The sequence below is a fragment of the Ambystoma mexicanum genome, chromosome 12 (genome assembly GCF_040938575.1).
Source record: "Ambystoma mexicanum isolate Mex_15411 chromosome 12, UKY_AmexF1_1, whole genome shotgun sequence".
Lineage (NCBI taxonomy): Eukaryota > Metazoa > Chordata > Amphibia > Caudata > Ambystomatidae > Ambystoma > Ambystoma mexicanum.
The window spans coordinates 335,449,517-335,521,605 of record NC_090936.1 but is presented as its reverse complement, the minus strand read 5'-3'; positions in this window follow the sequence as shown (position 1 = coordinate 335,521,605).

The window sequence follows — 72,089 nt, the reverse complement described above, 5'->3', positions numbered from 1 at the left end:
TTCTAATACCAAACCACAGACCCGTCCTATAAATTGAGATGTGATATCCAAATCCTTCCCCGTCCAATCCTGAGACCCGTCCTATACCATGAGATATGATATCTCAATGCTTCTAATACCAAACCTGAGACTGTCCTATAACATGAGATGTGATATCTCAATGCTTCTAATAACAAACCTGAGAGCCTTCCTATAACATGAGATGTGATATCCAACTCCTTCCCAATCCAATCCTGAGACCATTCCGATAGCATGAGATGTGATATCTCAATCCTTCTAATATCAAACCTGAGACCCTCCCTATAGCATGAGATGTGATATCCAACTCCTTCCCATTCCAATCCTGAGACCCGTCCTATACTATGAGATGTTATATCCAATGCTTCTAATACCAAACCTGAGACTGTCCTATAACATGAGATGTGATATCTCAATGCTTCTAATAACAAACCTGAGACCCTTCCTATAACATGAGATGTGATATCCAAGTCCTTCCCATTCCAATCTTGAGACCCTTCCTATAACATGAGATGTGATATCCAACTCCTTCGCAATCCAATCCTGAGACCCTTCCGATAGCATGAGATATGATATCTCAATGCTTCTAATGCCAAACCACAGACCCGTCCTATAACTTGAGATGTGATATCTAAATCCTTCCCCTTCCAAACCTGAGACCCTTCCTTTAGCATGAGATGTGATATCCAACTCCTTCCCATTCCAATCCTGAGACCCTTCCTATAGCATGAGATGTGATATCCCAATGCTTCTACCAAACCTGAGACCCTTCCTATAGCAAGAGATATGATATCCAACTCTTCCCATCCAATCCTGAGACCCGTCCTATACCATGAGATGTTATATCTCAATGCTTCTAATACCAAACCTGAGACTGTCCTATAACATGAGATGTGATATCTCAATGCTTCTAATAACAAACCTGAGACCCTTCCTATAACATGAGATTTGATATCCAACTCCTTCCCAATCCAATCCTGAGACCCTTCCGATAGCATGAGATGTGTTATCTTAATGCTTCTAGCAAACCTGACACCTTCCCATGGCACGAGATGTGATATCAAACTCCTTCCCATTCCAATCCTGAGACCCGTCCTATACTATGAGATGTTATATCTCAATGCTTCTAATCCCAAACATGAGACTGTCCTATAACATGAGATGTGATATTTCAATGCTTCTAATAACAAACCTGAGACCCTTCCTATAACATGAGATGTGATATCCAAGTCCTTCCCATTCCAATCTTGAGACCCTTCCTATAACATGAGATGTGATATCCAACTCCTTCCCAATCCAATCCTGAGACCCTTCCGATAGCATGAGATATGATATCTCAATGCTTCTAATACCAAACCACAGACCCGTCCTATAACTTGAGATGTGATATCCAAATCCTTCCCCTTCCAAACCTGAGACCCTTCCTTTATCATGAGATGTGATATCCAACTCCTTCCCATTCCAATCCTGAGACCCTTCCTATAGCATGAGATGTGATATCCCAATGCTTCTACCAAACCTGAAACCCTTCCAATAGCATGAGATGTGATATCCAACTCTTCCCATCCAATCCTGAGACCCTTCCTATAACATGAGATGTGATATCCAACTCCTTCCCAATCCAATCCTGAGACCCTTCGGATAGCATGAGATGTGATATCCAACTCCTTCCAATTCCAACCTGTGACCCTTCCTATAGCATGAGATGGGAGATCCAACTCCTTCCCAATTCAATCCTGAGACCCGTCCTATACCATGAGATGTGATATCTCAATGCTTCTAATACCAAACCTGAGACTGCCCTATAACATGAGATGTGATATCTCAATGCTTCTAATAAACCTGAGACCCTTCCTATAACATGAGATGTGATATCCAAATCCTTCCCATTCCAATCCTGCGACCCTTCCTATAGCATGAGATGTGATATCCAACTCCTTCCCATTCCAATCCTGAGATCCGTCCTATACCATAAGATATGATATCTCAATGCTTCTAATACCAAACCTGAGACTGTCCTATAACATGAGATGTGATATCTCAATGCTTCAAATAACAAACCTGAGACCCTTCCTATAACATGAGATGTGATATCCAAGTCCTTCCCATTCCAATCTTGAGGCCATTCCTATAACACGAGATGTGATATCCAACTCCTTCACAATCCAATCCTGAGACCCTTCCGATAGCATGAGATATGATATCTCAATGCTTCTAATACCAAACCACAGACCCGTCCTATAACTTGAGATGTGATATCCAAATCCTTCCCCTTCCAAACCTGAGACCCTTCCTTTATCATGAGATGTGATATCCAACCCCTTCCCATTGTAATCCTGAGACCCTTCCTATAGCATTAGATGTGATATCCCAATGCTTCTACCAAACCTGAGACCCTTCCTATAGCATGAGATGTGATATCCAACTCTTCCCATCCAATCCTGAGACCCTTCCTATAACTTGAGATGTGGTATCCAACTCCTTCCCAATCCAATCCTGAGACCCTTCCGATAGCATGAGATATGATATCTCAATGCTTCTAATATCAAACCTGAGACCCTCCCTATAGCATGAGATGTGATATCCAACTCCTTCCCATTCCAATCCTGAGACCCTTCCGATAGCATGAGATGTGATATCCAACTCCTTCCAATTCCAACCTGTGACCCTTCCTATAGCATGAGATGGGATATCCAACTCCTTCCCAATCCAATCCTGAGACCCTTCCGATAGCATGAGATATGATATCTTAATGCTTCTACCATACCTGAGACCTTCCTATGGCATGAGATGTGATATCAAACTCCTTCCCATTCCAATCCTGAGACCCGTCCTATACCATGAGATGTGATATCTCAATGTTTCTAATACCAAACCTGAGACTGTCCTATAACATGAGATGTGATATCTCAATGCTTCTAATAACAAACCTGAGACCCTTCCTATAACATGAGATGTGATATCCAAATCCTTCCCATTCCAATCCTGAGACCCTTCCTATAGCATGAGATGTGATATCCAACTCCTTCCCATTCCAATCCTGAGACCATTCCTATACCATGAGATATGATATCTCAATGCTTCTAATACCAAACCTGAGACTCTCCTATAACATGAGATGCGATATCTCAATGCTTCTAATAACAAACCTCAGGCCCTTCCTATAACATGAGATGTGATATCCAAATCCTTCCCATTCCAATCCTGAGACCCTTCCTATAACATGAGATGTGATATCCAAATCCTTCCCATTCCAATCCTGAGACCCTTCCGATAGCATGAGATATGAGATCTCAATGCTTCTAATACCAAACCTGAGACTGTCCTATAACATGAGATGCGATATCTCAATGCTTCTAAAAACAAACCTGAGACCCTTCCTATAACATGAGATGTGATATCCAAATCCTTCCCATTCCAATCCTGAGACCCTTCCTATAACATGAGATGTGATATCCAACTCCTTCCCAATCCAATCCTGAGACCCTTCCGATAGCATGAGATATGATATCTCAATGCTTCTAATACCAAACCACAGACCCGTCCTATAAATTGAGATGTGATATCCAAATCCTTCCCCTTCCAAACCTGCAACCCTTCCTTTAGCATGAGATGTGATATCCAACTCCTTCCCATTTCAATCCTGAGACCCGTCCTATACCATGAGATATGATATCTCAATGCTTCTAATACCAAACCTGAGACTGTCCTATAACATGAGATGTGATTTCTCAATGCTTCTAATAACAAACCTGAGACCCTTCCTATAATATATGTGATATCCAACTCCTTCCCAATACAATCCTGAGACCCTTCCGATAGCATGAGATATGATATCTCAATGCTTCCAATACCAAACCACAGACCCGTCCTATAACTTGAGATGTGATATCCAACTCCTTCCCAATCCAATCCTGAGACCCTTCCGATAGCATGAGATGTGATATCTCAATGCTTCTAATATCAATCATGAGACCCTCCCTTTAGCATGAAATGTGATATCCAACTCCTTCCCATTCCAATCCTGAGACCCGTCCTATACTATGAGATGTTATATCTCAATGCTTCTAATACCAAACCTGAGACTGTCCTATAACATGAGATGTGATATCTCAATGCTTCTTATAACAAACCTGAGACTCTTCCTATACCATGAGATGTGATATCCAAGTCCTTCCCATTCCAAACCTGAGACCCTTCCTTTAGCATGAGATGTGATATCCAACTCCTTCCCATTCCAATCCTGAGACTCCTTCAAATTCCAACCTGTGAATCTTCCGATAGCATGAGATGTGATATCTCAATGCTTCTAATACCAAACCTGAGACCCTTCCTATAACATGAGATGTGATATCCAACTCCTTCCCAATCCAATCCTGAGACCCTTCCGATAGCATGAGATATGATATCTCAATGCTTCTAATAACAAACCTGAGACCCTTCCTATAACATGAGATGTGATATCCAAATCCTTCCCATTCCAATCCTGAGACCCTTCCTATAACATGAGATGTGATATCCAACTCCTTCCCAATCTAATCCTGAGACCCTTCCGATAGCATGAGATATGATATCTCAATGCTTCTAATACCAAACCACAGACCCGTCCTATAAATTGAGATGTGATATCCAAATCCTTCCCCTTCCAAACCTGAGACCCTTCCTTTAGCATGAGATGTGATATCTGTAAGGATATTTGGCGTGTTACAGTACAGAGTACAGTAATACTGCACAAGTAGCACATTTTTTTTTTTGCAGCACCACCACAAGGGTGCGGTGCATTGCTATATGGGTTACCAGATTAACAAGGAAAGACAGGCTATTCAGTCAAAAACGATTTTAACATATAAGATGCAAATCTATTTTTACAGTTAAAAGCACACGTGCTCATTTAAAAATGCACACTATTTTTCACCTGAAATGCCTATATTGCTAGAGACACATTTGAAAATTAACAGCTAACCTATTAACAATTAACCTGACTAATAAAACCTTATTTAACATAACCCACTAATAAAATGTGTTCTCCACTGCAGAATTAGGCATACTCTGAAAACCATTTAAATGCGTGTGCAGATTTTTTTCTTCTCTTCTCTGCCTGATTCTCCGTGTTTTTGTGCACAGTAACTGCAGGAAGAAGGAAGTCAGATTTGCAACAATTGCAAATGTATAAGCGAAGCTATTGTTGAAGAGTAGGAGGATGAGAGATGATGGATTTCATTGGGACACGTCATACAGAGGGCTGAGAGGAAAGTTTTAGTGGGCAGTATCAGGGAAAAAGACAGGCAGACATCTTTCTGCACTATTGGGGAGAAGACCTGGCTGTGGGGCTCCTGACTGAATGCAGATTCCTGTGTCCTGCTGCAGTCGAGATTGGGGAGAGCTGAAAGAAGGACCTTTCCACTGGCTGAGGCATTCCTATCTGCAAAAGCTGAGAATTCCAGGCAATGACCCCGGTTTGAGAAGGCAAGCGTTCCTTTTTGCTGGAGTTAATCCAAGAGAGCCACATTCACAAAGAGAACAACTAAAAAGATAAGGTAATGAGAAGTGTGGGAGCTGAGTGTGTACGGTAATATGCAGTCAGTGTAGGATTCCTGTGCGTGTCTTAATCAAGTGCTAATGTTGCAATTTGAGTTCTGTTCTCCGCCACTATCTTTGCAGAGTGTCACAGACAATGCTTTGACTGTACCATTTTATTTCTGTAACGAATGAGATCGTTTTTAAATACAACTTTTATAATACAGAAAAATATTTGAAAACAGACGGGTGATGTTTATTGTTTACCATTACAATGCTGATGATGTGGGGAGATTTTTAAACAGTGCAATGGTCATTTTAAGACAGATGTGTGCATGTCAAAATCAGTATGAATAATTGTGAGTGACTGTAGCATAGCTTGTTGGAGGTACATGAGCCAACGGGAAGAGAGACTCTCTGAACATAGCTCCCTACCGTACATAAGGTAGTGGAAATTACCACAAGACTACCACATATAGCTCTCTGTCGTAAATAAGTCAGTGAGTTCGCCCATGGTGGCACACCAACACTATCACTGGAAAATGTGGTATTCCTAGAATGCAGGTCTGAGGTCTCTCTAGTGATCACACGAAAAATCTAAGCAAAGATAAGGGATTCTGGACATTGGGGCCACAAATAAAACAAGGGAATTATGCTCACCAAAATACCACCAACCACGTATACCAAATATGCAGGTCTGGGAGCTGAAATAATGCATGTCCATTGTATTATTGTTGCACATGGCCAAATCTGAATACAAAGAGTGATTATTGCTAAGTTATTTTTCGGCGGTAATAAAATACCGTCAGGCCCCAAATCTCCACAAAATACCCTACATATTTATGGTGCGCTGCAGGCCGGGAAAGTGATCATAGAGTACCTACTGGGCGTGGCAAGTTGTCTCACACTGCCATTTGCACATTAAAGGGAACCCATTTTATAATAGCAGTGTGCCACTAAAAACGAATTTCAGAATGTCACAAAGGGAAACCACATTCTCAGATCTAGTGCAATATTTAGAGGCAAAGTTATTTGCACATGGGAATTGGTCTTCGAATAGCACGTTAGAATGGAGTAACCGCATTCAGGGTGAGGTGCAGAAAGAAAAACTAGACAATATTTTTGCAGAAGGCAGCATAATCCAGGTCTGCCTTACAAGATTATTGAATGCAGCCGATAAAAGTGCAGAGAAAGACTGTTTAATACGGCTATGCGGCAAAATATGGTTTATTTTAAACAAATCCCTGCGAATGCAAGAGAATGATACTCAGCTAATTAACAGGTTAAAGACTGAATTAGAGGGGGCAAGTAAAAATCAGGAAATGTTGAGAGCAGAATTGGATGTATGCCAAAAAGACATGCAATTAAAATGCAGAGACTTTGATACTCAGTTATCCAAAAGCAAGAAACAATTTGAAGATAGTGAGCAAGAATTGACACACTTAAAAGCCTTAGTGGATCACATTAGGCAGGATAAAGATGAGGTTGTTTCAGAAATGCAGATTTTACAAAAAGAACATTGTGAAAAAGAAGGTGATCTCCAGAGTGCAGAACAAGAAATGATTAAAATGATTCAAGAAAGAGACAAAAGAAATAAAGAGTTCAATGAATGCCAAATGCAAATGTGCGACATGCAGGAGGCGATTAATAAAATGAGCGATGAAAATAATTATTTGCAGAATGAAGCAACCAGACTCCTTAAAAAGTGTAAGGACTTAGAACAGCAAATGTGCATTCCCAGGTCCCAAGAGAGGCGGCAGGGTACCACATTCAATGGAGTGGAGGTGAATTCTAGCTCTGCCCAAAGAGCTAGTGCCCCAGTGACTGGGCCGGTGACTGAACTTGGTTGCAGCGCCCTTGGGGGATTTGATACTCCCATTGGGGGCAGTCACCAATCTCATACACCTGAAAACAGGATTGACTCACAAAATAGTGCAATTCCATGCATTGCAACAAGTAGCCCCATAAAAATAATGAAATCCATTAAAGCCCTGATCAAACCATTTAAAAAGGGAGGTGAATGCTGCATTGAGGATCACTTAGAAGCGGTGCATGACATTTTTAAAGCACTCCAGATACCTAGGGAACAGTACAGACAATATTTTCATTTAACTTTAGATGCCCCGACGGCCAGCATCATAAGGGGATTAAATGAACAGCAGAATATGACATGGCTGGAGTTTGAAAAAGAAATTAGGCGTCATTTTTCTCCTTTTCAGTCATTGCAGGAGGCAAAGAAAGTCGCGTACACAATTACTGCTGGACCTAATACATCCCCTCGCCAATTTTTACAAGACTTAAAAAGAGCATTCTCTCGCTTTGATGTATCTTTTGACTCAAATTCCAATGAGTTTAAAACCGCATACTTCTATGGGCTACAGAAAGACATCATATCCCAATTGGTCCGTGAATTTGACCGTGACAAGTCCCTTGAATGGATTGTACATCAAAGCACAAAGCTATATGAGGTACTCTATTGTCAGGGTAGAGAAAGTGATAAAATGAAAGATACCAGGCCTAAATCTAAAGAACCCTCAGCCACAGTAATGGAAATCAGGTCAGCCAAAATGTCCCTTGAGTCTGCTCAAAGCCAAGGTAAAAATAATGTGACACCTGAACAAAGGGGTAATCAACAAAGATCGCCATTTCCTGTACCAATGTTCCAAACACATGATCCTAGTAATAGAGAGAGCTACATCAGCCCTAGGTACTTAGGGGATAGACCCCGGGTAAGATACCGGTCTGATATGGCAGGTATGAACAATAACCAGAGACAAAATCAAGATCAAAGAAATGATGGTCCCTACCAGTCATTGGGGACACAGAGCAGATTTGATCCCAGCACCATGATATATGGTAATCAGGATAGGCCCCGATATGTGGATCGATTTACTGATAATGGAAATCAACATAGGGGCCAGTACCCACAATCTGAGAGACAGGACATGAGGCAAAACGTGAACTACAGTCCACGCCAGTACAATGATTCCCCACCAGGGGACTATAATCAAAGGATGGGTGCAACCCGCTCCCCTCCACAAATGAATCAAGAGTTCAGAAACCATCCCAACCGGTATCAATCACCTGAGAGGTATCAGAATAGATCCAATCAGGGGGAAAACAACCAATATCGACCTAGGCCACAGAAAGAGGATCCTAGAGAGATGGAAAGGTTCCAGTGCCTTGAGGCCCAAGTGAAAATGTTAGCTGAGCAAATAGGAAAGCTCTATACAGCGCAAAAACAACCTTCCAAAGAGGGGGCTGATGACCATAGCAATGACCGGGGGGCTTCCGAAAAGTGACTAAGTACTCATGGTAACTGCAGTGCCAAAATGACAGATTGCTCTGATATAATTTTGCATAACGACTCTGAGATGCCTAATGGATTAAAAATGAAAGTACCAGTAAATGAAATTGTGATAGAAAGTGCAAATACTTCTAAAAAAGAGGTACGGTTTAACTTAGAGCTAAATAAAACAGTAAAGATTTGCACAAATGAAAAAGAAACATTAGGAATTCCAAAAGAACAAAGGAACAGATTTAAGAAAAATGACTCATGCATGGGGAATACCAGTGAACAGGGAGTAAGTGGGGATGCCATAGCTCCTTCCCTGGGCAAGCAAAACAATGACCAAACACAGACAGAAAAAGGAAATACTCACAAGGAGGGTACAAGTCAATCACCTGAAGAATTCTTTGAGCCACATATTTTTGAAGAGGCTGAAAGGGCTGGTATTACACTAAATGATCACAAATGCACAGAATTAAAAAAATGACAAATTGCTGAATGATGTTGTTACACATGTTCAGTTGGAGGATTGTAATGTGGTCTCTGATGCTATCCAGATGAATGGGCGAACAGTGGCCACACTCCAAAAAACCTCTGATCATGGAGAAATGCATAAAGTCTCTCGCGCAGAAATCGGTGACAAGGAGGGAAAAATGTCTTTTCATTTACCAATGTGCTTAGCCAAAAGTGAAAAAGACCTGAGAAAGGTGAGCCCTGAAATCAGTAAGAATTCACATTTCTTATGTGTATTAGAGGAAGTTGAGGACAGATATTATGCACCCATCACTGTAGAAGAAAAATGCCACACCTTCGCTATGATTGACACTGGCGCACAGGCCACAATTATGTCCAAGGAGCTGGTAAAGAGTATCAATGAAGGGAGGCCTCCACAGAGTCAGATCACAGTGAAGGCAAATCAAGGCCCAGTGCATAACTTTAATGGGGAGGAGGTGCCCATCATAGGTGTAACTGAGGTTGACATAAAAATAGGAAAGCACAGAATGAAACAAGAGGTATTGATCACATCTATTTGTGAAATTCCATTTCTGATGGGGACAGATTGCCTGAAAAGATTGTCTCCTCTCATAGATGGGGTGAATGGAGTGCTGTGGTCCTTAACCAAAAAACCATTGAGGCCTAAGAAACTAAAATCACAAAACAGCAATATAAAAGAATGTCACACCGTTGCCAAAACAAATGATGCTGTGGAGGTATATCTCCAGAATAGCTGCATACCTAGTGTCACTGTTATATTAATGTGTCAAGACAAAGATCAGAGCGACAATGAAAAAATACCTGTACAAATATACTTGGACCCAAGGAAAGATTGGCAGACTGCTATAGATGAGCACACATTACGTTTCTATTTAAAAGAGAATACATGCAAACAGAATACTGTTCCTAAAACAGATTCAGAAAAACACATTACCACTCTGGCAGAAATACACATGGAAGATGAGCAACCATGGGTTCACGTTGGTATAAATGATTATCTTAAAACAATAAAAGCCACTTTAGCGCTTGAACATGAAAGGAGTTTCATTAATGAGAAATTGTTGCAAAAAATTATGGAGAGGGAAGAAATCCCGAAATTTAGGATTAAAAACCAATATGTTTCTGGGTTGGACAGTCCAGACTTTGAAAACCGAATTGCAGGCAGATGCATGCTTAAAATTAGCATTGGGCAGAAAACAATTTACCATAATGTATGGATAGTGAATGGAGCACAAAATGAATTTTACATGGGCAATGACATCATGCACAGAATGTGTATGGTGTTAGATTTCCTTAATCAAAAAATATGGTCACGCCTAGGTGGGCCGGCACCTGAATTTGAAGACAAAAGAAGGGCTTATCATTGTGCACAACTGGTTCCTTATGCCATCGAATTACAAATAAGGAAAGATACTATTGTTCCTGCATTTACAAAACAGTTTGCAATAACACTGAAATGCAAAAATGGGCAGCAGATGAAAGGCTCTGATGCATTTGTATGCCTGAATGAATCCATAAAACAGCAAGGCCTGGATTATGAATACATTCCATTGGTAGACATTGGTGAGGGATCTGTAAAAATCATGGTAAATAATAAAGGTTGTCAGGATATTCATTTAGAGGAAAACTCCCCATTAGGAATGGCCATACAAAAATCACATTATACGGCAGATTTAAATAACATGGTGATTGGGAATATTCCTGAAAAATATGTAGATGCCAAGGGCGAGTTGCCAGAACACCTGGACTCTCAGCCCAAAGGAATATTTAAAATTCATTCTGTGTATCCTTATGATTCAAATGAGACAGTGTGCTGCCATCAAGAGGATTGCATAATATTTAATTTAAATGAAAATGAGACAGGAAATCAGCCCATCGAAGTGGAAGCTGATATGCCAAAATATTTAAAAGTGGCAGCTCTACAAAAAGACACAGCCACACAGTTAGAGGAAAGCGCTGAGATTCCTTTACCAGAAGAGTTTCCAGAATTTTCCAGAATGGTAGAAGAGCAGATCTCCTTAGCGGATGCATGTGACAGCGATGAGGATCGACACAATCTGAGGGAAATATTTATGGAGTTTAAGGATGTATTTGCAAAAGATGCTTATGATTGTGGTTTAACTGATTTACATGTGGCCACACTACCAGAAGGTTGTAGCAGAAATCCAGTGTTTGTACGCCAGTATAGACTACCGCTGGCATGTTTAGAATCATTGGCAGAGATTATTAAAAGTTTGGAATCACGGGGAATAATTAGGCCCATTCATAGCACATCCAATACGCCTATTTTAGGTGTGTTAAAGCCAAATGGTCAATGGCGGCTGTGTGCAGACTTAAGAGAGTTAAATAAAAGAGTACCAGTATCTAGATGGCCACTACCATTCATTGATCAGGGCCTAGCTCAGATACATGGTTCAAATGTATTTACCACGTTAGATCTCACCTCTGGATATTGGTGTGTGCCATTGGCAGAGGAGATACAACACTTATTTTCCTTTACATTTGACAGGACTCAATATGCCTGGCTTAGAGCTCCGTTCGGGTACATCAATAGTGGGAGTGAATTTGGCATATTTTTGAGAAAGGCCATGCCGGATGCAGCGGAAAGAGGAACAATAGTTTATGTGGATGATGTCCTGATAAAAAATGAAAACCTTAAAAGCCATTTTGATGAAATAAGACATGTGCTTGGCCAATTGCAGAAAGCAGGCGCCAAAGTATCTTTGCAAAAAGCACAATGGTGCAAGAAAAAAGTGAACTTTCTAGGGCATGAAGTGACTGAACATGGGCTAAAACCACAAAGGAAGAAAATAGAGGCCATACAAAGATTAAAAGATCCTAAAAATGTGAAAGGAGTAAAAAGTTTATTAGGGATGACAGGCTATAACAGAAAGTTCATTGAGAATTATGCAGAAATCACTCAACCATTGACTAAACTGCTTAAACTAAATACTCCCTGGAGATGGGAAAGAGAGCAGTCTGATGCAGTGGCTAGATTGAAGGAATGTCTTGTAAAGGCACCATGTTTAGCATACCCCATAAAGGACAGGGATTTCTTTATAGAAATAGGCTTTTCTGAACATTGTATGTCAGCAGTGTTATCACAAAAACACGATTTGAATCACAAAACAATTGCATATGCAAGTAAGGCATTTTCCCAAGTTGAAATGAAATTTATTGAATGTGAGAAGGCCCTATTAACCACTGTGTGGGCGCTACAACATTTTCGCCCCATTGTTCAGGGAGAAAAGGTGATTATTGAAACAAATCATCAACCTTTGCAATTTTTAGAGAGTAAAAGAATTAGATCAGGCAATCTAGCGCAATCCAGAATCACTTCATGGACGCTGGCATTACAAGGTTTTCCCGTAGAAGTAAGATATGGACAAAATAAAAAGAGCCCAATTGCTCAAGGGTTAGCTGACTTACATGACTGTGCAGCTGAACAAATACCAAATGAAATGGAAGTGGAAGCTAGTTTACAGGAATTTGAACAATCACCACACAAAGCTTTTGATGAAAAAACATGCAAGGATTTGCCAACTGTATATGTGGATGGTTGTGCTTTTCACATTGAAAATGACAGTAATAAACAATTAGTGGCAGGAATAGGAAATGTCTGGTTGAAATGTGAAGGCATTCCTAGTATAGGGATGAGGATTGGAGATAGGAGCAGTCAGGTGGCGGAATTGGCAGCCATCTATAAAGCAATTGCTACTGCAGTTGATAAAAAGTTCAGTGAAATTGTCCTGGTGACTGATTCTGACTATGCACGGAATAGCTTTGTGGAGTATTTGCCTGGTTGGAAAGCAAGAGGCATGGTTACATACAACAAAAAACCACTTAAACATGGAAAAATGATACAAGCCATAGACAAATTGGTGTCAGAAAATAATTTAACAATATACTGGAGAAAAATTCGTGGGCATTTAAAAACACCAGGAGAGGATAAGGAGGGAAATGATAAGGCAGACCATCTGGCTAAGATTGGGGCTGTGATGGGAGAATTGCTACCTATTGATTATTTAATGGGTGAAATACAAATTGATGCAGTCACACGTTCTAAAGCACCAAAGGAGGTAGATCAACCGGTGGTGCAGTGGAGTCATGACACGCCAGACCAAGATTTGATTGAGGCACAAAAGAATGATCAAATTTTGGGAATCTATTATAATCATTTGATAGATCCTGAACAAAATCCTTTAACAGAAAATGATTGTATGGGAAAAGAAGAGTTGAGGGTGTTATTAAAGAACAAAACACGAATTAGATTACAGGATGGACTCATGATTAGAGAGTCCATAACAGGGCAAATACAGTGGGTAGTCCCCTTTCATTCAGAGGACTAATGCTACACCATGCACACGATGCCATAACTGCAGGCCATAGAGGTTCACAAAAAACATTAGAAATACTAAAAGATTATGCTTACTGGCCTCATATGTCCCAAGATGTGGAATTATATACTAGAGGATGTCTAGTATGCGCCCAATTTAAACCTGCTTCACCAATGCATAGAGCACCATTGATGAAAAGAGGCCTAACTCTCCCATGGTCAGATTTGCAAATAGACTATGTAGGTCCTTTAAAAAGGTCGAGCAGGGGACACCGTTATATTTTGAGTGTGGTATGTTTGATGTCGAAGTGGATTGAGTGCATTCCTGCACCAGATTGTAGTGCGCAAACAGCAGCCACATTACTGGTGAACCATGTGTTCTCAAGGTTTGGGTTGCCACAAAGAATTGAGTCAGACAGAGGAAGTCATTTCACAAGTACTCTAATGAGTAAGGTATGGCAAATACTAGGTGTGAAAAGGAAGCTACATATCGCATATCGGGCGGCGTCTTCAGGTACAGTTGAAAGAAGCAATAGGTCTGTTGTGGATATTTTAAAGAAATTTGTGGCAGAAGCAGGTTCCAGCTGGGATTTACGTTTACCGTTGGTTCTGATGGCAATCAGGTCGACTCCTGCCAAAGCAACAGGTGTTAGCCCCCATGAGGTCTTGACAGGTAGGAAAATGGTGTTACCACAACACCTACTATACAGAACACATGAGCAAACTCTAGTGAGTGCATCCACGGTTCATGAATATATTGATGAACTGAGGAGGCATTTGCAACATGCATTTGCTTTTGTGCAGAGAAATCTGGAAAGGGCTGCTGACAGTGCTAAGTCATATTATGACAAAAAGACATCAGTAAAGGAATACAATGTAGGGGATCAGGTGTACAAGTTTCATTTTGGAAAAAGTAAACAGAAAAATTTTAAATTTCTAGCAGCCTGGCAGGGGCCATTTCGAATTATAGATAAGGTTTCTCCTGTAGTGTATAAAATTTTGAAAAATGAAGGTGAAACAGCAATAGAGCAGTTTGTCCATGTAAATCAAATCAAACCATGCCATCCCAGACATGAGATCAGGCGGCTTGAGCATGTAGAAACAGATTAAATCACTTGAACACAAAAAGAGAAAATAAATGGGTACAATCAGGAGGCAGTGACAAAGAAGTTAAAAAGTTGATTGTTATGATGGCACATAAACACTGTAGTATATGTAAAATATAATATAAAATAAATATAAATAAATAAATAAATAAATAAATGCACATATAATGGAAGCTCATGGTTGGTGTGCAGAGAGAAAGTGTATTAAATATTGAATGCTGTTTTATATGTGTTTGTTTTCTTTTAACTTGTGTTTAATTTCAGAAGAAAGAAAAAAAAAACAAAATATTTTTACCAAGCATGTTTTATTTTTGGCAAAAGGATGAAGTTAGTATTGTGCTATGTACTTAATCTGTTTATTTTCTATTTTGATTTAGACAATTAACATTATTTGGTCGGAGGTTCCGGGATCAGAGGCCACGGGAGACGATGGAGTCCTGGAGTCCCCTGGATGAAGACCAAAAGATGCCTGCCTCCAGGTGGAGGTGAAGACAAAATAACCGCAATGCCAAAAGAGATGACTACTGTGGATTCAAGATTGCCAAGATGAAAGAGTACTCGAATGGACCGAATAACATCGCTGGTCGGGACATACCAAAAGAGACAAAACAAAAGTTCCGGCATATGAAGTTCCACGTATTTATTATTTTAATTATTTATTTTAACTTGTTATATTACTTATTTGTTTTAGTTAGTTGTTTTATTTCATTGTTTTTAATTGACTTGGAAAATTTAAACTTAAAGTAATGCCACTTCCACTGAGAAGGCAAATGTGGAACATTTTATGAACTGATAGACTCAGATGAAATGTTGATTGCAAATTTTCATTGATGCACATGAATATTCATTTTGTTGGATTGCTATATTGTAAAAAAAATAGAACAAGTTGTTTTTAGGAATTGGCTTGGATTATAGCCAAGTTCTAAAAACAAAAGGAGGGTATATGTAAGGATATTTGGCGTGTTACAGTACAGAGTACAGTAATACTGCACAAGTAGCACATTTTTTTTTTTGCAGCACCACCACAAGGGTGCGGTGCATTGCTATATGGGTTACCAGATTAACAAGGAAAGACAGGCTATTCAGTCAAAAACGATTTTAACATATAAGATGCAAATCTATTTTTACAGTTAAAAGCACACGTGCTCATTTAAAAATGCACACTATTTTTCACCTGAAATGCCTATATTGCTAGAGACACATTTGAAAATTAACAGCTAACCTATTAACAATTAACCTGACTAATAAAACCTTATTTAACATAACCCACTAATAAAATGTGTTCTCCACTGCAGAATTAGGCATACTCTGAAAACCATTTAAATGCGTGTGCAGATTTTTTTCTTCTCTTCTCTGCCTGATTCTCCGTGTTTTTGTGCACAGTAACTGCAGGAAGAAGGAAGTCAGATTTGCAACAATTGCAAATGTATAAGCGAAGCTATTGTTGAAGAGTAGGAGGATGAGAGATGATGGATTTCATTGGGACACGTCATACAGAGGGCTGAGAGGAAAGTTTTAGTGGGCAGTATCAGGGAAAAAGACAGGCAGACATCTTTCTGCACTATTGGGGAGAAGACCTGGCTGTGGGGCTCCTGACTGAATGCAGATTCCTGTGTCCTGCTGCAGTCGAGATTGGGGAGAGCTGAAAGAAGGACCTTTCCACTGGCTGAGGCATTCCTATCTGCAAAAGCTGAGAATTCCAGGCAATGACCCCGGTTTGAGAAGGCAAGCGTTCCTTTTTGCTGGAGTTAATCCAAGAGAGCCACATTCACAAAGAGAACAACTAAAAAGATAAGGTAATGAGAAGTGTGGGAGCTGAGTGTGTACGGTAATATGCAGTCAGTGTAGGATTCCTGTGCGTGTCTTAATCAAGTGCTAATGTTGCAATTTGAGTTCTGTTCTCCGCCACTATCTTTGCAGAGTGTCACAGACAATGCTTTGACTGTACCATTTTATTTCTGTAAAGAATGAGATCGTTTTTAAATACAACTTTTATAATACAGAAAAATATTTGAAAACAGACGGGTGATGTTTATTGTTTACCATTACAATGCTGATGATGTGGGGAGATTTTTAAACAGTGCAATGGTCATTTTAAGACAGATGTGTGCATATCAAAATCAGTATGAATAATTGTGAGTGACTGTAGCATAGCTTGTTGGAGGTACATGAGCCAACGGGAAGAGAGACTCTCTGAACATAGCTCCCTACCGTACATAAGGTAGTGGAAATTACCACAAGACTACCACATATAGCTCTCTGTCGTAAATAAGTCAGTGAGTTCGCCCATGGTGGCACACCAACACTATCACTGGAAAATGTGGTATTCCTAGAATGCAGGTCTGAGGTCTCTCTAGTGATCACACGAAAAATCTAAGCAAAGATAAGGGATTCTGGACATTGGGGCCACAAATAAAACAAGGGAATTATGCTCACCAAAATACCACCAACCACGTATACCAAATATGCAGGTCTGGGTGCTGAAATAATGCATGTCCATTGTATTATTGTTGCACATGGCCAAATCTGAATACAAAGAGTGATTATTGCTAAGTTATTTTTCGGCAGTAATAAAATACCGTCAGGCCCCAAATCTCCACAAAATACCCTACATATCCAACTCCTTCCCATTCCAATCCTGAGACCCGTCCTATACCATGAGATATGATATCTCAATGCTTCTAATACCAAACCTGAGACTGTCCTATAACATGAGATGTGATATCTCAATGCTTCTAATAATAAACCTGAGAGCCTTCCTATAACATATGTGATATCCAACTCCTTCCCAATACAATCCTGAGACCCTTCCGATAGCATGAGATATGATATCTCAATGCTTCTAATACCAAACCACAGACCCGTCCTATAACTTGAGATGTGATATCCAACTCCTTCCCAATCTAATCCTGAGACCCTTCCGATAGCATGAGATGTGATATCTCAATGCTTCTAATATCAAACCTGAGACCCTCCCTTTAGCATGAAATGTGATATCCAACTCCTTCCCATTCCAATCCTGAGACCCGTCCTATACTATGAGATGTTATATCTCAATGCTTCTAATATATCACATCTCATGCTATAGGAAGGGTCTCAGGATTGGAATGGGAAGGAGTTGTATATGACATCTCATGCCACAGGAAGGGTCTCAGGTTTGGTATAAGCATTGAGATATCACATCTCTGCTATCGGAAGGGTCTCAGGATTGGAATGGGAAGGAGTTGGATATCCCATCTTATGTTATAGGAAGGGTCTCAGGTTTGGTATTAGAAGCATTGAGATATCACATCTCATGCTATCAGAAGGGTCTCAGGATTGGAATGGGAAGGAGTCGGATATCACATCTCATGCTAAAGGGAGGGTCTCAGGTTTGGTATTAGAAGCATTGAGATATCACATCTCATGTTATAGGAAGAATCTCAGGTTTGGTATTAGAGGCATTGAGATATCACATCTCATGCTATCAGAAGGGTCTCAGGATTGGTATGGGAAGGAGTCGGATATCACATCTCATGCTAAAGGGAGGGTCTCAGGTTTGGTATTAGAAGCATTGAGATATCACATCTCATGTTATAGGAAGAATCTCAGGTTTGGTATTAGAGGCATTGAGATATCACATCTCATGCTATAGGAAGGGTCTCAGGATTGGAATGGGAAGGAGTTGGATATCACATCTCATCCAATAGGAAGGATCTCAGGATTGGAATGGGAAGGATTTGGATGTCACATCTCTTGCTATAGGAAGGGTCTCAGTTTTTTTATTAGAAACATTGAGATATCACATCTCATGCTATAGGAAGGGTTTCAGGATTGGAATGGGAAGGATTTGTATATCACATCTCATGCTAAAGGAAGGGTCTCAGGTTTTGAAGGGGAAGGATTTGGATATCATATCTCATGTTATAGGACGGGTCGCAGGTTTGGTATTAGAAGCTTTGAGATATCACATCTCATGCTATAGGAAGGTCTCAGGATTGGAATGGGAAGGAGTTGGATATCCCTTCTCATGCTATAGGAAGGTTCTCAGGTTGGAATGGGAAGGAGTTGGATATCACATCTCATGTTATAGGAAGGGTCTCAGGATTGGAATGGGAAGGATTTGGATATCACATCTCTTGCTATAGGAAGGGTCTCAGGTTTTTTATTAGAAACATTGAGATATCACATCTCATGCTATAGGAAGGGTTTCAGGATTGGAATGGGAAGGATTTGGATATCACATCTCATGCTAAAGGAAGGGTCTCAGGTTTGGAAGTGGAAGGATTTGGATATCACATCTCATGTTATAGGAAGGATCTCAGGTTTGGTATTAGAAGCATTGAGATATCACATCTCATGCTATAGGAAGGGTCTCAGGATTGGAATGGGAAGGAGTTGGATATCACATCTCAAGCTATAGGAAGGGTCTCAGGATTGGAATGAGAAGGAGTTGGATATCACATCTCATGCTATAGGAAGGGTCTCAGGTCTGGAATCGGAAGGAGTTGTATATGACATTTCATGCCATAGGAAGGGTCTCAGGTTTGGTATAAGCATTGAGATATCACATCTCTGCTATTGGAAGGGTCTCAGGATTGGAATGGGAAGGAGTTGGATATCCCATCTCATTATAGGAAGGGTCTCAGGTTTGGTATTAGAAGCATTGAGATATCATATCTCATGGTATAGGACGGGTCTCAGGATTGGAATGGGAAGGACATGGATATCACATCTCTTGTTATAGGAAGGGTCTCAGGTTTGGTATTAGAAGCATTGAGATATCACATCTCATGCTATAGGAAGGGTCTCAGGATTGGAATGGGAAGGACTTGGATATCCCATCTCATGTTATAGGAAGGGTCCCAGGTTTGTTATTAGAAGCATTGAGATATCACATCTCATGCTATAGGAAGGGTCTCAGAATTGGAATGGGGAGGAGTTGGATATCACATCTCAAGCTATAGGAAGGGTCTCAGGATTGGAATGGGAAGGACTTGGATATCACATCTCATGCTATAGGAAGGCTCTCAGGTTTGGAAGGGGAAGGAGTTGGATATCACATTTCATGTTAGAGGTAGGATCTCAGGTTTGGTATAGAGGCATTGAGATATCACATCTCATGCTATCAGAAGGATCTCAGGATTGGAATGGGAAGGAGTTGGATATTACATCTCATGCTAAAGGGAGGGTCTCAGGTTTGGAAGGGGAAGGATTTGGATATTACATCTCGTGTTATAGGAATGATCTCAGGTTTGGTATTAGAAGCATTGAGATATCACATCTCATGCTATCGGAAGGATCTCAGGTTTGGTGTTAGAAGCATTGAGATATCAAATCTCATGCTATAGGAAGGGTCTCAGGATTGGAATGGGAAGGAGTTGGATATCACATCTCATGCTATAGGAAGGGTCTCAGGATTGGAATGGGAAGGAGTTGTATATGACATCTCATGCCACAGGAAGGTTCTCAGGTTTGGTATAAGCATTGAGATATCACATCTCTGCTATCGGAAGGGTCTCAGGATTGGAATGGGAAGGAGTTGGATATCCCATCTTATGTTATAGGAAGGGTCTCAGGTTTGGTATTAGAAGCATTGAGATATCACATCTCATGCTATCAGAAGGGTCTCAGGATTGGAATGGGAAGGAGTCGGATATCACATCTCATGCTAAAGGGAGGGTCTCAGGTTTGGTATTAGAAGCATTGAGATATCACATCTCATGTTATAGGAAGAATCTCAGGTTTGGTATTAGAGGCATTGAGATATCACATCTCGTGCTATCAGAAGGGTCTCAGGATTGGTATGGGAAGGAGTCGGATATCACATCTCATGCTAAAGGGAGGGTCTCAGGTTTGGTATTAGAAGCATTGAGATATCACATCTCATGTTATAGGAAGAATCTCAGGTTTGGTATTAGAGGCATTGAGATATCACATCTCATGCTATAGGAAGGGTCTCAGGATTGGAATGGGAAGGAGTTGGATGTCACATCTCATCCAATAGGAAGGATCTCAGGATTGGAATGGGAAGGATTTGGATGTCACATCTCTTGCTATAGGAAGGGTCTCGGTTTTTTTATTAGAAACATTGAGATATCACATCTCATGCTATAGGAAGGGTTTCAGGATTGGAATGGGAAGGATTTGTATATCACATCTCATGCTAAAGGAAGGGTCTCAGGTTTTGAAGGGGAAGGATTTGGATATCATATCTCATGTTATAGGACGGGTCGCAGGTTTGGTATTAGAAGCTTTGAGATATCACATCTCATGCTATAGGAAGGTCTCAGGATTGGAATGGGAAGGAGTTGGATATCCCTTCTCATGCTATAGGAAAGTTCTCAGGTTGGAATGGGAAGGAGTTGGATATCACATCTCATGTTATAGGAAGGGTCTCAGGATTGGAATGGGAAGGATTTGGATATCACATCTCTTGCTATAGGAAGGGTCTCAGGTTTTTTATTAGAAACATTGAGATATCACATCTCATGCTATAGGAATGGTTTCAGGATTGGAATGGGAAGGATTTGGATATCACATCTCATGCTAAAGGAAGGGTCTCAGGTTTGGAAGGGGAAGGATTTGGATATCATATCTCATGCTAAAGGAAGGGACTCAGGTTTGATAGAAGCATTGAGATATCACATCTCATGCTATAGGAAGGGTCTCAGGATTGGAATGGGAAGGAGTTGGATATATCACATCTCATGCTAAAGGAAGGGACTCAGGTTTGATAGAAGCATTGAGATATCACATCTCATGCTATAGGAAGGGTCTCAGGATTGGAATGGGAAGGAGTTGGATATCACATCTCATGCCATAGGAAGGGTCTCAGGATTGGTACAAGCATTGAGATATCACATCTCTGCTATCGGAAGGGTCTCAGGATAGGAATGGGAAGGAGTTGGATATCACATCTCAAGCTATCTCAGGATTGGAATGGGAAGGAGTTTGATATCACATCTCAAGCTATAGGAAGGTTCTCAGGTTTGGAAGGGGAAGGATTTGGATCTCACATCTCATGTTTTAGGAGGGTCTCAGGTTTGGTATTAGAAGCATTGAGATATCACATCTCATGGTATAGGAAGGGTCTCAGGATTGGAATGGGAAGGAATCGGATATCACATCTCAAGCTATCACAGGATTGGAATGGGAAGGAGTTTGATATCACATCTAAAGCTATAGGAAGGGTCTCAGGTTTGGAAAGGGAAGGATTTGGATTTCACATCTCATGTTATAGGATGGTTCTCATGTTTGGTTTTTAGAAGCATTGAGATATCACATCTAATGCTATCGGAAGGGTCTCAGGTTTGGAAAGGGAAGGATTTGGATTTCACATATGTTATTGGATGGTTCTCAGGTTTGGTTTTAGAAGCATTAAGATATCACATCCCATGCTATAGGAAGGGTCTCAGGTTTTGGAATGGGAAGGAGTTGGATACACATCTCATGTTATAGGAAGGATCTCAGGTTTGGTATTAGAAAAATTGTGATATCACATATCATGCTATAGGAAGGGTCTCAGGATTGGAATGGGAAGGAGTTGGATATGACATCTCATGCCACAGGGAGGGTCTCAGGTTTGGTATAAGCATTGAGATATCACATCTCTGCTATCGGAAGGGTCTCAGGATTGGAATGGGAAGGAGTTGGATATCCCATCTTATGTTATAGGAAGGGTCTCAGGTTTGGTGTTAGAAGCATTGAGATATCACATCTCATGCTATCAGAAGGGTCTCAGGATTGGAATGGGAAGGAGTCGGATATCACATCTCATGCTAAAGGGAGGGTCTCAGGTTTGGTATTAGAAGCATTGAGATATCACATCTAATGTTATAGGAAGAATCTCTGGTTTGGTATTAGAGGCATTGAGATATCACATTTCATGCTATCAGAAGGGTCTCAGGATTGGAATGGGAAGGAGTCGGATATCACATCTCATGCTAAAGGGAGGGTCTCAGGTTTGGTATTAGAAGCATTGAGATATCACATCTCATGTTATAGGAAGAATCTCAGGTTTGGTATTAGAGGCATTGAGATATCACATCTCATGATATAGGAAGGGTCTCAGGATTGGAATGGGAAGGATTTAGATATCACATCTCTTGCTATAGGAAGAGTCTCAGGTTTTTTATTAGAAACATTGAGATATCACATCTCATGCTATAGGAAGGGTTTCAGGATTGGAATGGGAAGGATTTGGATATCACATCTCATGCTAAAGGAAGGGTCTCAGGTTTGGAAGGGGAAGGATTTGGATATCATATCTCATGTTATAGGACGGGTCCCAGGTTTGGTATTAGAAGCTTTGAAATATCACATCTCATGCTATAGGATGGGTCTCAGGATTGGAATGGGAAGGAGTTGGATATCACATCTCATGCTAAAGGAAGGGACTCAGGTTTGATAGAAGCATTGAGATATCACATCTCATGCTATAGGAAGGGTCTCAGGATTGGAATGGGAAGGAGTTGGATATCATATCTCATGTCATAGGAAGGGTCTCAGGTTTGGTCCAAGCATTGAGATATCACATCTCTGCTATCGGAAGGGTCTCAGGATAGGAATGGGAAGGACTTAGATATCACATCCCATGCTATAGGGAGGGTCTCAGGTTTGGAAAGGGAAGGATTTGGATTTCACATCTCATGTTATAGGATGGTTCTCATGTTTGGTTTTAGAAGCATTGAGATATCACATGTAATGCTATCGGAAGGGTCTCAGGTTTGGAAAGGGAAGGATTTGGATTTCACATATGTTATTGGATGGTTCTCAGGTTTGGTTTTAGAAGCATTAAGATATCACATCTCAGGCTATAGGAAGGGTCTCAGGTTTGGAATGGGAAGGAGTTGAATACACATCTCATGTTATAGGAAGGATCTCAGGTTTGATATTAGAAAAATTGTGATATCACATATCATGCTATAGGAAGGGTCTCAGGATTGGAATGGGAAGGAGTTGGATAGATATCACATCTCATGCTAAAGGAAAGATCTCAGGTTTGGAAGGGGAAGGATTTGGATCTCACATCTCATGTTTTAGGACGGGTGTCAGGTTTGGTATTAGAAGCATTGAGATATCACATCTCATGGTATAGGAAGGGTCTCAGGATTGGAATGGGAAGGAGTTGGATATCACATCTCAAGCTATCTCAGGATTGGAATGGGAAGGAGTTTGATATCACATATCATGCAATCGGAAGGGTCTCAGGTTTGGAATGGGAAGGAGTTGGATATCACATCTCATGTTATAGCAAGGATCTCAGGTTTATTATTAGAAGCATTGAGATATCACATCTCATGCTATAGGAAGGGTCTCAGGATTGGAATCGGAAGGAGTTGTATTTGACATCTCATGCCATAGGAAGGGTCTCAGGTTGGGTATAAGCATTGAGATATCACATCTCTGCTATCGGAAGGGTCTCAGGATTGGAATGGGAAGGAGTTGGATATCCCATCTCATTATAGGAAGGGTCTCAGGTTTGGTATTAGAAGCATTGAGATATCACATCTCATGCTATAGGAATGGTCTCAGGATTGGAATGGAAAGGACTTGAATATCACATCTCATGTTATAGCAAGGGTCTCAGGTTTGGTATTAGAAGCATTGAGATATCACATCTCATGATATAGGAAGGGTCTCAGGATTGGAATGGGAACGACTTGGATATCACATCTCATGATAAAGGAAGGGTCTAAGGTTTGGAAGGGGAAGGATTTGGATATCACATCTCATGTTATAGGACCGGTCTCAGGTTTGGTATTAGAAGCATTGAGATATCAAGTCCCATGGTATAGGACGGGTCTCAGAATTGGAATGGGAAGGAGTTGGATATCACATCTCAAGCTATAGGAAGGGTGTCAGGATTGGAATGGGAAGGAGTTTGATATCACATCTCATGCCATGGTATGGGTCTCAGGTTTTGTAGAAGCATTGGGATATCACATCTCATGCTATCGGAAGGGTATCAGGATTGGATTTGGAAGGAGTTGGATATCCCATCTCATGCTATAGGAAGGGTCTCAGGTTGGAATGGGAAGGAATTGGATATCACATCTCATGTTATAGGAAGGGTATCAGGATTGGAATGGGAAGGACTTGGATATCACATCTCATGCTATAGGAAGGCTATCAGGTTTGGAAGGGGAAGGAGTTGCATATCAAATTTCATTTTAGAGGTAGGATCTCAGGTTTGGTATTAGAGGCATTGAGATATCACATCTCATGCTATAGGAAGGGTCTCACGATTGGAATGGGAAGGATTTGGATATCACATCTCATGCTATAGGAAGGGTCTCAGGTTTGGTATAAGCATTGAGATATCACATCTCATGCTATAGAAACGGTCTCAAGATTGCAATGGGAAGGAGTTGGATATCACATCTCATGTTATAGGAAGGATCTCAGATTTGGTATTAGAAGCATTGAGACATCACATCTCATGCTATAGGAAGGGTCTCAGGATTGGAATGGGAAGGAGTTGGATATCACATCTCATGTTATAGGAAGGGTCTCAGGATTGGAATGGGAAGCACTTCGATATCACATCTCATGTTATAGGAAGGCTCCCAGGTTTAGAAGGGGAAGGAGTTGGATATCACATTTCATGTTAGAGGTAGGATCTCAGGTTTGGTATTAGAGGCATTGAGATATAACATCTCATGCTATCAGAAGGGTCTCAGGATTGGAATGGGAAGGAGTTGGATATCACATCTCATGCTAAAGGGAGGGTCTCAGGTTTGGAAGGGGAAGGATTTGGATATCACATCTCATGCTATAGGAAGGGTCTCAGGATTGGAATGGGAAGGATTTGGATATCACATCTCATGCTATAGGAAGGGTCTCAGGTTTGGTATAAGCATTGAGATATCACATCTCATGCTATAGGAAGGGTCTCAGGATTGGAATGGGAAGGAGTTGGATATCACATTTCATGCTATAGGTAGGCTCTCAGTTTTGGAAAGGGAAGGTTTTGGATATCACATCTCATGCAATAGGAAGGGTCTCACGATTGGAATGGGAAGGATTTGGATATCACATCTCATGCTATAGGAAGGGTCTCAGGATTGGAATGGGAAGGAGTTGGATATCACATCTCATGCTATAGGAAGGGTCTCAGGAATGGAATGGGAAGGAGTTTTATATGACATCTCATGCCATAGGAAGGATCTCAGGTTTGGTATTAGAAGCATTGAGACATCACATCTCATGTTATAGGAAGGGTCTCAGGATTGGAATGGGAAGGAGTTGGATATCACATCCCATGCTATAGGAAGGGTCTCAGGTTTGGTATAAGCATTGAGATATCACATCTCTGCTATCGGAAGGGTCTCAGGATTGGAATGGGAAGGAGTTGGATATCCCATTTTATGTTATAGGAAGGGTCTCAGGTTTGGTATTAGAAGCATTGAGATATCACATCTCATGCTATAGGAAGGGTCTCAGGATTGGAATGGGAAGGACTTGAATATCCCATCTCATGCTATAGGGAGGCTCTCACGTTTGGAAAGGGAAGGAGTTGGATATCACATTTCATGTTAGAGGTAGGATCTCAGGTTTGGTATTAGAGGCATTGAATATCACATCTCATGCTATCAGAAGGGTCTCAGGATTGGAATGGGAAGGAGTTGGATATCATATCTCATGATAAAGGGAGGGTCTCAGGTTTGGAAGGGGAAGGATTTTGATATCACATCTCATGTTATAGGAAGGATCTCAGGTTTGGTATTAGAGGGATTGAGATATCACATCTCATGCTATAGGAAGGGTATCAGGATTGGATTTGGAAGTAGTTGGATATCCCATCTCATGCTATAGGAAGGGTCTCAGGTTGGAATGGGAAGGAGTTGGATATCACATCTCATGTTATAGGAAGGGTCTCAGGATTGGAATGGGAAATACTTCGATATCACATCTCATGCTATAGGAAGGCTCTCAGGTTTGCAAGGGGAAGGAGTTGGATATCACATTTCATGTTAGAGGTAGGATCTCAGGTTTGGTATTAGAGGCATTGAGATATCACATCTCATGCTATCAGAAATGTCTCAGGATTGGAATGGGAAGGAGTTGGATATCACATCTCATGCTAAAGGGAGGGTCTCTGGTTTGGAAGGGGAAGGATTTGGATATCACATCTCATGTTATAGGAAGGATCTCAGGTTTGGTATTAGAAGCATTGAGATATCACATCTCATGCTATAGGAATGGTCTCAGGATTGGAATGGGAAGGAGTTGGATATTAGATTCTTGCTATAGAAAGGGTCTCAGGTTTGGAACGGGAAGGAGTTGGATATCACATCTCATGTTATAGGAAGGGTCTCAGGTTTGGTCTAAGCATTGAGATATCACATCTCTGCTATCGGAAGTTTCTCAGGATTGAAATGGGAAGGAGTTGGATATCCCATCTCATGTTATAGGACGGGTCTCAGGTTTGGTAATAGAATCATTGAGATATCACATCTCATGCTGTAGGAAGTGTCTAAGGATTGGAATGGGAAGGACTTGGATATCACATCTCATGCTATAGGTAGACTCTCAAGTTTGGAAAGGGAAGGAGTGGGATATCACATTTCATGTTCAAGGAAGGATCTCAGGTTTGGTATTAGAGGCATTGAGATATCACATCTCATGCTATAGGAAGGGTCTCAGGATTGGAATGGGAAGGATTTGGATATCACATCTCATGCTATAGGAAGGGTCTCAGGTTTGGTATAAGCATTGAGATATCACATCTCATGCTATAGGAAGGGTCTCAGGATTGGAATGGGAAGGAGTTGGATATCACATCTCATGCTATAGGTAGGCTCTCAGGTTTGGAAAGGGAAGGATTTGGATATCACATTTCATGTTAGAGGAAGGATCTCAGGTTTGGTATTAGAGGCATTGAGATATCACATCTCATGCTATAGGAAGGGTCTCACGATTGGAATGGGAAGGATTTGGATATCACATCTCATGCTATAGGAAGGGTCTCAGGTTTGGTATAAGCATTGAAATATCACATCCCATGCTATAGGAAGGGTCTCAGGATTGGAATGGAAGGAGTTGGATATCACATCTCATGTTATAGGAAGGGTCTCAGGATTGGAATGGGAAGGACTTCGATATCACATCTCATGTTATAGGAAGGCTCCCAGGTTTGGAAGGGGAAGGAGTTGGATATCACATCTCATGTTATAGGAAGGGTCTCAGGATTGGAATGGGAAGGAATTGGATATCACATCTCATGTTATAGGAAGGATCTCAGGTTTGGTATTAGAAGCATTGAGATATCACATCTCATGCTATAGGAAGGGTCTCAGGATTGGAATGTGAAGGATTTGGATATCACTGTTAAGACGGATTTCTGAACTCCTGTCCTGGTGGCGCAGAAGTTCAGAAGGCCAACCTAATTACTTGGAACAGGGTAACCTCTGGACAAGCCAGACCAATCAAGGTAGCGATCGCGGCGGTCAAGACTAGGTCTCAAGAGGGGTGAGGGTGACTGAAAGCCCGCAATGAGCACACAAAGCAAGAGCGCTTACAAACTACTCCAAACAGTTGTTATATCAAAAATAGATACACATTTATTTTAAGGCCTTTAAAACAATGACCGTAGGGAGAAAATCACAATATCACAATATTAAACCAACACATACCATATCAACACAATATATACACCAATACACAGTCGCAAGCGTTTAAAGCACGAAATATGTAGTCCACCTGAAAGGAAAGGAAAACAGGCAGTGCGATAACGCTTTAGACTCAGTTCGCCTTCAGAGGCACCTAACTAGATGGAAGTCCGAGCCCTGCGAAGAGTGGAGCCTTGTGCTCAAAGTACCTGCCACGCCGGTGCCAACGGGCAAAAGGGGAAGCTCTTCGTAGGAAGTCAGGCAGTTCGGGTTAGTGCACAGCAGAAGGAGAGCAGGTTCCGCAACTCAAGCGCAGCCTCCACAGCGGGCAGAAGCAGAGCGCGAGTACGGCCAAAAGGGTGCTGTTTTTACACAGCAGGGAAAAGCAATGGGATACTGCAGGAGGGCGACCAGATCCTAGCTAAACTACTCACCGGTCCCCGAAGCAAGCAGACCCAGCCTTCTCCACGTTAGTTTCAGCAGCTGGCAGGTTCAGAAGAGCAGGGAACGCCTCGTAGTCGTGTAGAGCAAAAAGACGTCCCAATCGACGAAACCAGCACAGTTTGTTGCCGCAGCAGGACAACGGAGCGGCCGTGTGTATTCGAGCCAAATGTACACTCCTCCCTTCAGACTTGGGAACGCCAAGTGTACGAAGCGTGGGAGAGTGACCAGGACTCGAAATACAACACAACCTGGCGGCAGTTACAGAGCAGGACTCCCTTGTAAGCTGGTCAGTCAACTGGATGGCCCAGAGACACTTCCGAAGGCTTACTTGGCAGGAGATGATGAAGTCGCCGGGAATAGCTGTTCCTGCTATTCCAAAGGTCGAAGCACCAGTACAGGTCTTCTGGTTCGATCAAAGGAGGAAAGGGTTTCACAGGACGACAGCAGTGCAAAGGAGGATTCCTTCAGCGGGTCACCAGCGATTCCTCGGTCCAGCCTCTTGGTTGCAGGATACTTGGCTCCTGTATTCCTTCGTTCATGAGAACTCAGGAGATCGACATGGTAGTGGTGTTTCCAGCCCCCTCTTATCCACGGTTCCCTTCGCGCCAAAACGGAGGGGAGCCAATGGGAGATCCGCTCATCAACACACATACCATACGTGGACCAATCACGGACCACGGTGGTCCCAGGCATTCACACCACCCTAGACTCTCTGGCACCCAGGATGTGTATTGGGACCAGACATCCCAGCCCACACCCTGGAGGCACACAAAAGACATGTAGAAGCTCGCGAAAGCAACCACGTTTCACGGGAAAGTACATGCCCAAATAAGGAAGGCCCCGGGTCGCTCGACCTGGGGAAGGTGAAGGGAGCAAGACGGTCAGTGGACAGGACAAAGGAGCCTCGTGGTCTGGCCATTTTGGGAGCCAGGCCACCATTTTGGGTTCAGTGCGAAAAACGTGCTCAGAACGCCAAAAGGAGCTCAAAATAAACAAAACGATAGCTGCCACCATTCCAGTCCCTGAATGACTTGCACCGATCAAAATACCATCCTAAAAGAGTATCTAGGGCCTGTAGAAGGCTAGAGACCCAAGAGAGCTGTAACTTAGCTTACAGTGCCCTCTTGTGTCATGTTGCACTAAAGCCGCAACACGATAAAAGAAACTACGGGAAACAGCGTTCCCCGGTACTGACTGTCTTAAGGGCATGTCAGTTTCCCCATAAGAAAAGGAGCGAAAGCCCAGAGGAGTGCGGCAGAAGGCTGCACTTCTCTGGCAAAGTCAAGAACAAGGTGAAAACAACAGCAAAAAGTTTAGGGGTTGCCAAATGGAAGGAAAATTCCCTACAATTACGAAATCTTTCCTAACACTCGCCCCTCCCAGACTATGGACAGGGGGAACTAATCCACCCCTGGATGAGTCTCTTGTTCAGGTCGGTTAAACATTCTGGTCAACCCATCAGCATTGCTATGTTGGACACCTGGCCTATGCTCAATAGTGAAGTCGAAGCCTTGTAGACTTATGGACCACCTAAGCAACTTTGGATTCTCCCCCTTCATGTTCATTAGCCACTTTAACGGCTTATGGCCAGTCTGCACAGTGAAGTGGGTCCCATAGAGGTAGGGCCTCAGCTTCCTTAGGGCCCACACAACAGAGAAACATTCTTTCTCTACCGTGGACCATCTGAGCTCTCTGTCCTTAAGCTGGCGACTAATAAAACCGATAGGGTGTTCCTTACCCTTCTCATCTACTTGTGATAGTACAGCTCCTATCCCAGTGTCAGAGGCATCCGTCTGCACGATAAAAGGTCTTCGATAATCAGGGGCCCTTAGGACAGGGGCCTGGCACAAGGAGTCTTTTAAGCCATTGAAGGCCTTCTCACACTCGTCGGTCCAAGTTACCTTCTTGGGTTTCTTCGGAGTTGTGAGGGCAGTCAGAGGAGCAGCTATGGTGCCATAGTCTGCCACAAAATTGCGGTAATACCCCGTGAGTCCTAAAAAGGCTCTCACTTGGGTTTGCGTAGTGGGGGTAGGCCAGTCTTGTACTGCTTGTACTTTACTGGGTAGAGGCTGTATCCTCCCTCCACCTACTTCATGTCCAAGGTAAACCACTGAGCCTTGTCCAATCTGGCATTTACTAGCCTTTATGGTCAAGTGGGCTTTCTGAAGAGCCTGGAGCACAATCCCGAGGTGTTTCACATGGTCTTCCCAGGTGGCACTGAAAACTGCTATATCGTCCAGATATGCAAGACAGAATTCGTCCAACCCATTCAACACATGATTCACAAGCCTCTGGAAAGTGGCAGGTGCATTCTTCAACCCGAACGGCATTACCCGGAATTGGTAAAGGCCGTCTGGAGTAGAAAATGCTGTCTTCTCCTTGGCATGTTCTGCTAAAGCTATTTGCCAATAGCCAGCAGTAAGGTCAAACGTGCTGAGGTACTTGGAGGCACCCAAAGTATCCACCAGCTCATCTGTTCGAGGCAAGGGGTGTGCATCTGTCTTGGTGACAGCATTCAGAGCCCTGTAATCCACGCAGAACCTCAATTCAGAAGTGCCTGCTTTTGGAACCAACACCACAGGACTGGACCAAGGACTACTAGAGGGTTCAATCACCCCAAGGTCTAACATCTTGTTGACCTCAGTCTTAATATAAGACCGTACTTTATCTGACATCCTGTATCCCCTACTTTTGGTAGGTACACTGTCTCCTGTGTCAATGTTATGTTTGCACCAAGGTGTCAAACCAGGGGACTGTGAAAACAGGGGGGAAAACTGCCTAAGCAAACTTTTCACCTCAGCCTGCTGATCAGAAGTCAGGTGAGGGGCCACTCGGACACCCTCAACGGAGCTATCTGAAGGACCGCTTTGGAACAGGTCGGGGAGTGGTTCTGACTCCTCTTCCTCAACATCTGAAGCCAGTAGCAGTGCTGCGATTTCGACTCTTGGGACGAAAGCCTTCAGCCTATTCACGTGAAACACTTTTGGAGCCTGTCCAGGCCTTCCAAGGTCCACTAAATAGTTCACCTCACCCAGGGGCTCCACCACTGTGTAAGGGCCTGACCATTTGTCCTGTAAAGCGCGAGGCCTTATTGGATTCATGATCAGGACTTGCTGACCAGGTGTAAAGTTGATGAGGGAAGCTGTAGTATCATCGATACTACGCAGTTCGAGATTGCAGAGTGCTGGTGGAAGGCGAAGCAAGCACGAGCGGAGATCTGCCGAAGCACGTCATGGTGCGAGGACGGCGGAGGACGGAGAGCGAGGTTTTGAATGAATAACGGCAGACGCGATCAGCCGGTGGAGCCTGTAATACGGAGCCATGTATTTTTCCCTAGATATAAAGTTAATACAATAAATACCCATATTAACTGAACACACTGTCTACGCCTACCGTTACTACAGAAGCTTTCTGGTCGTACCAATGTTTCACCAGCGCTTGCCCTGCCTTCAATTTATCACTAGCCAAGCCCATCAGAAGTACCATCCGTTTTCTGAGCCCTAGCACATAATCAACTACATTGGTAGTAACAGGGGGAGTGGGCATCTCCCATCCCTCTTTGACGATGGCTAAGGGTCCCCGTACGGGATGACCGAACAGAAGTTCGAAGGGGCTGAAGCCAACACCCTCCTGTGGTACCTCTCGGTAGGCAAACAGTAGGCATGGTAAAAGAAGATCCCATTTTCTTCTCTGAGGCTCCTCCAGAGCCCCAATCATGCTCTTTAACGTTCTGTTGAAACGTTCCACCAGACCATTGGTCTGGGGGTGATATGCAGAAGAGAACTTGTAGATGACCCCACATTCTTTCCACATAGCTTGCATATACTTCGACATAAAGTTGCTGCCACGATCTGACACAACTTCTTTAGGGAAGCCAACCCTAGTAAATATGCCGAGTAAAGCTTTTGCAACTGACTTGGCAGTTACAGCCTTCAATGGGATGGCCTCAGGATACCTGGTTGCATGGTCAACCAGCACCAGGATAAACCTATTGCCCGAGGATGTTTGCGGGTCAAGGGGACCAACGATGTCGATCCCTACCCTTTCAAATGGTACCCCCACAACTGGGAGCGGTACCAACGGAGCTTTGGATTGTCGCGCCAACCTTACCAGACAACTGGCAGGAGGCACAACTCCTGCAGTGACTTTCTACTTGCACCCCCATCTTGGGCCAGTAGAAGTGCATGGATAACCTTTGCTTGGTCCTCTTCATACCAAGGTGACCAGCAAGGGGAACTTCATGCGCCAACTGCAGGAGGAAGGGCCTAACAGCAAGGGGAACCACCAACCTCCTATGGTCTCCTTCTGTAGACTCTGTGGGCTCACTATACAGGAGTCCACCTTCCCAATAAATCCTATGCTTCCCAGGAGGTTCACCCTCAAGCTGGGAGCAGGCCTGTCTCCTTAGGCCTTCCAGAGATGGGCACTCACGTTGGCCTTTACTGAATTCGTCCCTATCAGGACCTCCTTCAACTAACAAGTCTTTTAGTTCAGGATGATCGTTGGGGTCGAATACTTCAGGCATCGCCACCTCCTCGTCAGGCCCGGGCGATTGACCAACTTCCTCCACCGCAGTGGTAGGTGAGCTCGGGGGAATATTCTCTTTCCCTCGTCTTGACTTGTAGACTCCTTTCGCCTTGGGTTTCCCCTTTGGCTGGGGCGGCGTATTGGACTTGGCCAATGCTGCCCGTGCTTGAGACCGTGTGTAGGGTCTTTCGGCAGTGTCTCCTACGAGCCCTAAAGCTCTGAGATCATTACCCAATAAGACCTTTCCCGGGACGTTTCTCTGAATGCTCACTGGAATCCTGACTGCTGTACCATTTAAAGTAAGATTTACAGGGATCACGGGAAACATACGGAGGGGGCCGTCAGCCAACTTAGTGGGCATCAGAGTAGCTCTGGCAACTTCCTCTGAGTCTACCAAGGTAGAATCCACTACAGTGCGACTGCACCCACTATCCCTAAGAGCTGGAGTATCCACTCCATTGATCAGCACACTGTCTTTAAAGTAGTGCTTGGTATTATCCGGAATCCTAGCATAAGCCTCTGCGACTTTAGGCTCCCAGGAACCCAGGGACACTAAAACTACCTCAGCCTCTATCCCGCTGGGAAATGAGTCTGAGGAGAAGGATGCTCCTGTAATCTCTTCTTCCTCGTAGGAGGAGAAGGCCAGATTAGCGGAGTGGACCCCCAAAGGTCTAACCTTACACCGGGGATCCTCCTTCACATGGTCAGTTGCTCCACAAGAAAAACAAGCCCCAGTGGGTCTGTTTACGTAGGGAGGCTTATTATAACCAGAGTTCTGTTTTGGAGGCGGACCTCCACTACTCTGTGAGTTCTCTTGTGTCTTACCCTTGTTTTTCTTTTTGTGGCCCTTATGGGAAGAAGATTTAGCAGATTCCCCACCCTCCATATCTTTGGACTTTTTCCCTTCCTCCTGCTTACCAGGATGAGTTTTGTCCTTATGGGACACTCGATGTGACACCCATAAGTCTGCTGCAATGGCCAGCTTCTTAGGATCTATCTCCTTCGAATCGGCCAAATGCTGCTTAAGCTCCGGGGAAGAAGAAGGGTCTCAGGTTTGGTATTAGAAGCATAGAGATATCACATCTCATGCTATAGGAAGGGTCTCAGGATTGGAATGGGAAGGACTTGGATGTCACATCTCATGCTATAGGGAGGGTCTCAAGTTTGATATTAGAAGCATTGAGATACCAAATCTCATGATATCGGAAGGGTCTCAGGATTGGAATGGGAAGGAGTTGGATACCACATCTCATGATAAAGGAAGGGTCTAAGGTTTGGAAGGGGAAGGATTTGGATATCACATCTCATGTTATAGGACGGGTCTCAGGTTTGGTATTAGAAGCATTGAGATATCAAGTCTCATGGTATAAGAAGGGTCTCAGAATTGGAATGGGAAGGAGTTGGATATCACACCTCAAGCTATAGGAAGGGTCTCAGGATTGGAATGGGAAGGAGTTGTATATGACATCTCAGGCCATAGGAAGGGTCTCAGGTTTGGTATAAGCATTGAGATATCACATCTCTGCTATCGGAAGGGTCTCAGGATTGGAATGGGAAGGAATTGGATATCACATCTCATGTTATAGGAAGGATCTCAGGTTTGGTATTAGAAGCATTGAGATATCCCTTCTCATGCTATAGGAAGGGTCTCAGGATTGGAATGTGAAGGATTTGGATATCACATCTCATGCTAAAGGAAGGGTCTCAGGTTTGGTAGAAGCATTGAGATATCACGTCTCTGCTATCGGAAGGGTCTCAGGATTGGATTGGGAAGGAGTTGGATATCCCTTCTCATGCTATAGGAAGGGGCTCAGGTTTGGTATAAGCATTGATATATCACATCTCTGCTATCGGAAGGGTCTCAGGATTGGATTGGGAAGGAGTTGGATATCCCTTCTCATGCTATAGGAAGTGTCTCAGGTTGGAATGGGAAGGAGTTGGATATCACATCACATGTTATAGGAAGGGTCTCAGGATTGGAATGGGAAGGATTTGGATATCACATCTCTTGCTATAGGAAGGGTCTCAGGATTGGAATGGGTAGGAGTTGGATATTACTTTCTTGCTATAGGAAGGGTCTCATGTTTGGAATGGGAAGGAGTTGGATATCACATATGCTATAGTTAGTGTCTCAGGTTTGGAACGGGAAGGAGTTGGATATCACATCTCATGTTATAGGAAGGGTCTCAGGTTTGGTATAAGCATTGAGATATCATATCTCTGCTATCGGAAGCGGCTCAGGATTGGAATGGGAAGGAGTTGGATATCCCATCTCATGTTATAGGAAGAGTCTCTGGTTTGGTATTAGAATCATGGAGATATCACATCGCATGCTGTAGGAAGGGTCTAAGGATTGGAATGGAATGGACTTGGATATCACATCTCATGCTATAGGTAGGCTCTCAGGTTTGGTATAAGCATTGAGATATCACATCTCATGCTATAGGACGGGTCTCAGGATTGGAATGGGAAGGATTTGGATATCACATCTCATGCTATAGGAAGGGTCTCAGATTTGGTATAAGCATTGAGATATCACATCTCATGCTAAAGGAAGGGTCTCAGGATTGGAATGGGAAGGAGTTGTATATGACATCTCAGGCCATAGGAAGGGTCTCAGGTTTGGTATAAGCATTGAGATATCACATCTCTGCTATCGGAAGGGTCTCAGGATTGCAATGGGAAGGAGTTGGATATCCCATCTCATCTTATAGGAAGGGTCTCAGGTTTGGTATTAGAAGCATAGAGATATCACATCTCATGCCATAGGAAGGGTCTCAGGATTGGAATGGGAAGGACTTGGATGTCACATCTCATGCTATAGGAAGGGTCTCAAGTTTGATATTAGAAGCATTGAGATACCAAATCTCATGATATCGGAAGGGTCTCAGGATTGGAATGGGAAGGAGTTGGATACCACATCTCATGATAAAGGAAGGGTCTAAGGTTTGGAAGGGGAAGGATTTGGATATCACATCTCATGTTATAGGACGGGTCTCAGGTTTGGTATTAGAAGCATTGAGATATCAAGTCTCATGGTATAAGAAGGGTCTCAGAATTGGAATGGGAAGGAGTTGGATATCACACCTCAAGCTATAGGAAGGGTCTCAGGATTGGAATGGGAAGGAGTTTGATATCACATCTCATGCCATAGTATGGGTCTCAGGTTTGGTAGAAGCATTGGGATATCACATCTCATGCTATCGGAAGGGTATCAGTATTGGATTTGGAAGAAGTTGGATATCCCATCTCATGCTATAGGAAGGGTCTCAGGTTGGAATGGGAAGGAGTTGGATATCACATTTCATGTTATAGGAAGGGTCTCAGGATTGGAATGGGAAGGACTTGGATATCATATCTCATGCTATAGGACGGGTCTCAGGTTTGTTATTAGAATCATTGAGATATCATATTGCATGCTGTAGGAAGGGTCTAAGGATTGGAATGGGAAGGACTTGGATATCACATCTCATGCTATAGATAGGCTCTTAGGTTTGGAAAGGGAAGGAGTTGGATATCACATTTCATGTTAGAGGAAGGATCTCAGGTTTGGTATTAGAAGCATTGAGATATCACATCTCATGCTATAGGAAGGGTCTCAGGATTGGAATGGGAAGTAGTTGGATATCACATCTCATGCTATAGGAAGGGTCTCAGGTTTGGTATAAGCATTGAGATATCACATCTCATGCTATAGGACGGGTCTCAGGATTGGAATGGAAGGAGTTGGATATCACATCTCATGTTATAGGAAGGATCTCAGGTTTGGTATTAGAAGCATTGAGACATCACATCTCATGCTATAGGAAGGGTCTCAGGGTTGGAATGGGAAGGAGTTGGATATCACATCTCATCCAATAGGAAGGGTCTCAGGATTGGAATGTGAAGGATTTGGATATCACATCTCATGCTAAAGGAAGGGTCTCAGGTTTGGTAGAAGCATTGAGATATCACGTCTCTGCTATCGGAAGGGTCTCAGGATTGGATTGGGAAGGAGTTGGATATCCCTTCTCATGCTATAGGAAGGGTCTCAGGTTTGGTATAAGCAATGAGATATCACATCTCTGCTATCGGAAGGGTCTCAGGATTGGATTGGGAAGGAGTTGGATATCCCTTCTCATGCTATAGGAAGTGTCTCAGGTTGGAATGGGAAGGAGTTGGATATCACATCACATGTTATAGGAAGGGTCTCAGGATTGGAATCGGAAGGATTTGGATATCACATCTCTTGCTATAGGAAGTGTCTCAGGATTGGAATGGGTAGGAGTTGGATATTACTTTCTTGCTATAGGAAGGGTCTCATGTTTGGAATGGGAAGGAGTTGGATATCACATATGCTATAGTTAGTGTCTCAGGTTTGGAACGGGAAGGAGTTGGATATCACATTTCATGTTAGAGGAAGGATCTCAGGTTTGGTATTAGAAGCATTGAGATATCACATCTCATGCTATAGGAAGGGTCTCAGGATTGGAATGGGAAGGAGCTGGATATCACATCTCATGCTAAAGGAAGGGTCTCAGGTTTGGAACGGGAAGGATTTGTATATCACATCTCAGGTTTGGTATAAGCATTGAGATATCACATCTCTGCTATCGGAAGTGTCTCAGGATTGGAATGGGAAGGAGTTGGATATCCCATCTCATGTTATAGGACGGGTCTCAGGTTTGTTATTAGAATCATTGAGATATCATATTGCATGCTGTATGAAGGGTCTAAGGGTTGGAATGGGAAGGACTTGGATATCACATCTCATGCTATAGATAGGCTCTTAGGTTTGGAAAGGGAAGGAGTTGGATATCACATTTCATGTTAGAGGAAGGATCTCAGGTTTGGTATTAGAAGCATTGAGATATCACATCTCATGCTATAGGAAGGGTCTCAGGATTGGAATGGGAAGTAGTTGGATATCACATCTCATGCTATAGGAAGGGTCTCAGGTTTGGTATAAGCATTGAGATATCACATCTCATGCTATAGGACGGGTCTCAGGATTGGAATGGAAGGAGTTGGATATCACATGTCATGTTATAGGAAGGATCTCAGGTTTGGTATTAGAAGCATTGAGACATCACATCTCATGCTATAGGAAGGGTCTCAGGGTTGGAATGGGAAGGAGTTGGATATCACATCTCATCCAATAGGAAGGGTCTCAGGTTTGGAATGGGAAGGAATTGGATATCACATCTCATGTTATAGGAAGGATCTCAGGTTTGGTATTAGAAGCATTGAGATATCACATCTCATGCTATAGGAAGGGTCTCAGGATTGGAATGTGAAGGATTTGGATATCACATCTCATGCTAAAGGAAGGGTCTCAGGTTTGGTAGAAGCATTGAGATATCACGTCTCTGCTATCGGAAGGGTCTCAGGATTGGATTGGGAAGGAGTTGGATATCCCTTCTCATGCTATAGGAAGGGTCTCAGGATTTGAATGGCAAGGAGTTGGATATCACATCTCATGCCATAGGAAGGGTCTCAGGTTTGGTATACGCATTGAGATATCACATCTCTGCTATCGGAAGGGTCTCAGGATTGGATTGGGAAGGAGTTGGATATCCCTTCTCATGGTATAGGAAGTGTCTCAGGTTGGAATGGGAAGGAGTTGGATATCACATCTCATGTTATAGGAAGGGTCTCAGGATTGGAATGGGAAGGATTTGGATATCACATCTCTTGCTATAGGAAGTGTCTCAGGATTGGAATGGGTAGGAGTTGGATATTATTTTCTTGCTATAGGAAGGGTCTCATGTTTGGAATGGGAAGGAGTTGGATATCACATATGCTATAGTTAGTGTCTCAGGTTTGGAACGGGAAGGAGTTGGATATCACATCTCATGTTATAGGAAGGGTCTCAGGTTTGGTATTAGAATCATTGAGATATCACATCGCATGCTGTAGGAAGGGTCTAAGGATTGGAATGGGATGGACTTGGATATCACATCTCATGCTATAGGTAGGCTCTCAGGTTTGGTATAAGCATTGAGATATCACATCTCATGCTATAGGAAGGGTCTCAGGATTAGAATGGGAAGGATTTGGATATCACATCTCATGCTATAGGAAGGGTCTCAGATTTGGTATAAGCATTGAGATATCACATCTCATGCTAAAGGAAGGGTCTCAGGATTGGAATGGGAAGGAGTTGTATATGACATCTCAGGCCATAGGAAGGGTCTCAGGTTTGGTATAAGCATTGAGATATCACATCTCTGCTATCGGAAGGGTCTCAGGATTGCAATGGGAAGGAGTTGGATATCCCATCTCATCTTATAGGAAGGGTCTCAGGTTTGGTATTAGAAGCATAGAGATATCACATCTCATGCTATAGGAAGGGTCTCAGGATTGGAATGGGAAGGACTTGGATGTCACATCTCATGCTATAGGGAGGGTCTCAAGTTTGATATTAGAAGCATTGAGATACCAAATCTCATGATATCGGAAAGGTCTCAGGATTGGAATGGGAAGGAGTTGGATACCACATCTCATGATAAAGGAAGGGTCTAAGGTTTGGAAGGGGAAGGATTTGGATATCACATCTCATGTTATAGGACGGGTCTCAGGTTTGGTATTAGAAGCATTGAGATATCAAGTCTCATGGTATAAGAAGGGTCTCAGAATTGGAATGGGAAGGAGTTGGATATCACACCTCAAGCTATAGGAAGGGTCGCAGGATTGGAATGGGAAGGAGTTTGATATCACATCTCATGCTATAGGACGGGTCTCAGGTTTGTTATTAGAATCATTGAGATATCATATTGCATGCTGTAGGAAGGGTCTAAGGATTGGAATGGGAAGGACTTGGATATCACATCTCATGCTATAGATAGGCTCTTAGGTTTGGAAAGGGAAGGAGTTGGATATCACATTTCATGTTAGAGGAAGGATCTCAGGTTTGGTATTAGAAGCATTGAGATATCACATCTCATGCTATAGGAAGGGTCTCAGGATTGGAATGGGAAGTAGTTGGATATCACATCCCATGCTATAGGAAGGGTCTCAGGTTTGGTATAAGCATTGAGATATCACATCTCATGCTATAGGACGGGTCTCAGGATTGGAATGGAAGGAGTTGGATATCACATCTCATGTTATAGGAAGGATCTCAGGTTTGGTATTAGAAGCATTGAGACATCACATCTCATGCTATAGGAAGGGTCTCAGGGTTGGAATGGGAAGGAGTTGGATATCACATCTCATCCAATAGGAAGGGTCTCAGGTTTGGAATGGGAAGGAATTGGATATCACATCTCATGTTATAGGAAGGATCTCAGGTTTGGTATTAGAAGCATTGAGATATCATATCTCATGCTATAGGAAGGGTCTCAGGATTAGAATGTGAAGGATTTGGATATCACATCTCATGCTAAAGGAAGGGTCTCAGGTTTGGTAGAAGCATTGAGATATCACGTCTCTGCTATCGGAAGGGTCTCAGGATTGGATTGGGAAGGAGTTGGATATCCCTTCTCATGCTATAGGAAGGGTCTCAGGATTTGAATGGGAAGGAGTTGGGTATCACATCTCATGTTATAGGAAGGGTCTCAGGATTGGAATGGGAAGGATTTGGATATCACATCTCTTGCTATAGGAAGGGTCTCAGGATTGGAATGGGTAGGAGTTGAATATTACTTTCTTGCTATAGGACGGGTCTCATGTTTGGAATGGGAAGCAGTTGGATATCACATATGCTATAGTTAGTGTCTCAGGTTTGGAACGGGAAGGAGTTGGATATCACATCTCATGTTATAGGAAGGGTCTCAGGTTTGGTATAAGCATTGAGATATCACATCTCTGCTATCGGAAGCGGCTCAGGATTGGAATGGGAAGGAGTTGGATATCCCATCTCATGTTATAGGAAGAGTCTCTGGTTTGGTATTAGAATCATTGAGATATCACATCGCATGCTGTAGGAAGGGTCTAAGGATTGGAATGGGATGGACTTGGATATCACATCTCATGCTATAGGAAGGGTCTCAGATTTGGTATAAGCATTGAGATATCACATCTCATGCTAAAGAAAGGTTCTCAGGATTGGAATGGGAAGGAGTTGTATATGACATCTCAGGCCATAGGAAGGGTCTCAGGTTTGGTATAAGCATTGAGATATCACATCTCTGCTATCGGAAGGGTCTCAGGATTGGAATGGGAAGGAGTTGGATATCCCATCTGATGTTATAGGAATGGTCTCAGGTTTGGTATTAGAAGCATAGAGATATCACATCTCATGCTATAGGAAGGGTCTCAGGATTGGAATGGGAAGGACTTGGATGTCACATCTCATGCTATAGGGAGGGTCTCAAGTTTGATATTAGAAGCATTGAGATAACAAATCTCATGATATCGGAAGGGTCTCAGGATTGGAATGGGAAGGAGTTGGATATCACATCTCATGATAAAGGAAGGGTCTAAGGTTTGGAAGGGGAAGGATTTGGATATCACATCTCATGTTATAGGACGGGTCTCAGGTTTGGTATTAGAAGCATTGAGATATCAAGTCTCATGGTATAAGAAGGGTCTCAGAATTGGAATGGGAAGGAGTTGGATATCACACCTCAAGCTATAGGAAGGGTCTCAGGATTGGAATGGGAAGGAGTTTGATATCACATCTCATGCCATAGTATGGGTCTCAGGTTTGGTAGAAGCATTGGGATATCACATCTCATGCTATCGGAAGGGTATCAGTATTGGATTTGGAAGAAGTAGGATATCCCATCTCATGCTATAGGAAGGGTCTCAGGTTGGAATGGGACGGAGTTGGATATCACATTTCATGTTATAGGAAGGGTCTCAGGATTGGAATGGGAAGGACTTGGATATCATATCTCATGCTATAGGACGGGTCTCAGGTTTGTTATTAGAATCATTGAGATATCATATTGCATGCTGTAGGAAGGGTCTAAGGATTGGAATGGGAAGGACTTGGATATCACATCTCATGCTATAGATAGGCTCTTAGGTTTGGAAAGGGAAGGAGTTGGATATCACATTTCATGTTAGAGGAAGGATCTCAGGTTTGGTATTAGAAGCATTGAGATATCACATCTCATGCTATAGGAAGGGTCTCAGGTTTGGTATAAGCATTGAGATATCACAACTCATGCTATAGGACGGGTCTCAGGATTGGAATGGAAGGAGTTGGATATCACATCTCATGTTATAGGAAGGATCTCAGGTTTGGTATTAGAAGCATTGAGACATCACATCTCATGCTATAGGAAGGGTCTCAGGGTTGGAATGGGAAGGAGTTGGATATCACATCTCATCCAATAGGAAGGGTCTCAGGTTTGGAATGGGAAGGAATTGGATATCACATCTCATGCTATAGGAAGGATCTCAGGTTTGGTATTCGAAGCATTGAGATATCACATCTCATGCTATAGGAAGGGTCTCAGGATTGGAATGTGAAGGATTTGGATATCACATCTCATGCTAAAGGAAGGGTCTCAGGTTTGGTAGAAGCATTGAGATATCACGTCTCTGCTATCGGAAGGGTCTCAGGATTGGATTGGGAAGGAGTTGGATATCCCTTTTTATGCTATAGGAAGGGTCTCAGGATTTGAATGGCAAGGAGTTTGGATATTCCCATCTCATGTTATAGGAAGGGTCTCAGGTTTGGTATTAGAAGCATTGAGATATCACATCTCATGCTATAGGAAGGGTCTCAGGATTGGAATGGGAAGGACTTGGATATCACATCTCATGCTATAGGGAGGGTCTCAAGTTTGATATTAGAAGCTTTGAGATATCACATCTCATGATATCGGAAGGGTCTCAGGATTGGAATGGGAAGGAGTTGGATATCACATCTCATGATAAAGGAAGGGTCTAAGGTTTGGAAGGGGAAGGATTTGGATATCACATCTCATGTTATATTACGGGTCTCAGGTTTGGTATTAGAAGCATTGAGATATCAAGTCTCAGAGTATAGGAAGGGTCTCAGAATTGGAATGGGAAGGAGTTGGATATCACATCTCAAGCTATAGGAAGGGTCTCAGGATTGGAATGGGAAGGACTTGGATATCACATCTCATGCTATAGGAAGGCTCTCAGGTTTGGAAGGGGAAAGAGTTGGATATCACATTTCATGTTAGAGGTAGGATCTCAGGTTTGGTATTAGAGGCATTGAGATATCACATCTCATGCTATCAGAAGGGTCTCAGGAATGGAATGGGAAGGAGTTGGATATCACATCTCATGCTAAAGGGAGGGTCTCAGGTTTGGATGGGGAAGGATTTGGATATCACATCTCATGTTATAGGAAGGATCTCAGGTTTGGTATTAGAAGCATTGAGATATCACATCTCATGCTATCGGAAGGATCTCAGGTTTGGTATTAGAAGCATTGAGATATCACATCTCATGCTATCAGAAGGGTCTCAGGATTGGAATGGGAAGGAGTTGGATATCACATCTCATGTTATATTACGGGTCTCAGGTTTGGTATTAGAAGCATTGAGATATCAAGTCTCAGAGTATAGGAAGGGTCTCAGAATTGGAATGGGAAGGAGTTGGATATCACATCTCAAGCTATAGGAAGGGACTCAGGATTGGAATGGGAAGGACTTGGATATCACATCTCATGCTATAGGAAGGCTCTCAGGTTTGGAAGGGGAAAGAGTTGGATATCACATTTCATGTTAGAGGTAGGATCTCAGGTTTGGTATTAGAGGCATTGAGATATCACATCTCATGCTATCAGAAGGGTCTCAGGAATGGAATGGGAAGGAGTTGGATATCCCATCTCATGTTATAGGAAGAGTCTCTGGTTTGGTATTAGAATCATTGAGATATCACATCGCATGCTGTAGGAAGGGTCTAAGGATTGGAATGGGATGGACTTGGATATCACATCTCATGCTATAGGTAGGCTCTCAGGTTTGGTATAAGCATTGAGATATCACATCTCATGCTATAGGACGGGTCTCAGGATTGGAATGGGAAGGATTTGGATATCACATCTCATGCTATAGGAAGGGTCTCAGATTTGGTATAAGCATTGAGATATCACATCTCATGCTAAAGGAAGGGTCTCAGGATTGGAATGGGAAGGAGTAGTATATGACATCTCAGGCCATAGGAAGGGTCTCAGGTTTGGTATAAGCATTGAGATATCACATCTCTGCTATCGGAAGGGTCTCAGGATTGCAATGGGAAGGAGTTGGATATCCCATCTCATCTTATAGGAAGGGTCTCAGGTTTGGTATTAGAAGCATAGAGATATCACATCTCATGCTATAGGAAGGGTCTCAGGATTGGAATGGGAAGGACTTGGATGTCACATCTCATGCTATAGGAAGGGTCTCAAGTTTGATATTAGAAGCATTGAGATACCAAATCTCATGATATCGGAAGGGTCTCAGGATTGGAATGGGAAGGAGTTGGATACCACATCTCATGATAAAGGAAGGGTCTAAGGTTTGGAAGGGGAAGGATTTGGATATCACATCTCATGTTATAGGACGGGTCTCAGGTTTGGTATTAGAAGCATTGAGATATCAAGTCTCATGGTATAAGAAGGGTCTCAGAATTGGAATGGGAAGGAGTTGGATATCACACCTCAAGCTATAGGAAGGGTCTCAGGATTGGAATGGGAAGGAGTTTGATATCACATCTCATGCCATAGTATGGGTCTCAGGTTTGGTAGAAGCATTGGGATATCACATCTCATGCTATCGGAAGGGTATCAGTATTAGATTTGGAAGAAGTTGGATATCCCATCTCATGCTATAGGAAGGGTCTCAGGTTGGAATGGGAAGGAGTTGGATATCACATTTCATGTAATAGGAAGGGTCTCAGGATTGGAATGGGAAGGACTTGGATATCATATCTCATGCTATAGGACGGGTCTCAGGTTTGTTATTAGAATCATTGAGATATCATATTGCATGCTGTAGGAAGGGTCTAAGGATTGGAATGGGAAGGACTTGGATATCACATCTCATGCTATAGATAGGCTCTTAGGTTTGGAAAGGGAAGGAGTTGGATATCACATTTCATGTTAGAGGAAGGATCTCAGGTTTGGTATTAGAAGCATTGAGATATCACATCTCATGCTATAGGAAGGGTCTCAGGATTGGAATGGGAAGTAGTTGGATATCACATCTCATGCTATAGGAAGGGTCTCAGGTTTGGTATAAGCATTGAGATATCACATCTCATGCTATAGGACGGGTCTCAGGATTGGAATGGAAGGAGTTGGATATCACATCTCATGTTATAGGAAGGATCTCAGGTTTGGTATTAGAAGCATTGAGACATCACATCTCATGCTATAGGAAGGGTCTCAGGGTTGGAATGGGAAGGAGTTGGATATCACATCTCATCCAATAGGAAGGGTCTCAGGATTGGAATGTGAAGGATTTGGATATCACATCTCATGCTAAAGGAAGGGTCTCAGGTTTGGTAGAAGCATTGAGATATCACGTCTCTGCTATCGGAAGGGTCTCAGGATTGGATTGGGAAGGAGTTGGATATCCCTTCTCATGCTATAGGAAGGGTCTCAGGTTTGGTATAAGCAATGAGATATCACATCTCTGCTATCGGAAGGGTCTCAGGATTGGATTGGGAAGGAGTTGGATATCCCTTCTCATGCTATAGGAAGTGTCTCAGGTTGGAATGGGAAGGAGTTGGATATCACATCACATGTTATAGGAAGGGTCTCAGGATTGGAATGGGAAGGATTTGGATATCACATCTCTTGCTATAGGAAGGGTCTCAGGATTGGAATGGGTAGGAGTTGGATATTACTTTCTTGCTATAGGAAGGGTCTCATGTTTGGAATGGGAAGGAGTTGGATATCACATATGCTATAGTTAGTGTCTCAGGTTTGGAACGGGAAGGAGTTGGATATCACATTTCATGTTAGAGGAAGGATCTCAGGTTTGGTATTAGAAGCATTGAGATATCACATCTCATGCTATAGGAAGGGTCTCAGGATTGGAATGGGAAGGAGCTGGATATCACATCTCATGCTAAAGGAAGGGTCTCAGGTTTGGAACGAGAAGGATTTGTATATCACATCTCAGGTTTGGTATAAGCATTGAGATATCACATCTCTGCTATCGGAAGTGTCTCAGGATTGGAATGGGAAGGAGTTGGATATCCCATCTCATGTTATAGGACGGGTCTCAGGTTTGTTATTAGAATCATTGAGATATCATATTGCATGCTGTATGAAGGGTCTAAGGGTTGGAATGGGAAGGACTTGGATATCACATCTCATGCTATAGATAGGCTCTTAGGTTTGGAAAGGGAAGGAGTTGGATATCACATTTCATGTTAGAGGAAGGATCTCAGGTTTGGTATTAGAAGCATTGAGATATCACATCTCATGCTATAGGAAGGGTCTCAGGATTGGAATGGGAAGTAGTTGGATATCACATCTCATGCTATAGGAAGGGTCTCAGGTTTGGTATAAGCATTGAGATATCACATCTCATGCTATAGGACGGGTCTCAGGATTGGAATGGAAGGAGTTGGATATCACATGTCATGTTATAGGAAGGATCTCAGGTTTGGTATTAGAAGCATTGAGACATCACATCTCATGCTATAGGAAGGGTCTCAGGGTTGGAATGGGAAGGAGTTGGATATCACATCTCATCCAATAGGAAGGGTCTCAGGTTTGGAATGGGAAGGAATTGGATATCACATCTCATGTTATAGGAAGGATCTCAGGTTTGGTATTAGAAGCATTGAGATATCACATCTCATGCTATAGGAAGGGTCTCAGGATTGGAATGTGAAGGATTTGGATATCACATCTCATGCTAAAGGAAGGGTCTCAGGTTTGGTAGAAGCATTGAGATATCACGTCTCTGCTATCGGAAGGGTCTCAGGATTGGATTGGGAAGGAGTTGGATATCCCTTCTCATGCTATAGGAAGGGTCTCAGGATTTGAATGGCAAGGAGTTGGATATCACATCTCATGCCATAGGAAGGGTCTCAGGTTTGGTATACGCATTGAGATATCACATCTCTGCTATCGGAAGGGTCTCAGGATTGGATTGGGAAGGAGTTGGATATCCCTTCTCATGCTATAGGAAGTGTCTCAGGTTGGAATGGGAAGGAGTTGGATATCACATCTCATGTTATAGGAAGGGTCTCAGGATTGGAATGGGAAGGATTTGGATATCACATCTCTTGCTATAGGAAGTGTCTCAGGATTGGAATGGGTAGGAGTTGGATATTACTTTCTTGCTATAGGAAGGGTCTCATGTTTGGAATGGGAAGGAGTTGGATATCACATATGCTATAGTTAGTGTCTCAGGTTTGGAACGGGAAGGAGTTGGATATCACATCTCATGTTATAGGAAGGGTCTCAGGTTTGGTATTAGAATCATTGAGATATCACATCGCATGCTGTAGGAAGGGTCTAAGGATTGGAATGGGATGGACTTGGATATCACATCTCATGCTATAGGTAGGCTCTCAGGTTTGGTATAAGCATTGAGATATCACATCTCATGCTATAGGAAGGGTCTCAGGATTAGAATGGGAAGGATTTGGATATCACATCTCATGCTATAGGAAGGGTCTCAGATTTGGTATAAGCATTGAGACATCACATCTCATGCTAAAGGAAGGGTCTCAGGATTGGAATGGGAAGGAGTTGTATATGACATCTCAGGCCATAGGAAGGGTCTCAGGTTTGGTATAAGCATTGAGATATCACATCTCTGCTATCGGAAGGGTCTCAGGATTGCAATGGGAAGGAGTTGGATATCCCATCTCATCTTATAGGAAGGGTCTCAGGTTTGGTATTAGAAGCATAGAGATATCACATCTCATGCTATAGGAAGGGTCTCAGGATTGGAATGGGAAGGACTTGGATGTAACATCTCATGCTATAGGGAGGGTCTCAAGTTTGATATTAGAAGCATTGAGATACCAAATCTCATGATATCGGAAGGGTCTCAGGATTGGAATGGGAAGGAGTTGGATACCACATCTCATGATAAAGGAAGGGTCTAAGGTTTGGAAGGGGAAGGATTTGGATATAACATCTCATGTTATAGGACGGGTCTCAGGTTTGGTATTAGAAGCATTGAGATATCAAGTCTCATGGTATAAGAAGGGTCTCAGAATTGGAATGGGAAGGAGTTGGATATCACACCTCAAGCTATAGGAAGGGTCTCAGGATTGGAATGGGAAGGAGTTTGATATCACATCTCATGCTATAGGACGGGTCTCAGGTTTGTTATTAGAATCATTGAGATATCATATTGCATGCTGTAGGAAGGGTCTAAGGATTGGAATGGGAAGGACTTGGATATCACATCTCATGCTATAGATAGGCTCTTAGGTTTGGAAAGGGAAGGAGTTGGATATCACATTTCATGTTAGAGGAAGGATCTCAGGTTTGGTATTAGAAGCATTGAGATATCACATCTCATGCTATAGGAAGGGTCTCAGGATTGGAATGGGAAGTAGTTGGATATCACATCCCATGCTATAGGAAGGGTCTCAGGTTTGGTATAAGCATTGAGATATCACATCTCATGCTATAGGACGGGTCTCAGGATTGGAATGGAAGGAGTTGGATATCACATCTCATGTTATAGGAAGGATCTCAGGTTTGGTATTAGAAGCATTGAGACATCACATCTCATGCTATAGGAAGGGTCTCAGGGTTGGAATGGGAAGGAGTTGGATATCACATCTCATCCAATAGGAAGGGTCTCAGGTTTGGAATGGGAAGGAATTGGATATCACATCTCATGTTATAGGAAGGATCTCAGGTTTGGTATTAGAAGCATTGAGATATCATATCTCATGCTATAGGAAGGGTCTCAGGATTAGAATGTGAAGGATTTGGATATCACATCTCATGCTAAAGGAAGGGTCTCAGGTTTGGTAGAAGCATTGAGATATCACGTCTCTGCTATCGGAAGGGTCTCAGGATTGGATTGGGAAGGAGTTGGATATCCCTTCTCATGCTATAGGAAGGGTCTCAGGATTTGAATGGGAAGGAGTTGGGTATCACATCTCATGTTATAGGAAGGGTCTCAGGATTGGAATGGGAAGGATTTGGATATCACATCTCTTGCTATAGGAAGGGTCTCAGGATTGGAATGGGTAGGAGTTGAATATTACTTTCTTGCTATAGGATGGGTCTCATGTTTGGAATGGGAAGCAGTTGGATATCACATATGCTATAGTTAGTGTCTCAGGTTTGGAACGGGAAGGAGTTGGATATCACATCTCATGTTATAGGAAGGGTCTCAGGTTTGATATAAGCATTGAGATATCACATCTCTGCTATCGGAAGCGGCTCAGGATTGGAATGGGAAGGAGTTGGATATCCCATCTCATGTTATAGGAAGAGTCTCTGGTTTGGTATTAGAATCATTGAGATATCACATCGCATGCTGTAGGAAGGGTCTAAGGATTGGAATGGGATGGACTTGGATATCACATCTCATGCTATAGGAAGGGTCTCAGATTTGGTATAAGCATTGAGATATCACATCTCATGCTAAAGAAAGGTTCTCAGGATTGGAATGGGAAGGAGTTGTATATGACATCTCAGGCCATAGGAAGGGTCTCAGGTTTGGTATAAGCATTGAGATATCACATCTCTGCTATCGGAAGGGTCTCAGGATTGGAATGGGAAGGAGTTGGATATCCCATCTGATGTTATAGGAATGGTCTCAGGTTTGGTATTAGAAGCATAGAGATATCACATCTCATGCTATAGGAAGGGTCTCAGGATTGGAATGGGAAGGACTTGGATGTCACATCTCATGCTATAGGGAGGGTCTCAAGTTTGATATTAGAAGCATTGAGATAACAAATCTCATGATATCGGAAGGGTCTCAGGATTGGAATGGGAAGGAGTTGGATATCACATCTCATGATAAAGGAAGGGTCTAAGGTTTGGAAGGGGAAGGATTTGGATATCACATCTCATGTTATAGGACGGGTCTCAGGTTTGGTATTAGAAGCATTGAGATATCAAGTCTCATGGTATAAGAAGGGTCTCAGAATTGGAATGGGAAGGAGTTGGATATCACACCTCAAGCTATAGGAAGGGTCTCAGGATTGGAATGGGAAGGAGTTTGATATCACATCTCATGCCATAGTATGGGTCTCAGGTTTGGTAGAAGCATTGGGATATCACATCTCATGCTATCGGAAGGGTATCAGTATTGGATTTGGAAGAAGTTGGATATCCCATCTCATGCTATAGGAAGGGTCTCAGGTTGGAATGGGAAGGAGTTGGATATCACATTTCATGTTATAGGAAGGGTCTCAGGATTGGAATGGGAAGGACTTGGATATCATATCTCATGCTATAGGACGGGTCTCAGGTTTGTTATTAGAATCATTGAGATATCATATTGCATGCTGTAGGAAGGGTCTAAGGATTGGAATGGGAAGGACTTGGATATCACATCTCATGCTATAGATAGGCTCTTAGGTTTGGAAAGGGAAGGAGTTGGATATCACATTTCATGTTAGAGGAAGGATCTCAGGTTTGGTATTAGAAGCATTGAGATATCGCATCTCATGCTATAGGAAGGGTCTCAGGTTTGGTATAAGCATTGAGATATCACAACTCATGCTATAGGACGGGTCTCAGGATTGGAATGGAAGGAGTTGGATATCACATCTCATGTTATAGGAAGGATCTCAGGTTTGGTATTAGAAGCATTGAGACATCACATCTCATGCTATAGGAAGGGTCTCAGGGTTGGAATGGGAAGGAGTTGGATATCACATCTCATCCAATGGGAAGGGTCTCAGGTTTGGAATGGGAAGGAATTGGATATCACATCTCATGCTATAGGAAGGATCTCAGGTTTGGTATTCGAAGCATTGAGATATCACATCTCATGCTATAGGAAGGGTCTCAGGATTGGAATGTGAAGGATTTGGATATCACATCTCATGCTAAAGGAAGGGTCTCAGGTTTGGTAGAAGCATTGAGATATCACGTCTCTGCTATCGGAAGGGTCTCAGGATTGGATTGGGAAGGAGTTGGATATCCCTTCTTATGCTATAGGAAGGGTCTCAGGATTTGAATGGCAAGGAGTTTGGATATTCCCATCTCATGTTATAGGAAGGGTCTCAGGTTTTGTATTAGAAGCATTGAGATATCACATCTCATGCTATAGGAAGGGTCTCAGGATTGGAATGGGAAGGACTTGGATATCACATCTCATGCTATAGGGAGGGTCTCAAGTTTGATATTAGAAGCTTTGAGATATCACATCTCATGATATCGGAAGGGTCTCAGGATTGGAATGGGAAGGAGTTGGATATCACATCTCATGATAAAGGAAGGGTCTAAGGTTTGGAAGGGGAAGGATTTGGATATCACATCTCATGTTATATTACGGGTCTCAGGTTTGGTATTAGAAGCATTGAGATATCAAGTCTCAGAGTATAGGAAGGGTCTCAGAATTGGAATGGGAAGGAGTTGGATATCACATCTCATGCTATAGGAAGGCTCTCAGGTTTGGAAGGGGAAAGAGTTGGATATCACATTTCATGTTAGAGGTAGGATCTCAGGTTTGGTATTAGAGGCATTGAGATATCACATCTCATGCTATCAGAAGGGTCTCAGGAATGGAATGGGAAGGAGTTGGATATCACATCTCATGCTAAAGGGAGGGTCTCAGGTTTGGATGGGGAAGGATTTGGATATCACATCTCATGTTATAGGAAGGATCTCAGGTTTGGTATTAGAAGCATTGAGATATCACATCTCATGCTATCGGAAGGATCTCAGGTTTGGTATTAGAAGCATTGAGATATCACATCTCATGCTATCAGAAGGGTCTCAGGATTGGAATGGGAAGGAGTTGGATATCACATCTCATGTTATATTACGGGTCTCAGGTTTGGTATTAGAAGCATTGAGATATCAAGTCTCAGAGTATAGGAAGGGTCTCAGAATTGGAATGGGAAGGAGTTGGATATCACATCTCAAGCTATAGGAAGGGACTCAGGATTGGAATGGGAAGGACTTGGATATCACATCTCATGCTATAGGAAGGCTCTCAGGTTTGGAAGGGGAAAGAGTTGGATATCACATTTCATGTTAGAGGTAGGATCTCAGGTTTGGTATTAGAGGCATTGAGATATCACATCTCATGCTATCAGAAGGGTCTCAGGAATGGAATGGGAAGGAGTTGGATATCACATCTCATGCTAAAGGGAGGGTCTCAGGTTTGGAAGGGGAAGGATTTGGATATCACATCTCATGTTATAGGAAGGATCTCAGGTTTGGTATTAGAAGCATTGAGATATCACATCTCATGCTATCGGAAGGATCTCAGGTTTGGTATTAGAAGCATTGAGATATCACATCTCATGCTATCAGAAGGGTCTCAGTATTGGAATGGGAAGGAGTTGGATATCACATCTCATGCTAAAGGGAAGGTCTCAGGTTTGGAAGGGGAAGGATTTGGATATCACATCTCATGTTATCGGAAGGATCTCACGTTTGGTATTAGAAGTATTGATATATCATATCTCATGCAATAGGAAGGGTCTCAGGATTGGAATGGGAAGGAGTTGGATATCACATCTCATGCTATAGGAAGGGTCTCAGGTTTGGTATAAGCAGTGAGATATCACATCTCATGCTATAGGAAGTGTCTCAGGATTGGAATGGGAAGGAGTTGGATATCACATCTCATGTTATAGGAAGGATCTCAGGTTTGGTATAAGCATTGAGATATCACATCTCTGCTATCGGAAGGGTCTCAGGATTGGAATGGGAAGGACTTGGATATCACATCTCATGCTATAGGGAGGGTCTCAAGTTTGATATTAGAAGCTTTGAGATATCACATCTCATGATATTGGAAGGGTCTCAGGATTGGAATGGGAAGGAGTTGGATATCACATCTCATGATAAAGGAAGGGTCTAAGGTTTGGAAGGGGAAGGATTTGGATATCACATCTCATGTTATATTACGGGTCTCACGTTTGGTATTAGAAGCATTGAGATATCAAGTCTCATAGTATAGGAAGGGTCTCAGAATTGGAATGGGAAGGAGTTGGATATCACATCTCAAGCTATAGGAAGGGTCTCAGGATTGGAATGGGAAGGACTTGGATATCACATCTCATGCTATAGGAAGGCTCTCAGGTTTGGAAGGGGAAAGAGTTGGATATCACATTTCATGTTAGAGGTAGGATCTCAGGTTTGGTATTAGAGGCATTGAGATATCACATCTCATGCGATCAGAAGGGTCTCAGGAATGGAATGGGAAGGAGTTGGATATCACATCTCATGCTAAAGGGAGGGTCTCAGGTTTGGAAGGGAAAGAATTTGGATATCACATCTCATGTTATAGGAAGGATCTCAGGTTTGGTATTAGAAGCATTGAGATATCACATCTCATGCTATCGGAAGGATCTCAGGTTTGGTATTAGAAGAATTGAGATATCACATCTCATGCTATCAGAAGAGTCTCAGGATTGGAATAGGAAGGAGTTGGATATCACATCTCATGCTAAAGGGAGGGTCTCAGGTTTGGAAGGGGAAGGATTTGGATATCACATCTCATGTTATCGGAAGGATCTCACGTTTGGTATTAGAAGTATTGAGATATCATATCTCATGCTATAGGAAGGGTCTCAGGATTGGAATGGGAAGGAATTGGATATCACATCTCATGCTATAGGGAGGGTCTCAGGATTGGAATGGGAAGGACTTAGATATCACATATCATGCTATAGGGAGGGTCTCAGTTTTGATATTAGAAGCATTGAGATATCACATCTCATGCTATCGGAAGTGTCTCAGGATTGGAATGGGAAGGTGCTGGATATCACATCTCATGCTAAAGGAAGGGTCTCAGGTTTGGAACGGGAAGGATTTGGATATCACATCTCATGTTATAGGAAGGGTCTCAGGTTTGGTATAAGCATTGAGATATCACATCTCTGCTATCGGAAGTGTCTCAGGATTGGAATGGGAAGGAGTTGGATATCCCATCTCATGTTATAGGACGGGTCTCAGGTTTGTTATTAGAATCATTGAGATATCATATTGCATGCTGTAGGAAGGGTCTAAGGGTTGGAATGGGAAGGACTTGGATATCACATCTCATGCTATAGATAGGCTCTTAGGTTTGGAAAGGGAAAGAGTTGGATATCACATTTCATGTTAGAGGAAGGATATCAGGTTTGGTTTTAGAAGCATTGAGATATCACATCTCATGCTATAGGAAGGGTCTCAGGATTGGAATGGGAAGCAGTTGGATATCACATCTCATGCTATAGGAAGGGTCTCAGGTTTGGTATAAGCATTGAGATATCACATCTCATGCTATAGGACGGGTCTCAGGATTGGAATGGAAGGAGTTGGATATCACATCTCATGTTATAGGAAGGATCTCAGGTTTGGTATTAGAAGCATTGAGACATCACATCTCATGCTATAGAAAGGGTCTCAGGGTTGGAATGGGAAGGAGTTGGATATCACATCTCATCCAATAGGAAGGGTCTCAGGTTTGGAATGGTAAGGAATTGGATATCACATCTCATGTTATAGGAAGGATCTCAGGTTTGGTATTAGAAGCATTGAGATATCACATCTCATGCTATAGGAAGGGTCTCAGGATTGGAATGTGAAGGATTTGGATATCACATCTCATGCTAAAGGAAGGGTCTCAGGTTTGGTAGAAGCATTGAGATATCACGTCTCTGCTATCGGAAGGGTCTCAGGATTGGATTGGGAAGGACTTGGATATCACATCTCATGCCATAGGAAGGGTCTCAGGTTTGGTATAAGCATTGAGATATCACATCTCTGCTATCAGAAGGGTCTCAGGATTGGATTGGGAAGGAGTTGGATATCCCTTCTCATGCTATAGGAAGTGTCTCAGGTTGGAATGGGAAGGAGTTGGATATCACATCTCATGTTATAGGAAGGGTCTCAGGATTTGAATGGGAAGGATTTGGATATCACATCTCTTGCTATAGGAAGGGTCTCAGGATTGGCATGGGTAGGAGTTGGATATTACTTTCTTGCTATAGGAAGGGTCTCATGTTTGGAATGGGAAGGAGTTGGATATCACATATGCTATAGTTAGTGTCTCAGGTTTGGAACGGGAAGGAGTTGGATATCACATCTCATGTTATAGGAAGGGTCTCAGGTTTGGTATAAGCATTGAGATATCACATCTCTGCTATCGGAAGCGGCTCAGGATTGGAATGGGAAGGAGTTGGATATCCCATCTCATGTTATAGGAAGAGTCTCTGGTTTGGTATTAGAATCATTGAGATATCACATCGCATGCTGTAGGAAGGGTCTAAGGATTGGAATGGGATGGACTTGGATATCACATCTCATGCTATAGGTAGGCTCTCAGGTTTGGTATAAGCATTGAGATATCACATCTCATGCTATAGGAAGGGTCTCAGGATTGGAATGGGAAGGAATTGGATATCACATCTCATGCTATAGGAAGGGTCTCAGATTTGGTATAAGCATTGAGATATCACATCTCATGCTAAAGGAAGGGTCTCAGGATTGGAATGGGAAGGAGTTGTATATGACATCTCAGGCAACAGGAAGGTTCTCAGGTTTGGTATAAGCATTGAGATATCACATCTCTGCTATCGGAAGGGTCTCACGATTGGAATGGGAAGGAGTTGGATATCCCATCTCATGTTATAGGAAGGGTCTCAGGTTTGGTATTAGAAGCATAGAGATATCACATCTCATGCTATAGGAAGGGTCTCAGGATTTGAATGGCAAGGAGTTGGATATCACATCTCATGCCATAGGAAGGGTCTCAGGTATGGTATAAGCATTGAGATATCACATCTCTGCTATCGGAAGGGTCTCAGGATTGGATTGGGAAGGAGTTGGATATCCCTTCTCATGCTATAGGAAGTGTCTCAGGTTGGAATGGGAAGGAGTTGGATATCACATCTCATGTTATAGGAAGGGTCTCAGGATTGGAATGGGAAGGATTTGGATATCACATCTCTTGCTATATGAAGGGTCTCAGGATTGGAATGGGTAGGAGTTGGATATTACTTTCTTGCTATAGGAAGGCTCTCAGGTTTGGAAGGGGAAAGAGTTGGATATCACATATGCTATAGTTAGTGTCTCAGGTTTGGAACGGGAAGGAGCTGGATATCACATCTCATGTTATAGGAAGGGTCTCAGGTTTGGTATAAGCATTGAGATATCACATCTCAGCTATCGGAAGCGGCTCAGGATTGGAATGGGAAGGAGTTGGATATCCCATCTCATGTTATAGGAAGGGTCTCAGGTTTGGTATTAGAAGCATAGAGATATCACATCTCATGCTATAGGAAGGGTCTCAGGATTGGAATGGGAAGGTGTTGGATATCACATCTCATGATAAAGGAAGGGTCTAAGGTTTGGAAGGGGAAGGATTTGGATATCACATCTCATGTTATAGGAAGGATCTCAGGTTTGGTATTAGAAGCATTGAGATATCACATCTCATGCTATCGGAAGGATCTCAGGTTTGGTATTAGAAGCATTGAGATATCACATCTCATGCTATCAGAAGGGTCTCAGGATTGGAATGGGAAGGAGTTGGATATCACATCTCATGTTATATTACGGGTCTCAGGTTTGGTATTAGAAGCATTGAGATATCAAGTCTCAGAGTATAGGAAGGGTCTCAGAATTGGAATGGGAAGGAGTTGGATATCACATCTCAAGCTATAGGAAGGGACTCAGGATTGGAATGGGAAGGACTTGGATATCACATCTCATGCTATAGGAAGGCTCTCAGGTTTGAAAGGGGAAAGAGTTTGATATCACATTTCATGTTAGAGGTAGGATCTCAGGTTTGGTATTAGAGGCATTGAGATATCACATCTCATGCTATCAGAAGGGTCTCAGGAATGGAATGGGAAGGAGTTGGATATCACATCTCATGCTAAAGGGAGGGTCTCAGGTTTGGAAGGGGAAGGATTTGGATATCACATCTCATGTTATAGGAAGGATCTCAGGTTTGGTATTAGAAGCATTGAGATATCACATCTCATGCTATCGGAAGGATCTCAGGTTTGGTATTAGAAGCATTGAGATATCACATCTCATGCTATAGGAAGGGTCTCAGGATTGGAATGGGAAGGAGTTGGATATCACATCTCATGCTATAGGAAGGGTCTCAGGTTTGGTATAAGCAGTGAGATATCACATCTCATGCTATAGGAAGTGTCTCAGGATTGGAATGGGAAGGAGTTGGATATCACATCTCATGTTATAGGAAGGATCTCAGGTTTGGTATAAGCATTGAGATATCACATCTCTGCTATCGGAAGGGTCTCAGGATTGGAATGGGAAGGACTTGGATATCACATCTCATGCTATAGGGAGGGTCTCAAGTTTGATATTAGAAGCTTTGAGATATCACATCTCATGATATTGGAAGGGTCTCAGGATTGGAATGGGAAGGAGTTGGATATCACATCTCATGATAAAGGAAGGGTCTAAGGTTTGGAAGGGGAAGGATTTGGATATCACATCTCATGTTATATTACGGGTCTCACGTTTGGTATTAGAAGCATTGAGATATCAAGTCTCATAGTATAGGAAGGGTCTCAGAATTGGAATGGGAAGGAGTTGGATATCACATCTCAAGCTATAGGAAGGGTCTCAGGATTGGAATGGGAAGGACTTGGATATCACATCTCATGCTATAGGAAGGCTCTCAGGTTTGGAAGGGGAAAGAGTTGGATATCACATTTCATGTTAGAGGTAGGATCTCAGGTTTGGTATTAGAGGCATTGAGATATCACATCTCATGCGATCAGAAGGGTCTCAGGAATGGAATGGGAAGGAGTTGGATAACACATCTCATGCTAAAGGGAGGGTCTCAGGTTTGGAAGGTAAAGAATTTGGATATCACATCTCATGTTATAGGAAGGATCTCAGGTTTGGTATTAGAAGCATTGAGATATCACATCTCATGCTATCGGAAGGATCTCAGGTTTGGTATTAGAAGAATTGAGATATCACATTTCATGCTATCAGAAGAGTCTCAGGATTGGAATAGGAAGGAGTTGGATATCACATCTCATGCTAAAGGGAGGGTCTCAGGTTTGGAAGGGGAAGGATTTGGATATCACATCTCATGTTATCGGAAGGATCTCACGTTTGGTATTAGAAGTATTGAGATATCATATCTCATGCTATAGGAAGGGTCTCAGGATTGGAATGGGAAGGAGTTGGATATCACATCTCATGCTATAGGGAGGGTCTCAGGATTGGAATGGGAAGGACTTAGATATCACATATCATGCTATAGGGAGGGTCTCAGTTTTGATATTAGAAGCATTGAGATATCACATCTCATGCTATCGGAAGTGTCTCAGGATTGGAATGGGAAGGTGCTGGATATCACATCTCATGCTAAAGGAAGGGTCTCAGGTTTGGAACGGGAAGGATTTGGATATCACATCTCATGTTATAGGAAGGGTCTCAGGTTTGGTATAAGCATTGAGATATCACATCTCTGCTATCGGAAGTGTCTCAGGATTGGAATGGGAAGGAGTTGGATATCCCATCTCATGTTATAGGACGGGTCTCAGGTTTGTTATTAGAATCATTGAGATATCATATTGCATGCTGTAGGAAGGGTCTAAGGGTTGGAATGGGAAGGACTTGGATATCACATCTCATGCTATAGATAGGCTCTTAGGTTTGGAAAGGGAAAGAGTTGGATATCACATTTCATGTTAGAGGAAGGATATCAGGTTTGGTTTTAGAAGCATTGAGATATCACATCTCATGCTATAGGAAGGGTCTCAGGATTGGAATGGGAAGCAGTTGGATATCACATCTCATGCTATAGGAAGGGTCTCAGGTTTGGTATAAGCATTGAGATATCACATCTCATGCTATAGGACGGGTCTCAGGATTGGAATGGAAGGAGTTGGATATCACATCTCATGTTATAGGAAGGATCTCAGGTTTGGTATTAGAAGCATTGAGACATCACATCTCATGCTATAGAAAGGGTCTCAGGGTTGGAATGGGAAGGAGTTGGATATCACATCTCATCCAATAGGAAGGGTCTCAGGTTTGGAATGGTAAGGAATTGGATATCACATCTCATGTTATAGGAAGGATCTCAGGTTTGGTATTAGAAGCATTGAGATATCACATCTCATGCTATAGGAAGGGTCTCAGGATTGGAATGTGAAGGATTTGGATATCACATCTCATGCTAAAGGAAGGGTCTCAGGTTTGGTTGAAGCATTGAGATATCACGTCTCTGCTATCGGAAGGGTCTCAGGATTGGATTGGGAAGGACTTGGATATCACATCTCATGCCATAGGAATGGTCTCAGGTTTGGTATAAGCATTGAGATATCACATCTCTGCTATCGGAAGGGTCTCAGGATTGGATTGGGAAGGAGTTGGATATCCCTTCTCATGCTATAGGAAGTGTCTCAGGTTGGAATGGGAAGGAGTTGGATATCACATCTCATGTTATAGGAAGGGTCTCAGGATTTGAATGGGAAGGATTTGGATATCACATCTCTTGCTATAGGAAGGGTCTCAGGATTGGCATGGGTAGGAGTTGGATATTACTTTCTTGCTATAGGAAGGGTCTCATGTTTGGAATGGGAAGGAGTTGGATATCACATATGCTATAGTTAGTGTCTCAGGTTTGGAACGGGAAGGAGTTGGATATCACATCTCATGTTATAGGAAGGGTCTCAGGTTTGGTATAAGCATTGAGATATCACATCTCTGCTATCGGAAGCGGCTCAGGATTGGAATGGGAAGGAGTTGGATATCCCATCTCATGTTATAGGAAGAGTCTCTGGTTTGGTATTAGAATCATTGAGATATCACATCGCATGCTGTAGGAAGGGTCTAAGGATTGGAATGGGATGGACTTGGATATCACATCTCATGCTATAGGTAGGCTCTCAGGTTTGGTATAAGCATTGAGATATCACATCTCATGCTATAGGAAGGGTCTCAGGATTGGAATGGGAAGGAATTGGATATCACATCTCATGCTATAGGAAGGGTCTCAGATTTGGTATAAGCATTGAGATATCACATCTGATGCTATAGGAAGGGTCTCAGGATTTGAATGGCAAGGAGTTGGATATCCCATCTCATGTTATAGGAAGGGTCTCAGGTTTGGTATTAGAAGCATAGAGATATCACATCTCATGCTATAGGAAGGGTCTCAGGATTTGAATGGCAAGGAGTTGGATATCACATCTCATGCCATAGGAAGGGTCTCAGGTTTGGTATAAGCATTGAGATATCACATCTCTGCTATCGGAAGGGTCTCAGGATTGGATTGGGAAGGAGTTGGATATCCCTTCTCATGCTATAGGAAGTGTCTCAGGTTGGAATGGGAAGGAGTTGGATATCACATCTCATGTTATAGGAAGGGTCTCAGGATTGGAATGGGAAGGATTTGGATATCACATCTCTTGCTATATGAAGGGTTCCAGGATTGGAATGGGTAGGAGTTGGATATTACTTTCTTGCTATAGGAAGGCTCTCAGGTTTGGAAGGGGAAAGAGTTGGATATCACATATGCTATAGTTAGTGTCTCAGGTTTGGAACGGGAAGGAGTTGGATATCACATCTCATGTTATAGGAAGGGTCTCAGGTTTGGTATAAGCATTGAGATATCACATCTCAGCTATCGGAAGCGGCTCAGGATTGGAATGGGAAGGAGTTGGATATCCCATTTCATGTTATAGGAAGAGTCTCTGGTTTGGTATTAGAATCATTGAGATATCACATCGCATGCTGTAGGAAGGGTCTAAGGATTGGAATGGGATGGACTTGGATATCACATCTCATGCTATAGGTAGGCTCTCAGGTTTGGTATAAGCATTGAGATATCACATCTCATGCTATAGGAAGGGTCTCAGGATTGGAATGGGAAGGAATTGGATATCACATCTCATGCTATAGGAAGGGTCTCAGGTTTGGTATAAGCATTGAGATATCACATCTCATGCTAAAGGAAGGGTCTCAGGATTGGAATGGGAAGGAGTTGTATATGACATCTCAGGCCATAGGAAGGTTCTCAGGTTTGGTATAAGCATTGAGATATCACATCTCTGCTATCGGAAGGGTCTCAGGATTGGAATCGGAAGGAGTTGGATATCCCATCTCATGTTATAGGAAGGGTCTCAGGTTTGGTATTAGAAGCATAGAGATATCACATCTCATGCTATAGGAAGGGTCTCAGGATTGGAATGGGAAGGACTTGGATGTCACATCTCATGCTATAGGGAGGGTCTCAAGTTTGATATTAGAAGCATTGAGATAACAAATCTCATGATATCGGAAGGGTCTCAGGATTGGAATGGGAAGGTGTTGGATATCACATCTCATGATAAAGGAAGGGTCTAAGGTTTGGAAGGGGAAGGATTTGGATATCACATCTCATGTTATAGGACGGGTCTCAGGTTTGGTATTAGAAGCATTGAGATATCAAGTCTCATGGTATAAGAAGGGTCTCAGAATTGGAATGGGAAGGAGTTGGATATCACACCTCAAGCTATAGGAAGGGTCTCAGGATTGGAATGGGAAGGAGTTTGATATCACATCTCATGCCATAGTATGGGTCTCAGGTTTGGTAGAAGCATTGGGATATCACATCTCATGCTATCGGAAGGGTATCAGTATTGGATTTGGAAGAAGTTGGATATCCCATCTCATGCTATAGGAAGGGTCTCAGGTTGGAATGGGAAGGAGTTGGATATCACATTTCATGTTATAGGAAGGGTCTCAGGATTGGAATGGGAAGGACTTGGATATCATATCTCATGCTATAGGACGGGTCTCAGGTTTGTTATTAGAATCATTGAGATATCATATTGCATGCTGTAGGAAGGGTCTAAGGATTGGAATGGGAAGGACTTGGATATCACATCTAATGCTATAGATAGGCTCTTAGGTTTGGAAAGGGAAGGAGTTGGATATTCCATTTCATGTTAGAGGAAGGATCTCAGGTTTGGTATTAGAAGCATTGAGATATCACATCTCATGCTATAGGAAGGGTCTCAGGATTGGAATGGGAAGTAGTTGGATATCACATCTCATGCTATAGGAAGGGTCTCAGGTTTGGTATAAGCATTGAGATATCACATCTCATGCTATAGGACGGGTCTCAGGATTGGAATGGAAGGAGTTGGATATCACATCTCATGTTATAGGAAGGATCTCAGGTTTGGTATTAGAAGCATTGAGACATCACATCTCATGCTATAGGAAGGGTCTCAGGGTTGGAATGGGAAGGAGTTGGATATCACATCTCATCCAATAGGAAGGGTCTCAGGTTTGGAATGGGAAGGAATTGGATATCACATCTCATGCTATAGGAAGGATCTCAGGTTTGGTATTAGAAGCATTGAGATATCACATCTCATGCTATAGGAAGGGTCTAAGGATTGGAATGTGAAGGATTTGGATATCACATCTCATGCTAAAGGAAGGGTCTCAGGTTTGGTAGAAGCATTGAGATATCACGTCTCTGCTATCGGAAGGGTCTCAGGATTGGATTGGGAAGGAGTTGGATATCCCTTCTCATGCTATAGGAAGGGTCTCAGGATTTGAATGGCAAGGAGTTGGATATCACATCTCATGCCATAGGAAGGGTCTCAGGTTTGGTATAAGCATTGAGATATCACATCTCTGCTATCGGAAGGGTCTCAGGATTGGAATGGGAAGGAGTTGGATATTCCCATCTCATGTTATAGGAAGGGTCTCAGGTTTGGTTTTAGAAGCATTGAGATATCACATCTCATGCTATATGAAGGGTCTCAGGATTGGAATGGGAAGGACTTGGATATCACATCTCATGCTATAGGGAGGGTCTCAAGTTTGATATTAGAAGCTTTGAGATATCACATCTCATGATATCGAAAGGGTCTCAGGATTGGAATGGGAAGGAGTTGGATATCACATCTCATGATAAAGGAAGGGTCTAAGGTTTGGAAGGGGAAGGATTTGGATATCACATCTCATGTTATATTACGGGTCTCAGGTTTGGTATTAGAAGCATTGAGATATCAAGTCTCAGAGTATAGGAAGGGTCTCAGAATTGGAATGGGAAGGAGTTGGATATCACATCTCAAGCTATAGGAAGGGTCTCAGGATTGGAATGGGAAGGACTTGGATATCACATCTCATGCTATAGGAAGGCTCTCAGGTTTGGAAGGGGAAAGAGTTGGATATCACATTTCATGTTAGAGGTAGGATCTCAGGTTTGGTTTTAGAGGCATTGAGATATCACATCTCATGCTATCAGAAGGGTCTCAGGAATGGAATGGGAAGGAGTTGGATATCACATCTCATGCTAAAGGGAGGGTCTCAGGTTTGGAAGGGGAAGGATTTGGATATCACATCTCATGTTATAGGAAGGATCTCAGGTTTGGTATTAGAAGCATTGAGATATCACATCTCATGCTATCGGAAGGATCTCAGGTTTGGTATTAGAAGCATTGAGATATCACATCTCATGCTATCAGAAGGGTATCAGGATTGGAATGGGAAGGAGTTGGATATCACATCTCATGCTAAAGGGAGGGTCTCAGGTTTGGAAGGGGAAGGATTTGGATATCACATCTCATGTTATCGGCAGGATCTCACGTTTGGTATTAGAAGTATTTGGTATTAGAAGTATTGAGATATCATATCTCATGCTATAGGAAGGGTCTCAGGATTGGAATGGGAAAGAGTTGGATATCACATCTCATGCTATAGGGAGTGTCTCAGGATTGGAATGGGAAGGACTTAGATATCACATATCATGCTATAGGGAGGGTCTCAGTTTTGATATTAGAAGCATTGAGATATCACATCTCATGCTATCGGAAGTGTCTCAGGATTGGAATGGGAAGGAGCTGGATATCACATCTCATGCTAAAGGAAGGGTCTCAGGTTTGGAACGGGAAGGATTTGGATATCACATCTCATGTTATAGGAAGGGTCTCAGGTTTGGTATAAGCATTGAGATATCACATCTCTGCTATCGGAAGTGTCTCAGGAATGGAATGGGAAGGAGTTGGATATACCATCTCATGTTATAGGACGGGTCTCAGGTTTGTTATTAGAATCATTGAGATATCATATTGCATGCTGTAGGAAGGGTCTAAGGGTTGGAATGGGAAGGACTTGGATATCACATTTCATGCTATAGATAGGCTCTTAGGTTTGGAAAGGGAAGGAGTTGGATATCACATTTCATGTTAGAGGAAGGATCTCAGGTTTGGTATTAAAAGCATTGAGATATCACATCTCATGCTATAGGAAGGGTCTCAGGATTGGAATGGGAAGTAGTTGGATATCACATCTCATGCTATAGGAAGGGTCTCAGGTTTGGTATAAGCATTGAGATATCACATCTCATGCTATAGGACGGGTCTCAGGATTGGAATGGAAGGAGTTGGATATCACATCTCATGTTATAGGAAGGATCTCAGGTTTGGTATTAGAAGCATTGAGACATCACATCTCATGCTATAGGAAGGGTCTCAGGGTTGGAATGGGAAGGAGTTGGATATCACATCTCATCCAATAGGAAGGGTCTCAGGTTTGGAATGGGAAGGAATTGGATATCACATCTCATGTTATAGGAAGGATCTCAGGTTTGGTATTAGAAGCATTGAGATATCACATCTCATGCTATAGGAAGGGTCTCAGGATTGGAATGTGAAGGATTTGGATATCACATCTCATGCTAAAGGAAGGGTCTCAGGTTTGGTAGAAGCATTGAGATATCACGTCTCTGCTATCGGAAGGGTCTCAGGATTGGATTGGGAAGGAGTTGGATATCACATCTCATGCCATAGGAAGGGTCTCAGGTTTGGTATAAGCATTGAGATATCACATCTCTGCTATCGGAAGGGTCTCAGGATTGGATTGGGAAGGAGTTGGATATCCCTTCTCATGCTATAGGAAGTGTCTCAGGTTGGAATGGGAAGGAGTTGGATATCACATCTCATGTTATAGGAAGGGACTCAGGATTGGAATGGGAAGGATTTGGATATCACATCTCTTGCTATAGGAAGGGTCTCAGGATTGGAATGGGTAGGAGTTGGATATTACTTTCTTGCTATAGGAAGGGTCTCATGTTTGGAATGGGAAGGAGTTGGATATCACATATGCTATAGTTAGTATCTCAGGTTTGGAACGGGAAGGAGTTGGATATCACATCTCATGTTATAGGAAGGGTCTCAGGTTTGGTATAAGCATTGAGATATCACATCTCTGCTATCGGAAGCGGCTCAGGATTGGAATGGGAAAGAGTTGGATATCCCATCTCATGTTATAGTAAGAGTCTCTGGTTTGGTATTAGAATCATTGAGATATCACATTGCATGCTGTAGGAAGGGTCTAAGGATTGGAATGGGATGGACTTGGATATCACATCTCATGCTATAGGTAGGCTCTCAGGTTTGGTATAAGCATTGAGATATCACATCTCATGCTATAGGAAGGGTCTCAGATTTGGTATAAGCATTGAGATATCACATCTCATGCTAAAGGAAGGGTCTCAGGATTGGAATGGGAAGGAGTTGTATATGACATCTCAGGCCACACGAAGGGTCTCAGGTTTAGTATAAGCATTGAGATATCACATCTCTGCTATCGGAAGGGTCTCAGGATTGGAATGGGAAGGAGTTGGATATCCCATCTCATGTTATAGGAAGGGTCTCAGGTTTGGTATTAGAAGCATAGAGATATCACATCTCATGCTATAGGAAGGGACTCAGGATTGGAATGGGAAGGACTTGGATGTCACATCTCATGCTATAGGGAGGGTCTCAAGTTTGATATTAGAAGCATTGAGATAACAAATCTCATGATATCGGAAGGGTCTCCGGATTGGAATGGGAAGGAGTTGGATACCACATCTCATGATAAAGGAAGGGTCTAAGGTTTGGAAGGGGAAGGATTTGGATATCACATCTCATGTTATAGGACGGGTCTCAGGTTTGGTATTAGAAGCATTGAGATATCAAGTCTCATGGTATAAGAAGGGTCTCAGAATTGGAATGGGAAGGAGTTGGATATCACACCTCAAGCTATAGGAAGGGTCTCAGAATTGGAATGGGAAGGAGTTTGATATCACATCTCATGCCATAGTATGGGTCTCAGGTTTGGTAGAAGCATTGGGATATCACATCTCATGCTATCGGAAGGGTATCAGTATTGGATTTGGAAGAAGTTGGATATCCCATCTCATGCTATAGGAAGGGTCTCAGGTTGGAATGGGAAGGAGTTGGATGCCACATTTCATGTTATAGGAAGGGTCTCAGGATTGGAATGGGAAGGACTTGGATATCATATCTCATGCTATAGGACGGGTCTCAGGTTTGTTATTAGAATCATTGAGATATCATATTGCATGCTGTAGGAAGGGTCTAAGGATTGGAATGGGAAGGACTTGGATATCACATCTCATGCTATAGATAGGCTCTTAGGTTTGGAAAGGGAAGGAGTTGGATATCACATTTCATGTTAGAGGAAGGATCTCAGGTTTGGTATTAGAAGCATTGAGATATCACATCTCATGCTATAGGAAGGGTCTCAGGATTGGAATGGGAAGTAGTTGGATATCACATCTCATGCTATAGGAAGGGTCTCAGGTTTGGTATAAGCATTGAGATATCACATCTCATGCTATAGGACGGGTCTCAGGATTGGAATGGAAGGAGTTGGATATCAAATCTCATGTTATAGGAAGGATCTCAGGTTTGGTATTAGAAGCATTGAGACATCACATCTCATGCTATAGGAAGGGTCTCAGGGTTGGAATGGGAAGGAGTTGGATATCACATCTCATCCAATAGGAAGGGTCTCAGGTTTGGAATGGGAAGGAATTGGATATCACATCTCATGTTATAGGAAGGATCTCAGGTTTGGTATTAGAAGCATTGAGATATCACATCTCATGCTATAGGAAGGGTCTCAGGATTGGAATGTGAAGGATTTGGATATCACATCTCATGCTAAAGGAAGGGTCTCAGGTTTGGTAGAAGCATTGAGATATCACGTCTCTTCTATCGGAAGGGTCTCAGGATTGGATTGGGAAGGAGTTGGATATCCCTTCTCATGCTATAGGAAGGGTCTCAAGATTTGAATGGCAAGGAGTTGGATATCACATCTCATGCCATAGGAAGGGTCTCAGGTTTGGTATAAGCATTGAGATATCACATCTCTGCTATCGGAAGGGTCTCAGGATTGAAATGGGAAGGAGTTGGATTTTCCCATCTCATGTTATAGGAAGGGTCTCAGGTTTGGTATTAGAAGCATTGAGATATCACATCTCATGCTATAGGAAGGGTCTCAGGATTGGAATGGGAAGGACTTGGATATCACATCTCATGCTATAGGGAGGGTCTCAAGTTTGATATTAGAAGCTTTGAGATATCACATCTCATGATATCGGAAGGGTCTCAGGATTGGAATGGGAAGGAGTTGGATATCACATCTCATGATAAATGAAGGGTCTAAGGTTTGGAAGGGGAAGGATTTGGATATCACATCTCATGTTATATTACGGGTCTCAGGTTTGGTATTAGAAGCATTGAGATATCAAGTCTCAGAGTATAGGAAGGGTCTCAGAATTGGAATGGGAAGGAGTTGGATATCACATCTCAAGCTATAGGAAGGGTCTCAGGATTGGAATGGGAAGGACTTGGATATCACATCTCATGCTATAGGAAGGCTCTCAGGTTTGGAAGGGGAAAGAGTTGGATATCACATTTCATGTTAGAGGTAGGATCTCAGGTTTGGTATTAGAGGCATTGAGATATCACATCTCATGCTATCAGAAGGGTCTCAGGAATGGAATGGAAAGGAGTTGGATATCACATCTCATGCTAAAGGGAGGGTCTCAGGTTTGGAAGGGGAAGGATTTGGATATCACATCTCATGTTATAGGAAGGATCTCAGGTTTGGTATTAGAAGCATTGAGATATCACATCTCATGCTATCGGAAGGATCTCAGGTTTGGTATTAGAAGCATTGAGATATCACATCTCATGCTATCAGAAGGGTCTCAGGATTGGAATGGGAAGGAGTTGGATATCACATCTCATGCTAAAGGGAGGGTCTCAGGTTTGGAAGGGGAAGGATTTGGATATCACATCTCATGTTATCGGAAGGAAATCACGTTTGGTATTAGAAGTATTGAGATATCATATCTCATGCTATAGGAAGGGTCTCAGGATTGGAATGGGAAAGAGTTGAATATCACTTCTCATGCTATAGGGAGTGTCTCAGGATTGGAATGGGAAGGACTTAGATATCACATATCATGCTATAGGGAGGGTCTCAGTTTTGATATTAGAAGCATTGAGATATCACATCTCATGCTATCGGAAGTGTCTCAGGATTGGAATGGGAAGGAGCTGGATATCACATCTCATGCTAAAGGAAGGGTCTCAGGTTTGGAACGGGAAGGATTTGGATATCACATCTCATGTTATAGGAAGGGTCTCAGGTTTGGTATAAGCATTGAGATATCACATCTCTGCTATCGGAAGTGTCTCAGGATTGGAATGGGAAGGAGTTGGATATCCCATCTCATGTTATAGGACGGGTCTCAGGTTTGTTATTAGAATCATTGAGATATCATATTGCATGCTGTAGGAAGGGTCTAAGGGTTGGAATGGGAAGGACTTGGATATCACATCTCATGCTATAGATAGGCTCTTAGGTTTGGAAAGGGAAGGAGTTGGATATCACATTTCATGTTAGAGGAAGGATCTCAGGTTTGGTATTAGAAGCATTGAGATATCACATCTCATGCTATAGGAAGGGTCTCAGGATTGGAATGGGAAGGACTTAGATATCACATATCATGCTATAGGGAGGGTCTCAGTTTTGATATTAGAAGCATTGAGATATCACATCTCATGCTATCGGAAGTGTCTCAGGATTGGAATGGGAAGGAGCTGGATATCACATCTCATGCTAAAGGAAGGGTCTCAGGTTTGGAACGGGAAGGATTTGGATATCACATCTCATGCTATAGGAAGGGTCTCAGGTTTGGTATAAGCATTGAGATATCACATCTCATGCTATAGGACGGGTCTCAGGATTGGAATGGAAGGAGTTGGATATCACATCTCATGTTATAGGAAGGATCTCAGGTTTGGTATTAGAAGCATTGAGACATCACATCTCATGCTATAGGAAGGGTCTCAGGGTTGGAATGGGAAGGAGTTGGATATCACATCTCATCCAATAGGAAGGGTCTCAGGTTTGGAATGGGAAGGAATTGGATATCACATCTCATGTTATAGGAAGGATCTCAGGTTTGGTATTAGAAGCATTGAGATATCACATCTCATGCTATAGGAAGGGTCTCAGGATTGGAATGTGAAGGATTTGGATATCACATCTCATGCTAAAGGAAGGGTCTCAGGTTTGGTAGAAGCATTGAGATATCACGTCTCTGCTATCGGAAGGGTCTCAGGATTGGATTGGGAAGGAGTTGGATATCACATCTCATGCCATAGGAAGGGTCTCAGGTTTGGTATAAGCATTGAGATATCACATCTCTGCTATCGGAAGGGTCTCAGGATTGGATTGGGAAGGAGTTGGATATCCCTTCTCATGCTATAGGAAGTGTCTCAGGTTGGAATGGGAAGGAGTTGGATATCACATCTCATGTTATAGGAAGGGACTCAGGATTGGAATGGGAAGGATTTGGATATCACATCTCTTGCTATAGGAAGGGTCTCAGGATTGGAATGGGTAGGAGTTGGATATTACTTTCTTGCTATAGGAAGGGTCTCATGTTTGGAATGGGAAGGAGTTGGATATCACATATGCTATAGTTAGTATCTCAGGTTTGGAACGGGAAGGAGTTGGATATCACATCTCATGTTATAGGAAGGGTCTCAGGTTTGGTATAAGCATTGAGATATCACATCTCTGCTATCGGAAGCGGCTCAGGATTGGAATGGGAAAGAGTTGGATATCCCATCTCATGTTATAGTAAGAGTCTCTGGTTTGGTATTAGAATCATTGAGATATCACATTGCATGCTGTAGGAAGGGTCTAAGGATTGGAATGGGATGGACTTGGATATCACATCTCATGCTATAGGTAGGCTCTCAGGTTTGGTATAAGCATTGAGATATCACATCTCATGCTATAGGAAGGGTCTCAGATTTGGTATAAGCATTGAGATATCACATCTCATGCTAAAGGAAGGGTCTCAGGATTGGAATGGGAAGGAGTTGTATATGACATCTCAGGCCACACGAAGGGTCTCAGGTTTAGTATAAGCATTGAGATATCACATCTCTGCTATCGGAAGGGTCTCAGGATTGGAATGGGAAGGAGTTGGATATCCCATCTCATGTTATAGGAAGGGTCTCAGGTTTGGTATTAGAAGCATAGAGATATCACATCTCATGCTATAGGAAGGGACTCAGGATTGGAATGGGAAGGACTTGGATGTCACATCTCATGCTATAGGGAGGGTCTCAAGTTTGATATTAGAAGCATTGAGATAACAAATCTCATGATATCGGAAGGGTCTCCGGATTGGAATGGGAAGGAGTTGGATACCACATCTCATGATAAAGGAAGGGTCTAAGGTTTGGAAGGGGAAGGATTTGGATATCACATCTCATGTTATAGGACGGGTCTCAGGTTTGGTATTAGAAGCATTGAGATATCAAGTCTCATGGTATAAGAAGGGTCTCAGAATTGGAATGGGAAGGAGTTGGATATCACACCTCAAGCTATAGGAAGGGTCTCAGAATTGGAATGGGAAGGAGTTTGATATCACATCTCATGCCATAGTATGGGTCTCAGGTTTGGTAGAAGCATTGGGATATCACATCTCATGCTATCGGAAGGGTATCAGTATTGGATTTGGAAGAAGTTGGATATCCCATCTCATGCTATAGGAAGGGTCTCAGGTTGGAATGGGAAGGAGTTGGATGCCACATTTCATGTTATAGGAAGGGTCTCAGGATTGGAATGGGAAGGACTTGGATATCATATCTCATGCTATAGGACGGGTCTCAGGTTTGTTATTAGAATCATTGAGATATCATATTGCATGCTGTAGGAAGGGTCTAAGGATTGGAATGGGAAGGACTTGGATATCACATCTCATGCTATAGATAGGCTCTTAGGTTTGGAAAGGGAAGGAGTTGGATATCACATTTCATGTTAGAGGAAGGATCTCAGGTTTGGTATTAGAAGCATTGAGATATCACATCTCATGCTATAGGAAGGGTCTCAGGATTGGAATGGGAAGTAGTTGGATATCACATCTCATGCTATAGGAAGGGTCTCAGGTTTGGTATAAGCATTGAGATATCACATCTCATGCTATAGGACGGGTCTCAGGATTGGAATGGAAGGAGTTGGATATCAAATCTCATGTTATAGGAAGGATCTCAGGTTTGGTATTAGAAGCATTGAGACATCACATCTCATGCTATAGGAAGGGTCTCAGGGTTGGAATGGGAAGGAGTTGGATATCACATCTCATCCAATAGGAAGGGTCTCAGGTTTGGAATGGGAAGGAATTGGATATCACATCTCATGTTATAGGAAGGATCTCAGGTTTGGTATTAGAAGCATTGAGATATCACATCTCATGCTATAGGAAGGGTCTCAGGATTGGAATGTGAAGGATTTGGATATCACATCTCATGCTAAAGGAAGGGTCTCAGGTTTGGTAGAAGCATTGAGATATCACGTCTCTTCTATCGGAAGGGTCTCAGGATTGGATTGGGAAGGAGTTGGATATCCCTTCTCATGCTATAGGAAGGGTCTCAAG